This window comes from Carlito syrichta, unplaced genomic scaffold, assembly GCF_000164805.1.
Source record: "Carlito syrichta isolate Samal-C Ts95f unplaced genomic scaffold, Tarsius_syrichta-2.0.1 Scaffold316245, whole genome shotgun sequence".
Lineage (NCBI taxonomy): Eukaryota > Metazoa > Chordata > Mammalia > Primates > Tarsiidae > Carlito > Carlito syrichta.
In genome coordinates this window covers 37,008-108,862 of record NW_007260341.1, presented here as the reverse complement: position 1 = coordinate 108,862, position 71,855 = coordinate 37,008, and the positions used below count along the sequence as shown (strand labels likewise).

Below are 71,855 nucleotides of genomic sequence, written 5' to 3'. Positions count from 1 at the left end.
GCATGGGCCAACATGCCAGACCTTCATGTTCATTGTCAATGAAGGAATGAGGCAGGGTTGAGGGCTCAGCCTTATCATCCCAGCGCTTTCAGTGACCAAGGCCAGCAGCCTGCCTGAACCTGTGAGCTGAGACCCAAGGGCAACTCGGCAAGACCTCATCTCTACCATCCATCCCAAACGATCTGGGCATGGTGGTGTGTGCTTGTCGTTCTGGCTCCTCTGAAGGCTGGGTCATGCTCATCAGAGACAGGCTGTTCGAGGTTGTAGTGGCCAGGAGTGAGCCCACTCCCTCAAGCCTGGGCAACAGAGTGAGACTCTGACTCAAAAAAAGGAAAAAAAGTAGAGTATTCATTTCTGTATGGAGTGAGGAACACTGTGAACAGACAGATCATTTGGAACGGAGACCACAGGCTTGGTCCTAGAGTTCCCAAAAGATGGTGGATCAGCAGACAATTGGTTTGTGGCTTTGGAAGGCTGAGGTGGGGGACCACTGGAGCCCAGGAGTTTGAGACTAGCCTGTGCCACGTTGTGAGACCTCATTGCTCCCCAGAATGCAAACACTGGAGTTGTGTATGGTGGCAACCGTGGTCCTGGCTACACGGGATGCGGTGGCCTCCCTCCCAGGGTGTTCCTTTGCGCTTCCCCAGCCAACAGAGCGCTTGAGTCCAAGCTGGGCACCGTGGATCACAGCTGTCAGCCCTGTACCCAGGGAGGCCGAGGTGGGAGGCTGCCTGAGCCCAGGATTTGGAGATCAGCCCAGGCTACATAGCCAGAACTCAATTCAGTGTAAGGTGCCCAAATTCAGCTCTGGTATGATGGTCCATGGAGTCCTGGCTGCTCAGCGGCCGAGGCAGGAGGATCACCTGAACCCAGAGGTCGAGTCCCTGGGAGGGACAATCATGAACCTGTGCCCCAGCCTGACACATGGAGACTCTGGCAACACAAAAGATGCCTCTCAAATATGTCATGACCAGCATCAATGGCTCCCCAGGGAAAAGTCTGCATGGTCAGGGGACAATGGTGTGATCATGATATAAAGGGATCCTCCCCATGCCCAAAGGTGGAAGACAGGGTGACCAGAACCAGGACTGGTGGCAGTGTTGCTAGACAGCCTTAATCACTCTGTGCCCAATGACAGCCCTAGTTCAGGGTCGTCTGTTCTGTGAGGTCACACACGTCTTTCCTGTGGAACACAAATGTGAAGGGTGGAGGCTGAGCTTCTGGGGAACATGGCCAAAGGTGCAGGATGGACGGTTCCAGTGACCATCTTTGAAATCTCCTGTGAACGACCAGCCAGTAAGTGCATTTTCCTCTCCCATCCCCGAGGATGACACTTCACGCTGGGTGATGGTGTGGTGATGGTGTTGGTGGTGATTATTATTATTTGGAGTTGAATTCCCATCTCTAAGACTTGAGTGCAGAGGGATGCTCACAGTCACTGCAGACTCCACTGGCCGCACTCAAGTGGTTCTCACTTTCATCCACAGAGTGGGTGGAAAAACAGGCCTGCACCACCATGCACGGCTAAATCTTTGGATTTATTTTTGATGGCTGATATGAGGTCTCACACCATGTCCCAGTATGGTGTCAAACCCACAGGCATCTGCTGTCAACTAGCCTGGTCTTCCTAAGGGCCAGAATGCCAGGCTGAGCTCCTGAGCCTGACTTGTGTTTGTGGTGGTGGTGGTGGTTGGTATTATTATTCTGAGTCATAGTCCCCCTCTGTCACCCAGGCCATAGCACGGGAGCCCACTCTCAGCCACTCAGTCTCCACTGGCTGTACTCTGGTGATCCTACTGCCATGGCCTTGTGAGTGGCTGGATTGAAAGGCCTGTGCCAACAAGCTTGGCTCATTTATATGGCTTTTGTAGAGACAATTTCTCTCCAAGATGCCAGGGCGGGTCTTGAACCCAGGAGCTCAGGCCTTCCTCTCTCTGTGGCCTACCAGAGTGCCGAGGTGACAGGCATGATCTACTGCACCTGGCCTCCACACCACGCTCAGGGACCACCGCAAGGCCCGCTCCCTTCCAATGACCCAGGACCCCAGAGAGGGTGGTCAGATTTGCCTGCAGAGTCCTTCACGGGGGGAGTTCCTGGTGCATGGGCGAGTTTCTGCCAGGGCTCCCAGCCTTTCTCCTGCCTTGTTCTCCAGGGAGGACCCGCTCGTCCCTCACATGGGGAGCCTCGGTTAAAGAGAGGGCATGACTCTCAAACCTTCGATGCAGCAGTGATGGCTGGGAGACTCACGTCTGACTCCTTGGCACTCTGGGAGGACAAGATGGGAAGATGACCAGATCCTGTGAGCTCGAGACAAGGTTGGACACCACTGCAAGCCACCACCTTTACCCAAGCAAAACATAGAAAACCTTGGATGAGGGAAAGCCTCGGGGGGAGGATCGACTCTGGCCCATAGTTCAAGACTAGGAAGGAAGATCAGGATGTCGACCAAATGGAAAACCTGTGATTGCAGCAGTTTGGGATGCCCAGGCTGAAAGAATGGCCTGATTTGGGAGGCTTGAGAGCAGCCTGGGTAACCTAAGTGAAGAAAGAAAAGAAAGACAGAAAGAAAGAAAGAAAGAAAGAAAGAAAGAAAGAAAGAAAGAAAGAAAGAAAGAAAGAAAGGAGGATGAAAGGAAGGAAACCAGAAAGGAAAGAAAGAAAGAAAGATAAATAGAAAGAATTCCATTCTCCTGCAAACTTTCTCCCCTCAGTCCTTCCCCCGCCCCCCCCACATGTGACAGTGCCCCAAGCTTGGCACCTTTTAACCTCAATACCCCCAAATTGCTGCCACCAGTTTGGTGTGGGAGTTCCCATGCTCCTTGGCCATGTACCTGCTGGCTCTCCTCTCTGAGGTGTGAAATGTGCCCCAGGCAGGCCAACACTCTGACTCAGCAACTAGGACCTTCTGCCAAGAAACCCCAGGGACACATCCTTCACCCGGGGACATTTCTTCCCCCAATACTATTTTTCCTGGCTCTAAAGTCAGTCGTCCTGTGAACACATGATGCACAGTTGAGAACCTGTGCACGATTCTCATGTTTTTGGAGGCAGTGTCTGTCTCAGTGGCCCAGGCTGATCCCAGAGACACAGCCATCATTCACCACCAGCCTCAAAATCATGGACTCCGGAGATCTTTCCCCCTCAGCCTCCAGAGTGACCGGGTTGATGGGCACCTGGAACCTAGGCCCCCTGTCTGGATGGGTGCAAAAACGGCCTCTCTCTGCATGGCCCAGACTGGCCTTTGGCTCCTGGGCTTTTGCCATCCTCCCATCTCGGCCTCCCAGAGTGCTGGGATTCCAAACATGGTCCACCACACCAGGCCTTCTTGTTTGTTTTTGACAATCATGGCTGGGATGGGGCTCAGCCTTCTCATCCTAGCACTTTGGGAGGCCAAGGTCAGTGGCCGTCCGAGCCTGTAGACCAAGACCCTCCTGGGCAGCTCAGCGAGACTCGTTACTACCCTCCATCCCAAATTAACCAGTGTGGTGGCACGTGCCTGTTGTTCAGGCTCCTTGGATGGCCAAGGAAAGACTCACGGGAGCCTGGCGGGACTAGGTTGTGGTGGCCGGAAGTGAACCACCACCCTCCAGCCTGGATGACAGTGTGAGAATCCTACTCAAAGAAAAGAAGGAAAAAAAGAAATGAAAAAAGAGCATCCATTTGTGTATGGAGTTGGGAACATCATGAACAGACAGATCATTTGGGAAGGAGTCCCCAGCTTTGGGTCTAGAGTTTCTGAAAGTCAGTGGATCGGCAGACAATTGGCCTGTGGCTTTGGAAGACCTAGGCTGGGGACCACTGCTGCCCAGGGCTTTGGGACTAGCCTGGGCCACATAGCGAGACCTCGTCGCTCCACTGAACGCAAACAAGGGATTCACATGTGGTGTTGCCCATGGTCCCAGCTACATGGGATGCAGTGTCCTTCATCCTGGGGAATTTATTTGCATCACTCCTGCTGACAGAATGTACGAGTCCAGGTCGGCACTGTAGCTCATGGTCATCAGCCTAGTGCCCTGGGATGCTGAGGCAGGAGGCTGCCTGAGCCCAGGGGTCAGACAGTAGTTTGTGTGAAGTGGCCAGACCTCGTGTCAGTGAGAGGCTCCCATAATCGAGTCAGGCGTGATGGCCCATGGTGTCCCAGCTGCTCAGGTGCTGAGGCAGGATTACTGCCTGAGCCCTGCAGATTGTGGTCCCATGAGACATGATTGTGCTGCCGACCCCAGCCCTGCAGATGGAGACTCTGGAAACACAAATGATGCCTCTCACATGCATCATGATGGGCTTCCATGGCTTCCAAGGGAAAGGTCCGTGTGGGAGAGTGGTGATGGTGTGATCGGGAGAAGAAATGGCCCTCCCCCAACCCCAAAGTGGCAGACCAAGCGACCAGAACCTGGGCTGGCCACGGCATTGCAGAACTGCTTTGATCACTCTGTACCCGATGTCCACCCTAAATCAGAGCCGTGCGTTCCGTGAGCTCACACGCTTCTTTGCTGTGGAGTCCGAGTGTGGAGGGTGGAGGCAAGCCTTCTGGGACGTGTGACCAAAGGCATGGGATGAACTTGCCCGGTGGTCACCTTAGAAAACTCCCACAAATGACAGGGGGGGAAAGTGTCTTTTTCTTTCTCATCCCTGAGGGTGACTCCTCGCACTGGGTGGCAGGAGTGTTGGTGGTGGCGGTAGTGGTGATTATTATTATTTGAAGTTGGAATCCCACTCTGTCGTTCAGACCTTAGTTCAGGGGCATGGTTCACGGCCACTGCAGACTCCAGCTGCCAGGCTCAGGCGATCGTCCCACAACAGCTCCTGAGTTGCTGGAGTCACAAGCCTGCGAAACCAAGCCTGGCTAATCTTTGAATTTATTTTTGTTTCCTGAGATGGGTCTTGCCAGTGTCCCCGACTGGTCTTGAACCCACAGGCTCAGGCTGTTCACTCACTTTGGACTCTAAAGGGCCAGAATGCCAGCCTGAGCCCTTGAGTCCAGCCTGTGGTTTGTGACAGTGGTGGTTGGTATCATCATGCTGTGTCGGAGTCATGCTCTATCACCTAGGCCATAGCGCAGGGGCTCACTCTTGGCCACCGTGGCCTCCATTGCCTGAGCTCCAGCGATCCTCCCACTGTGGCCACCCAAGTGGGCAGAATGACAGGCATGTGCCACCATGCTTGGTTCATTATTTTGGTGTCTTGTAGAGATAAGCTCTCCCCATGGTTCCCGGGCTGGTTCAATCCCAAGGGTTCAAGCCATCTTCTCTCCTCAGCCTCCCAAAGCATCCAGTGACAGGCATGAGCCCTTGCTCCCAGCCTTCACATCCCTCTTGGGACCCACTGCAAGGACAGCTTCCTTCAGACAACACAGGACCCTGGCGAGGATAGCCAGAGTCCCCCACTGAACTCGCCACAGGGGAGCACATGGCACTGGGGTGTGTCTCTGCTGGACTGTGCACCAATCCACTCACCTCGATCCCCAGGGTGGGCCTGATCACTCATCCCAGGTGCCACCTTGGAGAAAAAGAAGACATGACTCTCAAACCATGGGAAGGGGCGGCAGGGGGAGTCATGGCTGTCTCCTTGGCACTCGGGGAAGCCAAGACAGGAAGATGGCCAGAGCCTGGGAGCTGAGACCATGCTGGACACCATAGCAAACCATCACCTTGACCCCAAGCAAAACCCAGAAAACCATGGATGAGGGAATGCCTTGGTGGGAGAACTGCCTCCTTTCCAGAATTCAAGACCAGGCTGGAAGATTAGGATGTTGACCAACTGGAAAGCCTGTGATCACAGCAGTTTCAGAGTCCCAGGACAAGAGGATTGGCAAAGTTGGGTGGTTTGAGAACAACCTGGGGAACCTAGTGAGGAAAGAAAAGAAAGGAAGGAAGGAAGGAAGGAAGGAAGGAAGGAAGAAAGAAAGAAAGAAAGAAAGAAAGAGAAAGAAAGAAAGAAAGAAAGAAGGAAGGAAAGAAATCCATTCTCCTGCAGATCATCTGCCCTCAGTCCTTCACCCCTGGCCCCCCCATATGTGAAGGTCCCCCAAGCTCGGCACATTGGTGTGGGATTTCCCGAGGTTCACCTGCCAGGTTTCTGCCAGCTTTCCTCTCCAAGGGGAGAAATGTGCCCCAGGCAGGACAACCCTCTCACTTGGCAATGAAGACCTTCTGCCAAGAAAGGCAAGGAACACAACCCTTACCCAGGGATAGCACTTCCCCCATCCCAATTTTCATGGCTCTAAAGTCAGTCGCCCTGTGAACACACCATGCCCAGTTGAGAATCTGTCCATCATTCTGTGCCCAACGGCCACCCTAGCACAAGGCCCTCTGTTCCATGAGGTCACACACGTCTTTTCTGTGGGTCACAAGTGTGGAGTGCTAGGTCGGCCTTCTGGGGCACGTGGCTGAAGGTGTGGGCCCACCGTGCCCAGTTGCCACCTTTGAAATCTCCCATGATCAACAGGCTGAAAAATGTCTTTTCCTCTCCCATCCTTGAGGGTGACTCTTCGCACTGGGTGGCAAGGGTGGTGGTGGTGATTATTATTATTTGGAGTCTAAATCCCACTCAGTCACCTAGGCCGGAGTGCAGGGTCATGCTCACGGCCACCATGGACTCCTGCCTCCGATCTCCAAGCGCCTGGAATCACAGGCCTGTGCCAGCATGTCCGGCTAATCTTTGGATTTATTTTTGATGACCAAAACGAGGTCTCTCACTTTGTCCAGATCTGGTGTCAAACCTACAGGCTCAGGCCATCCACATGTCTGGGACTCTGAAGAACTGGAATGCCAGGCCGAGCTCCTAATCCTGGCCTGTGATTGTGGTGGTGGTGGTGGTAGGTATAATACTGTGAGTTGGAGTCCCGCTTTTTAGCCCAGGCTGGAGCACAGTGGCCCACTCTTGGACATGGCAACCTCCACTGCCTGGGCTCTGGTTATCCTCCTGCTTCTGCATCCTGAGTGGCCAGAAGGACAGGTGTGCAAGACCATGCTAGGCTTGATTTTTGTCTTCTTGTAGAGACGAGGTCTCGCCGAGGTTCCTAGGCTAGTCTCAAACCTGGAGGCTCTGGCCAACCTCTTGCCTCAGCATCCCAGAGCACCGGGATGACAGGCATGAGCCCCAATGCCCAGCCTCCACACCCCTCTCAGGGCCCCACGGAGAGGCCTACTCCCTTCCAATGACCCGGTACCACAGAGAGGGAAGCTGGCATCACCAGCTGAGCCCACCCAGGGAGAAGTGCCTGGTGCAGAGGTATGTCTCCACCAGGGAGCCCACCCCTCCTCCTGCCTTATTCCCCAGGTGGACCCGCTCGCTCCTCCCAAGGTCTGTCTTGGTGAAAGGGAGGGCAAGACACTCATACATTTAGGGGGGTGGGGATGGCCGGGTGATTCACGTCTGTCTCTTTGGCACTAGGGGAGGCCGAGACATGAAAATGGCTGGAGTCTGGGAGCTCTAGACCAGGCTGGACACCATAGCAGCCCCCATCTCAACCCCAAGGAAAACCCACAAAACCTTGGGTGAAGTCAGGCTTCGATGGGAGGATCGCCTCTGGCACAGAGTTCAAAACCCAGTGGAAACATCAGGATGTCCACCAAATGAAAAGCCTGTGACTGCAGCAGTTTGGGAGGCCCAGGCTGAGAGGATGACCCTTGTAGTGCAGTTTGAGAGTAGCCTGAGCAACCCAGTAAGGAAAGAAAAGACAGAAAGTAAGAAAGAACATATTAAAGAAAAGAAGGAAGGAAGGAAGGAAGGAAGGAAGGAAGGAAGGAAGGAAGAGGGAAAGAAGGAAAGAAAGAAAGAAAGAAAGAAAGAAAGAAAGAAAGAAAGAAAGAAAGAAAGAAAGAAAGAAATCCATTCTCCTACAAACCTTCTGTCCTCAGTCCTTCCCACCCCCCTACTTGTGAGTGTCCCCCTAGTTAGTCACCTTCCAGGCCTAACCCACACCCTGGTGGCTCCCCACACTTTGGTCCAGTAGTTTCCAGGCTCCCTAGCCATGTTTCTGCTGACTCTCTTCTCTGAGGTGAGAAATGTGCCCCAGGCAGGCCAACACTACTACTCGGCAACAAGAACCTTCTGCCAAGAAAGGCCAGGAACAAATCCCTCACCTACAGACAGTTCTTCCTCTGCAATCCCATTTTTCCTGATCTAAAGCCAGGCCCCTGCGAACACACCACATGCAGTTTAGAATCTATGTACATTTCTGATGATTTTGGAGACAGGGTCTGAGTCTAAGGCCCAGCCTGGTGCCCATGGTCATGACCATCATTCATTGCCAGTCTCGAAATCGTGGGTTCCATTGATCCTCCTGCCTCAGCCTCTGGAATGGCCAGTATGATGGGCACCTCGACCCCAGACCCCCTGTTTAGATAGGTGAGGAGACATGGTCTCCCTGCATGGCATAGGCTGGCCTTGTCCTCCTGGGTTCCAGACATCCTCCCGCCTTGGCCTCCCAGAGCACTGGGATTCCAGGCATGGGCTGCCTTGCCAGGCCTTATGGTTTGTTTTTGATGAATGGTGGAGGCCAGGTTTGGGGGCTTGTACTCATCCCAGGGTTTGGGGAGGCCAGGCTAGCGGCTAGCCTGAACCCACGGACCAAGAAGCACACATGCAACATGGCGGGACTCCTTCTCAACCTTCCATCTCAAATGAGCCAGGTGTGGTGTCACACAGCTGTCATTGTGGCTCCTCGGAAGGCTGGGGAAAGGCTCACCAGAGCCTGGCAGGCCGAGATGGCAGTTGCTGGGAGCAAGTCGCAATCCTAAAGCCTGGGCAAAAGAGTGAGACTCTGACTCAAAGAAAAAAAGAAAAAAGGAAATAAAAGAAAAGCATACATTTGTGTATGGAGTTGGGATCACTGGGAACAGACAGAGATCATTTGGAAAGGAGGCCCCAGGCTTGGGCCTAGAATTACCGAAAGACGGTGGATCGGCAGACAAATGGACTGTGGGTTTGGGAGGCTGAGGTGGGGAACTTCTGCAGCCTGGGAGTTCAAGACTAACCTGAGCCAAGTAGCCAGACCTAGTTGCTCCCCAGAACACAAACACTGGAGTTACACCTGATGGCACATGCAGTCCCAGCTACACGGGATGTGATGGTCTCCATCCCGGGGTGTGCCTTTGTGTCGCCCCCACTGACAGCACGTGTGAGTACAGGCTGGGCACCATGGCTCACGGCTGTCAGCTCCAGGACCTAGGAGTCTGAGGTGAGAGGTTGCCTAAGTCCCCAGGTTCAGAGACCAGCCCAGGTGGTTTGGCCAGACTTCGTCTTGGTGAGACGGTCCCAAAATTGAGTCAGGCGTGGTGGTCCCTGGAGTCCAGGCTGCTCGGGGGCCAAGGCAGGAGGACCGCCTCAGCCCAGCAGGCTGAGGCTCCAGAAGTCACGATCCTGCCGTCACGCCCCAGCCCAGCCTATGGAGAATCTGGCGACAAGAAAGAGGCCAAAATGTGTCATGATGGGTGCCCATGGCTCCCCAGGGAAAGATCTGCATGGTCGTGGGATGATGGAGTGATCGGGAGAGAAAAGAGCCTTCCCCACGCCCAAAGGAGGCAAACCGGTGGCCAGAACCTGGGCTGGCTATGGCATTGCTAGACCTCCTTGATTGCTCTATGCCCGATGACTGCCCTAACTCAGATCAGTCTGTTCCATGAGCTCACACATGTCTTTGCCATAGGTCACAAGTGTGGAGGGTGGAGGCAGGCCTTCTGGGATGCATGACCGAAGGCACAGGACGTATGTGCCTGGTGGCCAACTTTGAAACTGCCAGTGAATGATAGACGGGAAAGTGCCTTTTCCTCTCCCATCCTCGAGGGTGACTACTCACGCTGGGTGTCAGGAGTGGTGGTGGTGGCAGTGGTGGTCATTATTATTATTTGAAGTTGAAATCTCACTCTGTCACCCAGGCCTTAGTGCAGGCACATGCTCAGGGACACCATGGACTCCACCTGCTGGGCTCAGGTGATCCTCCTACCTCAGCTCAAGGAGTGACTGAAACCACAGGCCTGCGCCAGCATGCCCGGGTAATCTTTGGATTTATTTTTGATGGCCGAGACGAGGTCTCACCCCATGTCCTGGGCTGGTGTCAAAACCGCAGGTTCAGGCTGTCCACTCTCCTGCACCTCCGAAGGACCAGGATGCCTGACTGAGCCCCTGAAACAGGTCTGTGGTTGTGGTGATTGTGGTGATTGGTATTATTCTGAGTTGTAGTCCCACTCTGTTGCCAAGCTTGGAGCACAGGGGACCGCTCTCAATCACTGCGCCCTCCACCAGCCTGACTCTGGTGGTCCTCCCGCAGCAGCCTCCCGAGTGGCCAGAACAAAAGGCCGGTAGTACCAAGCTCGGATCATTTTTTTGGCTTCTTGTAGAGACGAGGTCTGAGCAAGGTGCCCAGGCTGGTCTTGAACCTGGGGGCTCAGGCCACCCTCTCGCCACAGCCTCCAGAGCACCAGGATGACAGATGTGAGCCCCTGCATCCAGCCTCCATACCACCGTTGGGAACCCACAGTGAAGTCCGCTCCCTACCAATGACCTGGGACCCCAGATAGGGCAGCTGGTGTAGCCCACTGGGCCCTCTGCTGAGAGAGCACCTGGTGCATGGACATATCTCCACCAGGGTTCCTATCTTTCCTTCTGCCTTGTTCCTCATGGTGGACCTGCTCGCTCCTCCGAGGGTCCACCTTGGGGAAAGGAATGGTGTGACACTCAAACCTTTGGGGGGGTCGGGGACAGCCAGTTGACTAACGCATGTCTCTTTGGCATTCAGGGAGGCTGAGACGGTCAGAGTCTGGGAGCTCCAGACCAGCTGGACACCATAGCAAACCCCCACACTGACCTCCAAGCAAAATACAGAAAATCTTGGGTGAGTACAAGCCTTGACGGGAGGATTTTCTCCAGTCCAGAGTTCAAGACCAGGCAGGAGATCAGGATATCAATCAAATGGAAAGCCTGTGATCGCTGGAGTTTGGGAGACCGAGGCCAAGAAATTAACCCAAATTGGGCAGTTTGAGAGCAGTCTGGGCAACCTAGTGAGGAAAGAAAAGTAAGAAAGAAAGAAAGAAAGAAAGAAAGAAAGAAAGAAAGAAAGAAAGAAAGAAAGAAAGAAAGAAAGAAAGAAAGAGAAAGAAAGAAAGATAGAAAGAACAAAAGTAAAGATAGAAAGACAGAAAGAAATCCATTCTTCTGCAAAACTTCTGCCCTCAGTCCTTCATCGCCAGCCTGCCCAAATGTAATGATCCCCCAAGTTCGGCACTTTTCAACCACACCCCCCCCCATGGTTGCTCCCACTTTGGTGTAGAAGTTCCCAAGGCTCCCTGGCCACATTCCTGCCAGCTGTCCTCTCTGAGGTGTGGAATGTGCCTCAGGCAGGCTGACCCTGTGACTCAGCAACAAGGACCTTCTGCCAAGGTAGGTGAGTGACACATCTTTCACATGGGGACATTTCTTCCCCCAAATTCCATTTCTCCTAGATCTAAAGACAGTTGTCCTGTGAATACGCCACATGCAGCTGACAAAAGTTGTATGATTCTGATATTTTTGGAGACAGGGTATGGCTCTGTGACCAAGGCTGGGCCCGGGGACATGACTGATGTTCACTGCCAGCCTCGAAATTATGGGCCCTGGTGATCCTCCCGGCTCAGCCTCCAGAGTGCCCAGGAAGATGGGCACCTTGACCTCAGACCTCCTGTTTGTATGGGTGCTGAAACGGTGTCTCCCTGTGTGGCCTGGGCTGGCCTCGGGCTCCTGGGCTCCAGTCATCCTCCAGCCTCGGCCTCCCAGAGCTCTGGGATTCCAAACGTGGGCCACTATGCCAGGTCTCCTGGTTCGTTTTTGAGGAATGATCAAGGCCAGGCTCTGGGGATCAGCCTCGTCATCCCAGCACTTTGGGATGCCGAGACCAGCAGCCAGCTCAAGCCCATGGGTTGAGACCCACCTGGGCACCTCAGCGAGACTCGTCTTTACCCTCCATCCCAAATTTGCCAGGCGTGGTGGCATGCATTTGTTGTACTGGCTACTCAGAAGGCCAGGGAAAGGTTCATGGGTGTTCGACAGTCCAAGGCTGCAGTGGCCAGAAGCGAGCCACTGCCCTCCAACTTGGGTGACAGAATGAGACTCCGACTCAAAGTTAAAATGAAAAAAGGAAGAAAAAGAAGAGCATCCATATATGTTTGGAGTTGTGACATAGTGAACAGACAGAGATCATTTGGGAAGGAGGCCCCAGCCTTGGGCCTAGAGTTCCTGAAAGATGGTGGATCGGCCGACAATCAGGCTGAGTCTTTGGGAGACTGAGGTGGGGGATCACTGGATCCCAGGAGTTTGAGACCAGCCTGTGCCATGTAACGAGACTCTGTCACTCTCCAGAACGCAAACACTGGAGTTGCGCATGGTTACACCCACATTCCTGGCTACACGGGATGGGGTGGGCTCCATCCCAGGGTGTTCCTCTGCATCACTCCCGCTGACAGAACATGCGAGTCCAGGCCCAGCACTGTAGTTCAATTCCGTCAGCCCCATGCCCTGGGAGGCCGAGTTGGGAAGTTGCCTGAGCCCAGGGTCGGAGACCAGCCCGGGCGATGTTGACAGACCTCGTCATGGTGAGAAGTTCCCAAAATTAGAACTGTCGTGGTGGTCCCTGACACCCTGGCTGCTCAGGGCCTAAGCTGGAGGAACTCCTGATCCCTGCAGTTCAAGGCCCTGGGAGCCAAGATCGTGCCACTGCACCCCAACCAGGCCGACAGAGACCTCGGCAACAAAAAATATGCCTCCCACATGCATCACAATGAGCATTCACGACTCCCCAGCAAAAGGTCTGTGTGGGTGGGGGACAATGGAGTGATCAGGAGAGGAACTGACCCTCACCCTGCCCAAAGGTGGAAGGCTGGGTGACCGGAAACTGGTTTGGCCATGGCATTACCACTCCACTTTGATCACTCTGTGCCTGATGACTGCCCTAACCCAGGGTCGCCTGTTCTGTGAGTTTACATGTGCCTTTGCCATGGGGCACAAGTGTGGAGGGTGGAGGCAGGTCTCCTGTGACACGTGGACAAAGGCACAGGATGGACTTACCCGGTGGCCACCTTTGAAACCTTGTGTAAACGACAGTGGGAAGTGCATTTCCTCTCCAAAACCTGAGGGTGACTCCTCCCGGTGGGTGACAAGGGTGGTGGTAGTGGTGGTGAAGATTATTATTATTTGAAGTCTGAATTCCACTCTCTCGCCCAGGCCTGAGCTCAGGAGCATGCTCACGGGCACTGTGGACTCCACCTGCTGGGCTCAGGCAACCCTCCCTCCCAGTGTCCTGGGCTGGTCTCAAAGCTGCAGGTTCAGGCCATCCACTCGCCTGACCTCTGAAGAAACGGGATGCCAGGCTGAGCCTATGAACCCAGTCAGTAGTTGTGGTGGTGGCAGTTGGTATCATTATTCTGGGTCAAAGTCCCGTTCTGTTGCCCAGCCGGAGTGCAGGTGCCTGATTTCGGCCACCGTGGCCTCCACCAGCTGGGCCCTGGAGAAATTCGTGCTGTGGCTGCCTGAATGGTCATAACAACAAGCGAGTGCCACCACACTCAGCTCGTTTATTTGGCTTCTTGTAGAGACGAGATCTCACCAAGGTGCCCAGGCTGATCTTGAACCCTGTGGCTCAGGACATCCTATCGCCTCGGCCTCCAAAAACGCTGGGGTGACAGGCATTAGCCCCCATGCCTGGTCTCCACACCCCTCTTGGGGCCCCACCACAAGGCCAGGTCCCTTCCTATGACCTGGGAACCCAGAGAGAGTGGCCAGAGTTGCCCCCTGAGCCCTCCCCAGGGGAGGACCTGGTGTAGGGATGTGTCTTGACTGGGGCACCCACAACACTGCCTGCTTCGTTCCCCAGGTTGGACCTGCTCACTCCTCCCTGGAACTACCATGGGGAAAGGGAGGGTGTGACTTTCAAAGCTTCAGGGGGCGAGGACGGCTAGGCAACTCACAACTGTCTCCTCAGCACTCAGGGAGGCCAAGACAGGAAGATAACCGGAGGCTGGGAGCTCAAAACCAGGCTGGACACCATAGCAAGCCCCAAGTTAGAACCCAAGCAAAATCAAGAAAACCTTGGATGATGGCAGGCCTCGGCAGGAGGATAGTCCCCAGCCCAGAGTTCAAGACCAGGCAGGAAGACCAGGATGTTGACTAAATGGAAAGTCTGTGATTGCAGCAGTTTGGGAAGCCCAGGCCAAGATGATGGCTTAAGTTAGGCGGTTTGAGAGCAGTTTGGGCAACCTAGTGAGAAAGAAAGAAAGAAAGAAAGAAAGAAAGAAAGAAAGAAAGAAAGAAAGAAAGAAAGAAAGAAAGAAAGAAAGAAAGAAAGAAAGAAAAAGAAGGAAGGAAGAAAAGAAAGAAACCCATTCTCCTGCAAATCATCTTCCCCCAGTTCTTCCCCCTGCCTTCCCCACATATGAGGATCCCCCAACCTTATCACCCTCCAGGCCCAAAACCCCCAATGGCAGACTTCTTTGGTGCAGGAGTTCTTGAGTCTCCCTGGCCTGGTTCTCCCAGCTCTCCCAATATCATTTTTCCTGGGTCTAAATCCAGTCGCCCTGTGAACACACCGAACACAGTTGAGAAACTGCACGATTCTGATGTTTTTGGAAACAAGGTCTGGCTCTGTCACCCCAGCTAGGACCTGAGGACACAACTTTCATTCTCTGCCAGCCTCAAAATTGTGGGCTCCGGCAATCCTGCCACCTCAGTCTTGGGTGTGACTGGGATGATGGGCACCTTGACTCACGACCCTCTGTTTAGATGTGTTCAGAGACAGGGTCTCCCTGCGTGGGCTGGGCTGGCCTGGGCTGGCCTTGGGCTCCTGTACTCCAGCCATCCTCCCGCCTAAGTCTCCCAGAGCACTAGGATTCCAGGCATGGGCCTCTGCTTCAGGCCTTCTGGTTCGTTTTTGACAAAGGATTGAGGCCATACTCAGCCTCATCATCCCAGGGCTTTTGGAGGCCGAGGCCAGCGACTGGCCCTAGCCCACAGGCTGAGACCCACCCAGGAAAATTGGTGATAACTTGTCTCTACCTTCCATCCCAAATGAGCCAGGCATGGTGGTGCAAGCCTGTCATTCAGTTTCCTCAAAAGTTCAGGAAAAGGCTCTCTGGAGCCTGGCACACCAAGTCATCCTGGCTGGGAGTGAGCCATGGCCCTCCAGCCTGGGTGATGTAGTGAGACTCTGACTCAAAGAAATAAAGGAAAAAAGGAAAAAAAAGAAGAGTATTCATTTGTCTATGGAGTTGGAATCATCACGAACAGAAAAATAACATTTGGGAAAGAGTCCCAGCCTTGAACCTAGAATTCCCCAAACACGGTGTATCAGCAGACATTCAGACTGTGGCTTTGGGAGGCTGAGGTGGGGGACCGCTTGAGCCTGGGAGTTCAAGACCATCCTGGAACATGTAGCAAGGCCTCGATGCTTCCTGGAACACTTGGTGTCATGGTTGGTGGTGCCCACTGTCCTGGCTACATGGGATATGGTAGCCTCCATCACGGGGCTCTCTTTGGTTTCACCCCACTGACAGAACGTGTGAGTCCAGGCCAGGCACCGTGACACACAGCCGTCAACCCCGTGACACACAGCCGTCAGTCAGGGAGGCAGAACTGGGAGACTGTCTGAGCCCAGTGGTCGGAGACCAGCCCAGGCAACATGGCCAGACCTCATCTCAGTGAGAGTTCCCCAAAATTGAGTCAGGCATGGTGGCCCCCAGAGTCCCAGCTGCTTGGGGGCTGAGACAGGAGAACAGCCTGAGCCCATCAGGTCGAGGCTCCAGGAGCCATGATCATATTGCCATTCCCCAGCCTGGCCAATGGAGACTACGGAAATAAAAAAGATGCATCCCACATGCATCGTGACAGGCGTCCATGGTTCCCCAGGGAAAGGTCCACGTGTGTGATGTATGATGGAGTGATCAGGAGAGGAAGGGGCTGATGCCATCCTGAAGGTAGCAGACTGGGTGACTGGAACCTGCACTGGACATAGCGTTGATGGACTGCTCAATCGCTCTGTGCATGGAGGATGCTCTAGCTCGGGACCATCTCTTCCATGAGCTCACATACCTCTTTGGTGTGGGCACTTGTGTGGAGGGTGGAGGCAGGCCTTTGGGGGTGCGTGGCCCAAGGCACGGGATCGACGTGATGGGTGGCCACCATTGAAAATTCCCATGAATGACAGGCCAGAAAGTGCCTTTTCCTCTTCCATCCCTGAGGGTGATTCCTTGCACTAAGTGGCAGGGATTGTGTTGGTAGTGGTGATTGCGATAATTATTATTTGGAGTCAGAATCCCACTCTGTCGCCCAGGATGGAACACAGGGTCACACTCACAGCCACTGCAGACTTCCTGCCAGGCTCAGGCAATCCTCCTGCCTCGGCCTCCAGAGTGTCTGGAACCACAGGCCTGTGCCACCACACCTGGCAGCAGTTTGGGGGACCCTTGCCGAGAGGATGGCCTGAGTTGAGCAGTTTGAGAGCAGAAAGGAAGAAAAGAAGAGAAAAAGAGGAAAGAAAGAAAGAAAGACATAAAGAAAATGTAAGTCAACACAGAAAATCTTTTGCCTGAAAACCTTCTGCCCTCAGTCCTTCCCTCCTCCATCCTCCCCACATATGCAGATCTCCCAAGCTCAGCACCTTACAGCCTCAACCCCCCCAGTGGCTGACACAACTTTTGTGTGGGAGTTCCAGAGACTTCCTGTCCGGGTTCCTGCTGACTCTCCTCTCCAAGGTGATAAATGTGCCCAGGCAGCCTGGAACTCTGACTCGGCAAGGAGGACCTTATGCCAAGAAAGGCAAGGGATACGTCCTTCATCCGGAGACACTTCTTTCCCCCAAGTCCCATTTTTTCTGGTTCTAAAGCCAGTTGCCCTTTGAGCATACCACGTGCAGTTGAGAACCTGTGTATGATTCTGCTGTTTTTGGAGACAGGTTCTGGCTCTGTGACCCAGGCTGAGGCCTGGGAACATGACCGTTGTTCAGCACCAGCCTCGAAAGTGCAGGCTTCAGCAATCCTCCTGCCTCTGCCTCTGTAGTGGATGGGATGATGGGCACCATGTCCCCAGACCCCATCTTTGAATGGGTGCAGAGACAGGGTCAGGTCTCCCTGCAAGGCCCAGGCTGACTTTGACCTCATGGGAATCAGCGATCCTCCCGATTCAGGCTCCCAGAGTGCTGGGATTCCAGGCATTGTTTGCCTCATCCAGCCTTTTGGTTCATTTTAGATGAAGGATCAAGGTCAGTCTAGGGGTCTCAACCTCTGTTGATCTGGCTTCTCAGAAGGCCTGTGGGAGACAGCTTACTGGGGCCTGGAGGGCTGAGGTTGTACTGGCCGGGAGCGAGTCACCACCCTCCATCCTGGGTGAGGAGTGAGATTCCAACTCAAAAAATAAAAAATAAAAGGAAAGAAAAGAAGAGCAACCATTTGTGTATGGAGTTGGGATCATTGTGAACAGACAGAGGTCATTGGGGAAGGAAACCCCGGTCTTGGTCGTAAAGTTCCCGAAAGTCGGTCAATCAGCAACCAATTGGGCTGTGGCTTTGGGAGGCCGAGTCAGGGTCCAGCTGGAGCTCAGGAGTTCGAGACCAGTCTGGGCCATGTAATGAGACATCGTCGCTCCCCAGAATGTAAACACTGAAGTCACTCGTGGTGGTGCCCTCGGTCCCGGCTACATGGGATGTGGTGGCCTCCATCCAAGGCATTCCTTTGCATCACCCTTATGGACAGAGCGTGCGAGTCTAGGCCAGGCACCATGTTTCACAGCAGTCAGCCCCATGCCCTGGGAGTTATAAGCAGGAGATTGCCTGAGCACAGGAGTTGGAGACCAACCCAGGCATGTGTGGAGAGTGGAGTCAACCCTTCTGGGGTACATGGCCGAAGGTGCAGGACAGACATGTCTGGTGACCACCTTTGAAACCTCTTGCAACAACAGGCTGGGAAGTGACTTTTCCTCTCATATCCTTGAGGGTGACTCCTCATTCTGGATGGAAGGGGTGGTGGTGGTAGTAGTGGTGGTGGTGGTGATTATTATTATTTGTAGTCATAATCCCCCTCTGTCTTCCAGGCCAGAGCACAGGGGCATGGTCATGGCCACCATGGACAGCCCCTGCCAGTATTAGGTGATCCTCCTGCATCAGTCCCCTGAGTGACTTGAATCACAGGCCTGCACCTCCACGCCTGACTAATTTTGGATTTATTTTTGATGGCCGAGACAAGGTCTCTCCCCATATCCCAGGCTGGTGTTGAACCCGCAGTCTCAGGTCATCCACTCTCTTGGCTTTCAAAAAGGCTGGGAGGCCAGGCTGAGCTCCTTAGGCCAGCCTGTGGTTGTGGTGGTGGTGGAGGTTGGTATTATTATTCTCAGTTAGAGTCTCACTCTTTCACCCAGGCCAGAGCTCAGGGACCCACTCTCTACCTCCAGGGCCTCCACCAACTGAGTTCTGATGATCCTCCTGCTGTGGCCTCCCAAGTGGCCAGAACGACAGGCATGCACCACCATGCTGGGCTCATTTTTTTGGCTTCTTGTAGAGACCAGGTCTCACCAAGGTGCCCAGGCTGGTCTTGAACCTGGGGGCTCCAACCATCCTCTTGCCTCAGCCTCCCAGATTCCAGGATGACAGGCATGAGCATCAGCACTTGACCTCCAAACCCCTCTCTGGGCCCTACTGGGAAGCCCACTCCCTTCCGATGACCCAGTGTCAGGAACCAGCCTCAGAGGCCTTCATGTTGACAGGGTCAGTAAGCCTGCAGACTCCAGATTGCAGGCTCACTCTAGGCTGCTGTTTGCCCTGTTTCTTCTACTCATATTTTTATGTTTGCCATTGCTATCCAAAGAGTTGGGGGATGCAAAAAAATAGTAGTTCAATAAAAGTATTTATTAGTAGAAACAAAGAGTGATATGAAAATTTTTCTGCCAAGATATGACACTCCACTTGAGTTTCTCTGTCCCCACCCTTTTGGTGTTTGAACCCACAAAAATGGTTAAAAACTGCACATGGCACTCTCCTACCCCCAAGAAGTTTGGGTTGAATGTGTGTCAGTGCTCTCTTTATCCCTCTCAGGGGACTATATACGCAAATTATAAGCATCATGTTTGGTATCACAATAGGTTTATTAGTTTCAGTTTTTTAAGTTGGTTGCTAATTAGAGAGCTTTGGCGAAGTGGTTTTCATTTTGCTAATGTGAATTGTTATATAGGTATTTTTAGCATAATGAAAAAGTTTATTGTGAGGTTTCCGAGTGTTTTAATTTTAGGTGCAGCCATTTATGCAAGAAAACAGATGGATGACCCTATATTTGAAGTATACACAAACTTTTTGCATTTCAGTGTACGTGATTAACATAGAAAAGTTGAAATAGTAGAAAAGGCTTTGTAATTGTATTTAGAAAAAAATAAAATGTTAGGAAAACATAAGCTAGGCATTAAGTTGTTAAAAGTTTAGATGTTTAGAGTTAATACTTTGAGAAAACACGCTGTGAATAATTACATGCTTTAAAGATTCTATTAGTGGATACATTGTCACAAATTTGAGGGAAGACAGACAGTATTTCATCACGTTTAAGACAATGATAAAAACAAAATAAATAAGTCTGGGTTTGAAGGTCAAACTGTATGTAACCAAAAGGATAAAAAGAACTTGAAAAGAAAAATAAATGGGCTTCTGTCCTGCATAGCAAGAGAGTCAGTGTCCAAGTTTTCTCCTACATCGATGCTGTTCCTTTTTCAGAAAACCCTGACCTGCTGGATCTGGACTCCAGCAAGTGGTGCCCGAACAGGAACCTGAAAGGTAAGTCTCACTTTAATCAGATGGGATCAGAACTTACCTAGGGTGCTGCACACCCCTCTGTAGAGGCAGGAAGAGCTAGGAAGGGTTAGCAGTTTTAGAGCTGTGATACGATCATGGGCCAGAGTCGATTTAAAGTAAGAAAATTGTTCATAAGTATTTTGAGGCATATGCTTTCTAAAAGAGGAATTAAAGTTTCCTCTATGCCGGGCTCGGTGGCTCAATCTGTAATCCTGCACTTTAGGAGCCTGAGGTGAGCCAATTGCCAGAGCTCACTTTCCTGTAATTCCAGCTACTTGGAAGGCTGAGGTGGACAGATTGCCAGAGCCCAGCAGGTCTAGGCTGCAGTGGCCGAGAATGGCCTTTGCACTCCAATCTGGGTGACAGAGTGAGACTCCAACCCCCCCAAACGTAAATAAACTTTCCCCTACATGATTATCTAATTTTCTCCATTTGTGCAAGAAAATTGTCCTTGGTTCCCTGAAGAAGATATTGTTAATTTAGAAACATGGACAAGGTTTTGGGAAAAAATTGAAACTGTATTACACTCCTTGCAATCTGGAACGAGTGCTTGTAGATACTTTTGCATTATGGAATATAATTAGAGACGTCTTCATCCAAAACAAAAGGTTGATAAAATGCCCATTAAAGTAAAAGAGGAACCAGGTGAAAGAACTCCCTTACTAACTCCTGTTCCCTCCCAGGCAATGTTAGCCCCTGTTGATGATGATCCTCTACCCCCTGAAGATAAGGGAAACTTAAAAGAAGAAGCACCTAGGTTTCATGAAGAAAAATATCCATATACTTTAAATTTGTCCATTGGCAGTCAAAAAACTTCCAGCAAGTGTCTCCAGGGGGGAGGGATTGTCATTTGTTACCATCCTGATTTAAGAGATAATTGTCTTTCTATGTTGATTCCTGTTATATAAAAGGGCTGTTTCCTCATATTAAAATAGCCACCATTTTAATAAGACAACTACTCTTGATTTATTTTTCGAACTACAGCAACTAATAATTGTTAGTAAGTAACCATTTTCATAGGTCATATTAGATTTCATTCAGGACTCCCTGCACCTCTACATCAAGGTTATCAATTAGCAGATGCCTTGACAAAATCGGTCATGTGCCCTCTCCTTGTAGATTCTTTAGTCAAGCAAGCTCAGCAATCTCATAAAATTCATCATCCAAATGCTTCAGCTTTAAGGCACAAGCTTAACGTTCCAAGAGAAATGACTGGAGAAAGGATAAAAAATTGTACTTCGTGTCCTTCTAATAACCCCCTACCCTCAGGAGTTAATCCCTGTGGATTAAAACCTAATGTTTTAATGTGGATGCTACTCATTTCCAAAGTTTTGGGAAATTGTCATTTCTACATGTGATAGTGGATACATTTTTCATGTAATTTTAGCCTTGCCCAGAACTGGGAAGACTATAAAGATGTAGTCCAACAGTTATTCTTTTGTTTTTCACAGGTGGGTATTCCTAAACAATTAAAAACTGATAATGCTCGTGCTTATGCATCAAAAGCTTTTCAGTCATTTTGTTCCCAGTTTGGCATCTCACATTCTACAGGAATTCCGTATAATCCTCAAGGTCAAGCTATAGTGGAGACAGCCCATCAATAGTTAAAAAATCAAATAATTAAATTGCACAAAGTGGAATTCAGAAAGAGTTCTCCCCATCATACTGTAAATCATGCTATGTTTGTAATAAATCATCTCAATTTGTACCCTCAAGGACATTCAGCTATGATAAGACTTTGGAGTACTGAGAATACTGTTAAACCAATGTTAAAATGGAAAGATCTTTTTACAGGTCAATGGAAGGGACCAGATGTCCTTTTAACATGCAGGAGAGGTTATGCTTGTGTTTTTCCCCTAGGACTTCCCTCTCTATTTGAGCCCCGATACGTCTAATTAGACATGTCCAGCTCCCCACCCTCGTCAAGGTACAGTCATACAAGACATAAATCACACCATCAGTCTGAGTTGGATGCAGATGATGAAGAGAAGGTGTTGGTGCCAAAGATGAAAGATCTCACCATTCAACAACCATTTCAATCTCCAGCAACTTGACCTAAGACATTTAATCATTTGTCATCTCCCACTCCTCAACCCTGATGTCACCATCGAGCTGTTTTGACTAGACAGTGCAGACTGCCCACATTGGGGCAAATCAAGGTGCTCACTCACGACAATGAGTATTTGGTTCACTCTCAAAACACTTCTCACTCCTTCTACTGTTTTTGTTGCTATGCTGGCTATTATAGCATACCAGGTAGGTTGTATTTATTCAGCAAAATCATATTGGTGTTATATTCCAAACCCTCCAGTGTTCCAGCATGTTACATGGAATGTTGAGATTATTACTGTTTTATTAATAATTTCTCTTTATTAGGAGGTCCCACTCTTTTTTATCACAAGTCAAAATTGTTATTAATCATAATTTTCTTTTTCAGGTAGTTCTAGTTCTTCTCCAATATGTTTTAGTTTACCTAAAAAATCAGAATGATCCCTTGATATTTCAGGTTTTTTAAAATCCCATACAAAAGCTATGGTTACGGATAACACCTATTATCTTCCCAGAACGGCAAATGACCGAGATAATTGGTTTCTTAAATTATTGATACCTGGGGACTCTGACCCTAAATTAACAACCAAGGCTCAGGAGGACCGCCTGAGCCCCGCAGGTCAGGATACCAGAAGCCATGATCATGGCCGCACCACAGCATGGCCAGCAAGTCATGATTATTATTATTATTGGCGTTGACAAAAAGACGACTGCCACGTGCATCACAATGGGCATCCACGGCTCCCCATGGAAAGGTCTGTGTGGGTGAGGGATGATGGAGTTATCGGGAGAGGAAGGGGCACTCCCCCTGCCCAAAAGTTGCAGACCGGGTGACTAGAATCTTGGCTGGGCCTGGCATTGACAGAACGCCTTGATCACTTTGTAGCTGATGGCCGCCCTAGCAGGGGCTGTCTGTTCTGTGAGCTCATATGCATCTTTACAGTGGGGCACAAGTGTGGAGGTTGGAGACAGGCTTTCTGGGGCACATGGCCCAAGTTGCGGGACAGACGTGCCGAGTGGCCAACGTTGAAACCTCCCGTGAATGACAGGCCAGAAAGTGCCTTTTCCTCTGCCATCCTTGTGTTGACTCCTTGTGCTGGGTGCCAGGGGTGTTGGTGTTGATGCTGGTCATGATTATTATTATTTGGAGTCAGAATCTCACTCTGTTGCCCAGGCTGGAGCACAGGGGCGGCTCACGGTCACTGCAGACTCCACCTGCTAGAATCAGGTGATGCTCCCACCTTGGAACCCCGAGTAGCTGGAACAACAGTCCTGCATCACCATGCCCAGCTAGTATTTGGATTGAATTTTGATTGCTGAAAAGAGGTTTTGCCCCATGTCCTGGGATGGTGTCAAACCCCCAGCCTCAGGCCGTCCACTCTCCTGGGGCTCCAAAGGGCCAGGATGCCAGGTTGAGTCCCTGATCCCGGCCTGTGGTTGTGGTGGTGCTGGTGATTGGTATTATTATTCTGAGTCTGAGTCCCACTATGTCACCCAGGCTGGAGCGCAGGGGCTTGCTCTCGGCAACCGTGACCTCCAACAGATGGGCTCTGGCAATCCTCCTGCCACAGCCTCCCAAGTGCAGGAAAGACAGGCGTGTGCCACCATGCTAGCATGATTTTTTAATCTTCTTATAGAAATGAGTTCTCTCCAAGGTGCCTGGGCTAGTCTCTAACCCGGGGGCTCAGGCCATCCTCTCACCTCGGCCTCCCAGAGTGCTGGAATGACAGGCATGAGCACCCTAGCCTCGCCTCCACAGCCCCCTCGGGGTCCCACTACGAGACCCGCTCCCTTCTGATGATCCGGGACCCCAGAGAGGGTGTATGGAATCACCTGCCGAGACCTCACCCACAGGAAGCACTTGCCACAGGGGCTTGTCTCTGCCAGGGCACACATTCCTCTGCCCTACTCATTCCCCAAGGTGGACCCGCTTGCTCCTCTTAAGGTTCGCATCAGGGATAGGGAGGTCATGACTCTCAAACCTTCCAGGAAGTGGGGATGGCAAGGCTATTGACACCTGTCTCCTCTTCACTCGGAGAGACCAAAATGGGAAGATGGCCATATCCTGGGAGCTCGAGACCAGGCTGGACACAATAACAAGCCCCACTTCGACCCCAAGCAAAACCCAGGAAACCTTGGGTGAGGGCAGGTGTCAGCGGGAGAATCGCCTAGGGCCCAGAGATCAAGACCTGGAAGGAAGACTAGGATGTCGAACAAATGGAAAGCTTGTGATTACAGCAGATTGGGAGTCCCAGGCCAAGAGGTTGACTGAGTTGGGCGATTTGAGAGCAGTCTGGGCAACCTAGTGAAGAAAGAAAACAAAGAAAGAAAGAGAGAGAAGGAAAGAAGAAATCCATTATCCTGCAAAGTTTCTGCCCTCAGTCCTTCCCCTACACCAACTCCACATGTGAGGTTCCCCAAGCTCGACACCTTCCAGCCCCCAACCCCCCCAAAGGCTGCCCCCACTTTGGTGTGGGACTTCCTGTGGCTGCCTGGCCGGGTTCCTGCCAACTCTCCTTTCCGAGGTGAGAAATGTGCCCCAGGCTTGCTGACCCTCTGACTTGGAAACAGGGACCTTCCACCAAGAAAGACCAAGGACACATCCCTCACCATGGGACATTTCTTTTTTGTTTTTGAGCTGGAGTCTCACTCTGTCGCCCAGACTGGAGTGCAGTGGCCACTCCTGGCCACTGCAGCCTTGAACTGCTGGGCTCTGGTGATCCTTCCACCTCAGCCCAAGTAGCCAGAATTACAGACATGTGCTACCACGCCTGGCTGATTTTTTGATTCATTGTAGAGATGAGGTTTCGCCTGCCCAGGTGGGTCTCGAACCCATGGGCTCAGTCTATCCACTCACCTCAGCCTCCCAAAGGCATGGGATTACAGGCTGAGCCACTGAGCCTGGCTCAACCACAGGACATTTTTTCCCCCCAATTCCGTTTTCCTGGCTCTAGAGCCAGTCACACTGTGAACACACTATGTGCAGTTGAGAATCTGTGTATGATTCAGATGTTTATGGTGACAGAGTCTGGCTCTGTGACCCAGCATGAGGCACAGGGAAATGACCATCATTCACCACCAGTCTTGCAATTATGGGCTCCAGTGACCCTCCCACCTCGGTCTCTGAAATGGCCATGATGACGTGCACCTCGAGCCCAGATCCCCTGTTTGGATGGGTGTGGAGACAGGAGTCTCCCTGCATGGCACAGGCTGGCCTTGGACTCCTGGGCTTTAGCTGTCCTCCCGCTTCTGCCTCCCAGCCCACCGGGATTCCAGGAGTGAGTCACCGTGCCAGGCCTTCTGGTTCATTTTAAACAAAGGATCGAGGCCTGGCTAGGGGGTTCAGCCTCATCATCCCAGCACTTTGGGAGGCCAAGACCAGCTGCCAGCCCAAGCCTGTGGGCTGATATCTGCTGGGAACCTCTGTGAGACCTGGTCTCTACCCTTCATCCAAAATGAACTGGGCATGGTGGTCCGTGCCTGTCATTCCCTCCTTGGAAGGTCAGTGAAAGGCTCACCAGAACCTGGTGGGCTGAGGCTGCAGTGGCTGAGAGAGAATTACAACCCTCCAACCTGGGTGATGGAGTCAGTCCCCGACTCAAAGAAAAAAGGAAAAAAGGAAAAAAAAAGAAGAGCATCCATTTGTGTATAGTGCTGGAAGGCCAAGTGAGAGACTGCCTTAGCCCAGGGGTCAGAGATCAGCAGGGGCGATGTGGCCAGACCTCATCTTGGTGAGAGGTCACCAAAATCGAATCAGGCTTGGTGGCCCCCAGAGTCCCGCCTGCCCGGAGGCCGAGGCAGGAGGGCCACATGAGCTGAACAGTTCTAGGCTCCAGGAGCCACGATCATGCCCCTGTGCCCCAGCCTCGCAGATGGAGACTCTGGCAACAAAAAAACCACCTCCCACATGCATCCCAATGGGCCTTCATGAATCCCCAGCAAAAGGTCCACATAGGCAAGGGACAATGAAGTTATCAGGATAGGAAGAGGCCTCCCCTGCCCAAAGGTGTCAGACAGGGCAACCAGAACTTCAGCTGGCTGTGGCATTTCTGGACCACCTTGGTCACTCTGTGCCTGAAGGCCACCTTAGCTCTGGGACGTCTGTTCTTTGATCTCACACACATCTTTTCTGTGGGGCACGAGTGTGGAGGGTGGAAGCAGGTCCTCTGGGGCGTGTGACCAAAGGCATGGGACAGACATGCCTGGTAGTCACCTTTGATACCTCCCAAGTACCACAGGATGGAAAGCACCTTTTTCTCTCCCATCCCTGGGGGTTACTCTTGGTGAAGAGTGGCAGGGGTGGTGGTGGTGGTGCTCCTTATTATTTTTTGGAGTCAGAATCCTGCTCTGTCATCCAGGCCGGAGCACAGGGGAATGCTCTCGGCCACCGGGGACTCCACCGGACAGCCTCAGCAATCCTCCCACCTCAGTCCCCCAAGTGGCTGAACCAATGGCCTGGGCCACCAGGCCAGGCTGATATTTGGATTTATTTTTGATGCTCAAGATGAGGTCTCACCCCATGTCCCAGGCTGGTGTTGACTGAGCAGGTTCAGGCCATCCACTCATCCGTTTCCAAATGGACTGGGACCGCACTCAGCCACTGCGAACTCCACAGGATGGGCTCTTCAGATCATCAGGCCACGTCCTCCAGAGGGGCCAGAATGAAAGACCTGCACAACCAAGCTCAGCTCCTTTTCTTGGCTTCATTTCGATATGAGGTCTGTCCAAGTGGTCCTGGCTGGTCTCGAACCTGGGGGCTTAGGTCATCCTCTCACCTTGGCCTCCCAGCACACCAAGAAAACAGGCGTGAGCCCCCGTGCTGGGCTGCAACACCCTTCTTGGGGCCCCACCATGAGGTCCTCTCCCTTCCGAGGACCTGGGACCCCAGAGAGTGTTGCTGGATTTGCCCACCCAGCTTCCCCATGGGGAGCACCTAGCACATGGGCGTGTCTCCACTGGGGAACCCACACCTCCTCCCACCTTGTTTCCCAGGGTGAACATGCTAGCTCAACCCTGGGGCAGCCATGGGAAAAGGGATGGTGTGACTCTCAAACCTTCAGGGGAGCGGGGATGGCTGGGTGACTCACACCTGTCTCTTCGGCACCTGGGGAGGCCGAGACAGGAAGACAGCTGGAGCCCAGGAGCTCCAGACCAGGCTTGACACCATAGCAAGTCCCCACCTCGACTGCAATCAAAACCCAGAAATCTTTGGGTGAGTGCATGCTAGGCAGGAGAATCGCCTCGGACCCAGAGCTCAATACCAGCCAGGAGACCAGGATGTCAACCAAATGGAAAGTCTGTGATTCCAGCAGTTTGGGAGGCCCAGGCCAAGAAGATGGCTCAAATTGGGCGGTTTGAGAGCAGCCGGGAAAACTTAGCAAGGAAAGAGAGAGAGAGAGAGAGAGAGAGAGAGAGAGAGAGAGAGAGAAAGGAAGGAAAGAAAAAAGAAAGAAAAAAATACATCCTCCTGCAAAACTTCTGCCCTCAGTCCTCCCCCCCCACAAATGAAGGTCCCCCAAACTCAGCACCTTTCAAACCTAACCACCCCCAAATGGCTGCCCCCACTTTGCTGCAGGAGTTCCCAAGTCTCCCTGGATGGGTTCCTGTGGGCTCTCCTCTCTGAGCTGTGAAATGTGCCCCAGACAGGTCTACCTTCTAACCCAGCAATGAGGAGCTTCCACTAAGAAAGACCAGGGACACATCTCTCACCCGAGTACATTTCTTCCCCCCAATCCTATTTTTCCTGGTTCTAAAGTCAGTCACCCTATGAACACACCCCGTGCAGTTCACAATCTATGTACCATTCTAATGTTTTTGGAGACAGGGTGTGGCTCTGTGGTCCAGGCTGGGGCCCAAAGACACGACTGTCCTTCACCACCAGCCTCAAAATCGTGGGCTCCGGCAATCCTCCTGCCTCAGCTTCCAGATGACCCAGGATGACAGACACTTTGACCCTAGACCCTCTGTAGGGTGGGTGTGGAAACGGGTCTCTATGCGTGGCCTGGTCTGACCTTGGGCTCCTGGGCTCCAGCCATCCTTCTTTCTTGGCATCCCAGAGTGCTGGGATTCCAAATGTGGGCTACCGTGCCAGGCCCTTCTGGTTTGTTTTTGATGACAGATCGAGGCTTGACTCTGGGGTTCAGCCTCATCATCCTAGCACTTTGGGAGGCTGGGGCCAGCAGATGGCCTGAGCCTGTGAGCCAAGACCTGCCTGGGCACCTTGGTGAGACTCGTCGCTATCTTCTATCCCAAATAAGCCAGGCGTGGTGGCATACACCTGTCATTCTGGCTCCTCGGACGACTGAGGAAAGACTCATGGGAGCCTACATGGCCAAGACTGTGGTGACCCGAAGCAAGCCACTGTCCTCCATCTTGGGTGACAGAGTGAGACTCTGAATCAAGGAAAAAATTAAAAAAGGAAAAAAGAGAAGAGCATTCATTTGTGTACGGAATTGGGATCATCGTGAACACACAGTGATCATTTCAGAAGGAGGCCCCCGTCTTGGGCCTAGAATTCCCAAAAGATGGATTATTGGTATACAATCAGACTGTGGTTTTGGGAGACTGAAGTAGGGAACCACTGGAACCTGGGAGTTCAAGCCTAGTCTGGTCACTTAGCAAGTTCTCATCACTCCCCAGAATGCAAACACTGGGTTTGCGTTTGGTGGCACCTGGCATCCCGGTTACACAGGATGTGGTGTCCTCCATCCCAGGAACAGCCACACCCCCACCAACAGAATGATCGAATCCATGCCGGGCACTGTGGCTCACGACCGTCAGCCCCATGCCCTTGCAGACCGATTGAGCCCCGAAGGTCAAGGCCCCAAAGCCACGATCCTGTCGCCATGAGCCAACCTGGCTGACAGAGACTCTGGCATCAAAGAAGATGCTTCCCATGTGTGTCACGATGGGGTACCAGGGTTCCACAATAAAAGTTTCGTGTGGGCGAGTGATGAATGAGTGATTGGGAGACAAAGAGGCCCTCCCCTTGCCCGAAGGTTTCAGACCTGGTGACAGAAACCTGGGGTCTCCATGATGTTGCCGGACCATCTTGATCACTCTGTGCCCGACGGCTGCAGTAACTCGTGACCGTCTGTTCCATGAACTCACAGGCGTCTTTGTCATGCGGTACAAGTGTGAAGGGAGGAGGCAGACCTTCTAGTGCTTGTGGCCAATGTCATGGGCCGGACGTACCAGTGGCCACCTTTGAAACCTCCTGCAAAACGACAGGCCAGAAAGTGCCTTTTCCTCTTTCATTCCTGAGTGTGACTTCTCATACTGGGTGGAAGGGGTGGTGATGGTGGTGGTGGTGGTAATTTTTATTATTTGGGGTCAGAATCCTGCTCTGTCATGCAGACCGGAGAGCAGGGTCACGCTTACGGCCACCAGGGACTCCACCTGCAGGGCTCAGTTGATCCTCCTGCCTCCACTCCCTGAGTGGCTGGAATCACAGGTCTACGCCACCACCCCTGACTACACTTTGCATTTATTTTCAGTGACCTAGATGAGGTCTCACCCTTTGTCCCAGGCTGGTGTCAAACCCACAGTCTCAGGCCGTCCACTCATCTGGGCCTCTGAAGTGCCGGAATGCCAGGTTGAGCCCCTGAGACTGGTCTGTGATTGTGGGGGTGGTGATGGTAGGCATTATTATTCTGAGTTTGAGTCCCGCTCTTTCACCCAGGCTGGAGCACAGGGGCCCACCCTCAGACACTTCGGCCTCTACAGGCTGGGCTCTGGCGATCCTCCCCCTGTGACCTCCCAAGTGACCAGAAGGAAAGGCATGTGCCACCAAGCTCATCTCATTTTTTTGACTTCTTATAGAGACGAGGTCTCACCAAGTTGCCCGGGCTAGTCTCGAACTAGGAGGCTCAGGCCATCCTCTTGCCTCGGCCTCCCAGAGCACTGTCATGACAGACATGAGCCCCCGCGCCCTGCCTCAACACCCACCTTGGGGCCCCACCATGATGCCCACTCTCTTCCGATGACACTGGACCCAAAAGAGGGCGGCTGCCATCGTCAGCTGAGCCCTTCCTGGGGGGAGCGCATGTCTCAGGAGTTTGTCTAAAGTGGGCACCCTCCCTTCCCACCGCCTCATTCCCCAGGTTAAAGCTGCTCGCTCCTCTCAGGAGCTACCTCAGGGAAAGGGAGGACATGACTATCAAAAGTTCGTGGGGGTGGGGAAGGCCCAGCCATTCAAGTCTGTCACCTTGGCACTCGTGGAGGTCAAAACAGCAAAATGGCTGGAGTCTGGGAATTTGAGACCAGGCTGGACACCATAGAAAGCCCCCATCTTGACACTAAGCTTAACCCGGAAAGCCTTGGGTGAGGGCTGGTCTCGGCGGGAGGATCGCCTCTGGCACAGAGTTCAACACCAGGCAGGAACACCAGGATGTCGGACAAATGTAAAACCTGTGATCATAGCAGTTTGGGAGGCCCAGGCTGAGAGGATGACCCTAGTTTTGTGGTTTGAGAGCAGCCTGAGCAACCTAGTGGGGAAAGAAAAGATAGAAAGAAAGAACATAAGAAAGAAAGGAGGGAAGGAAGGAAGAAGAAAAGAAAGAAATCCATTCTCCTGCAAACCTTCTGCCCTCACTCCTCCCCTCCCCCCCACATGTTAGGGTCCCCCAAGCTCGGCACCTTCCAGCCCTAACCCTACCCCTAGTGGTTATCCCTGCTTTGGTACAGGAGTTCCCAGGCTCCCTTGCCGGGTTCCTGCCAGCTCCCCTCTCCGAGGTTAGTAATGTACCCCAGGCAGGCTGACCCTCCAACTCAGCAACAAGGACATTCCACAATGAAAAGCCAGGGACAGATCCTTCACTCAGGGACATTCCTCCATCTGCAATCCCATTATTCTTGGTCTAAAGTCAGTGGTCCTGTGAACATACCATGTACACTTTTGATTCTGTGTACAATTATGATGATTTTGGAGACAGGGTCTGGCTCTGTGTCCCAGCCTGGTGCCCATGGTCAGACTGTCGTTCATAGCCAGGCTCGAATTCACGGACTCCAGTGATCCTCTTACCTCAGACTCCGGAGTGGTCTGGATGATGGGCACCTTGACCCCAGACCCCTGTTTAGATGGGTGTGGAGATGGAGTCTCCCTGTATGGCCTGGGCTGGTCTTGGGCTGCTGGGTTCCAGGCATCCCCCTCCTCAGCCTGCCAGAGCGCTGGGATTCCAGGCATGGGCTGCCATGCCAGACCATCTGGTTCATTTTGATGAAGGATCAAGACCAGGCTCAGGGGCTCAGCTTCATCCTCCCAGCACTTTCGAAGGCCAGGTCAGCAACTGGCCTGAACCCATGGACTAAGAACTGCCCAGACAACTCAGCAAGACCTCATCTCTACCCTCCGTCCCAAATGAGCCGGGCATGGTGGCATGCGGCTGTCGATCCGGCTCCTCGGAAGTCCAGCCAAAGGCTCGCCGGAGTCTGGCAGGCTGAGGCTGCGGTGGCTCAGAGCAAGCCACCACCATAAAGCCTGGGCCAAGGAGTGAGACTTCGACTCAAAGAAAAAAAGGATAAAAGGAAAAAAAAGAAGAGCATTCATTTGTGTATGGAGATGGGATCATTGTGAACAGAGATCATTTGGGAAGGAGGACCCAGCCTTGGGCCTAGAGTTCCCAAAAGACAGTGGATCGACAGACAATCGGACTGTGGCTTTGGGAGGCTGAGGTAGGGGACCGCTGCAGCCTGGGAGTTTGAGGCCAGTCTGGGCCAAGTAGCAAGAACTCGTCGCTCCCTGGAATGCAAGCACTGGAATGGTGCGTGGTGGTGGTGCACGCAGTCCTGGCTACACGGGATTGGTGGCCTCCATTCCAGGGTGTGCTTTTGCATCGTCCCCACTGACAGCATGTGTGAGTACAGGCCAGGCGTCATGGCTCATGGTAATCAGCCCCATGCCCTGGGAGGCCAAGGCGGGAGGCTGCCTGAGTCTCCAGGGTCAGAGACCAGCCTGGGCGATGAGGCCACACCTTGTCTCAGCTAGAGGCCGCCAAAATCAAGTCAGGCATGTTGGCACACAGAGTCCAGGTTGCTCAGTGTCCCAGAAGGCACAATCGTGCAGCAGTGCACCAGCCCGGCCTAAGAAGGCTCTGGCAACCAAAAAGACGCCTCCAACATGTGTCATGACTGGCGTCCATGGTCCCCCAGGGAATGTTCCACATGGCCTTGGGATGGTGGTGTGACCAGAAAAAGAATTGGTGCTCCCCTCGCCCAAAGCAGGTACACTGGGCGAATGGAACCTGGGCTGGCCGTGGCATTGCCAGACCTCCTTGTTCACTCTATTCTCAACGGCCAGCCTCACAGCCAGGACAATCTGTACTGTGAGCTCACATGTGTCTTTACTGTGGGGCACGAGTGTGGAGGCAGGACTTCTGGAATGCGTGGCCAAAGTCATGGGATGGACATGCCTGGAGGCCAACTTTGAAATCTCTGGCGATAGACAGGTGGGAAAGTACCTTTTCCACTTCCATCCCTGAGGTTGACTCTTTGTCCTGTGTGGCAGCGGTGGTGATGGTGGTGGTGGTGGTGATTATTATCTGAAGTCTGAATCCTGCTCTGTCACCTAGGCCTTAGCACAGGGGCACGCTCATGGACACAGTGGACTCCAACTGCTGGGCCCAGGTGATCCTTCAGCCATGGCCCAACTATGGGCTGAAAACACAGGGCTGTGCCACCATGCCCGGCTTATCTTTGGATATATTTTTGATGGCCAAGACAAGGTCTCAACCCGTGTCCCGGGCTGGTGTCAAACCCGCATGCTCAGGCCGTCCACTTGCCTGCGCCTCCGTAGGAATGGGATGCCTGGTTAGGCACCTGAGCTGGCCTGTGGTTGTGGTGGTGGTGGCGGTTGCCATTAATATGAGTGGGAGTCCAGCTCTGTCACCCAGGCTGGAGCGCAGGGAGCTGCTCTCAGCCACCACGGCCTCCAATGACTGAGCTCTGCTGATCCTTCCGCAGTGGCCTCTTGAGTGGCCAGAACGAAAGGCCTGTGCCACCAAGCTTGGCTCATTTTTTGGCTTCTTGTAGAGACAAGGTCTGGGCAGGTGCCTGGGCTGGTCTTGAAACTGGGTACTCAGGCCATCCTCTCATCTCGGCCTCCCAAAGCACAGGGGTAACAGGGGTGAGCCTCCATGACCGGCCTTCACACATCTCTCAGGGCCCTACTGCGAGGTCTGCTCCCTTCAGCTGATCCAGGACACTGAATAGGGCAGACAGAGTTGCCCACTGAGCCCACCATGGGGGAGCACCTGGAGCAAGGGTGTGTCTATGCCAGGGTGCCCACACCTCCACACACCTTGGTCCACAGGGTGGAACTGCTCACTCTTCCAAGGGGCAGCCTCGAGGAAATGGAGGGTGTGACACCCAAACCATCATGGGAGACCTGCTGGGCAACTCACGCCTGTCTCCTAGGCACTTCGGGTAGACCGAGATGGGAAGATGGCCGAAGGCTGGAGCTGAGACCGGGCTGGAGACCATAGTGAGCCCCAACCTCGACACCAAGCAAAACCAAGAAAACCATGGATGAGGGCAGACCTTAGCGGCAGGTTTGCTTCTGGCCCAGAGTTCAGGACCAGGCAGGAAGACCAGGCTGTTAACCAAATGGAAAAGCTGTGATCACAGCACCTTTGGAGGCCCAGGCTGAGATGATGGCCCAATTAGGGCAGTTTGATAGCGGCCTGGGCAACCTAGTGAAGAAACAAAAGAAAGAAGAAAGAAAGAAAGAAAGAAAGAAAGAAAGAAAGAAAGAAAGAAAGAAAGAAAGAAAGAAAGAAAGAAAGAAAGAAAGGAAACAAAGAAAGAAACAAAGAAAGAAACAAAGAAAGAAGGAAAGAAAAAAAAAAGCAAGAAAGAAATCCATTCTCCTGCAAACCTTTTGCCCTCATTCCTTCCCCCACTGACCATGACATGTGAGGGTTCCCCAAGCTTGGCACCTTCCAGCCCCAACCTCTGGTGCTCAGCTTCATCATCCGAGCACTTTGGGAGGCGGACACCAGTGGCTGTCCCAAGCCCGCGGGCCGAGACCCACCCGGGAACCTCGGCCAGACTCATCTCTACCTTCCATCCCAAATAATTGGGCGTGGTGACGTGCAACTGTCATTCCAGATCCTCAGAAGCCTGGGGAAAGACTTGCTGGATTCTGGTGGGCTGAGGCTGCAATGACCAGGAGCAAGCCAAGGCCTCCAACCTGCATGACGGATGAGACTCCAACACAAAGAAAAAATGAAAAAAGGAAAAAAAAGAAGAGCATCTGTTTGTGTATGGAGTTGGGATTATCGGGAACAGACAGAGATCATTTGGGAAGGAGGCACCGGCCTTTGGTCTAGAGATCCCGAAAGTTGGTGGATCGGCAGACAATGGGGCTGTGGCTTTGGGAGGCCAAGGCGAGGGACTACTGGAGCCCGGTAGTTCAAGACCAACCTGGGCCATGAAGTGAGACTTCATTGCTCCCCAGAATGCAAACACTGGAGTCTTGTCTGGTGACATCCATGTTCCTGGCTACATGGGATGCAGCAGCCTCCATGCCAGGTTGTTATCTGCATCACCTCCAATGACAGAACTTGCGAGTCCAGGCTAGGCACCCTGGCTCACAGCCATCAGCTCCGCACCCTGGGAGCCCGTGGTGGGGGGCTGCCTTGGACCAGGGGTGGGAGACCAGACTGGGTGACGTCTACAGACCTTATCTCTGTGAGAGTTTCCCAAAATCAAGTCAGTCATTGTGGACCCCAGAGTTCTAGATGCTCGGTGGCCACAGGAGGAAGACTACCAGAGCCCCACCTATCTAGGCCCCAGGAGCCACGATCATGCTGTCGCACCCCAGTCAGGCTGATGGAGAGTTCAGTGTCAAAAGATACGCCTCCCACATGCATCATGACGGGTGTCCATGGTTCCCCAAGCCATAGGTCTGCGTGGTCAGGGGACGATGAAGTGATTGGGAGAGGAAGCAACCCTCCCCTCACTCGAAGGTGGCAGACCGGGTGACTAGAACCTTAGTTGGCCACTTTCATTGCTCTGTGCCTGATGGTTGCCCTAAATTGGGGCCACCTGTTCCATGAGCTCACAAGTGTCTGTGCCATGGGGCATGTTGGTGGAGGGTGGAGGCAGGCCTTCTGGGATGCATGGACAAAGGTGCGGGATGATCGTACCCAGTGGCCACCTTTGAAACCCTCTGCAAATGACAGGGGGTAAAGTGAAATTCCTCTTCCATTCCTGAGGGTGACTCCTTGCGCTTGCTGGCAGGTGTAGTGGTCGTGGTGGTGGTGGTGATTATTATTATTTGGAGTTGGAATCCCACTCTGTCACCCACACCTGAGTGAGGGGGCATACACACGGTCACCACGTTCTCCACCTGCTGGGCTTAGGTGATCATCCCACCCAGTGTCCCAGGCTGGTGTCAAACCTGCAGGATCAGGTCATCCACTCACCTCGACCTCTGAAGGGACAGGATGCCAGGCTGAGCCCCTTAGTCCAGCCTGTGGTTGTGGTGGTGGTTGTTATTATATTCTGAATTGGAGTCACACTCTGTCACCCAGGCTGGAGACAGAGGCCCACTCTTGGCCACTGCAGCCACCACCGGCTGGGCTCCAGTGATCTTCCAGCTGCAGCTGCCTGAATGGCCAGAGCGACAGGCATGTACCACCATGCTCATCTCACTTATTTGATCTTTGTAGAGACAAGGTCTCACCAAGTTGCCCAGGCTTATCTTGAACCTAGGGGCTCAGGTCATCCTCTTTCCTCAGCCTCCCAAAGCACCGGTGTGTCAAGCATGAGCACACATGCCAGACCTGCACAACCCTTGCAGTGCCCCACCATGAGGCCAACTCCCTTCTGATGACCTGGGAACCTGGAGAGGGTGGCCAGAGTTGTCTTCTGTGCCCTCCCCAGGGGGAGTGCCTGGAGCAGGGGCATGCCTCGGCTGGGGGGCCCACACCTCTGCCCACTTAATTCCCCAGATTGGACCCAGTCTCTCCTCCCTGGCACCATTTTGGAGAAAGGAAGGAGGTGACTCTCAAAATTCCGGGGGGTGAGAACGGCTGGGGGACTCACAACTCTCTCCTCAGCACTCAAGGAGGCTGAGACAAGAAGATGGCTGGAGTCTGGGAGTTCGAGACCAGGCTGGACACAATAGCAAACCCTGAACTCAAACCCAAGCAAAATCCAGGAAATCTTGGATTAGGGCAGGCCTCGGAATGAGGATCACCTCTGGGACAGAGTTCAAGACCAGGCAAGAAGACTAGGATGTTGACTAAATGGACAGCATGTCATTGCAGCAGTTTGGAGCCCAGGCCGAGACAATAGCCCATGTTGGGTGGTTGAGAGCAGCATGGGCAACCTAGTGAGGAAAGAAATGAAAGGGAGAAAGAAAGATAGAAACAAAGAAAGCATGAAAGAAAGACAGAATGAAAGGAAGGAAGGAAGTAAAGAAAGAAATCCATTCTCCTGCAAACCATCTTCCCCCAGTCCTTCCCCCTGCTCATTCACATATGAGGGTCCCCCAAGCTCACCACCCTCCAGCCCCAACCCCCACCAATGGCTGACCACTTTGGCGCGGGAGTTCATGAGGCTCTCTGGCCAGGTTCCTCCTGCTCTCCCAATTTCATTTTTCCTGGCTCAAATTCAGTTGCCCTGTGAACACACCACACACAGTTGAGAATCTGTGCTAAGATTCTGATGTTTTTGGAGATAGGGTATTTCTCTGTGGCCCCAGAAGTGGCCCGGGGACAAAACCAACATTCTCCATCAGCCTCGAAATTGTAGGCTCCAGCGATCCTTGTGCCTCAGCCTCCGGTGTGGCTGGGATGATGGCACCTCGACCCGAGAATCCCTGTTTGGATTTGTGCGGAGATGAGGTCTGCCTGTGTGTCCTGGGCTGGCCTGCACTAGCCTTGGGCTCTTGGACTTCAGTCATCCTCCTGCCTAAGCATCCCAGAGCACTGGGTTTCCAGGCGTGTATCACTGTCTAAGGTCTTCTGGTTCATTTTCGTTGAAGTTTTGAGGCCAGGCTCAGCGACTAAACCTCGTCATCCCAGCGCTTTGGGTGTTTGAGTCTTGCGGCCAGCCCGAGCCATGGACCGAGACCCACCCAGGAACCTTGGTGAGACCTCACCTCTACCTTCCATCAATAATGAGCCGGGCATGGTGGCACGCCCCTTTTGTTCTGGCTTCTCAGAAGGCTGAGGAAAGGCTCAGCAGAGTCAGGTAGGATGAGGCTGCGGTGGCTGGGAGAGAGCTACCGCCCTCCACCCTGGGTGACAAAGTGAGATGCCAACACAAAGAAAAAAAGGAAAAAAGGAAAAAAGGAAAAATAAGAAGAGCATCCATTTGTGTATGGAATTGGGATCATCATGAACAGAGATCATTTGGGAAGGAGGCCACAGCCTTGGGCTTTGAGTTCCAGAAAGATGGTGGATCGGCAGACAATAGGGCTGTGGCTTTGGGAGGCTGAGGTGGGGGAACACTGGAGCTCGGGAGTTCGAGACCAGCCTGAGTCATGTAGCAAGACCGTGTCACTCCCTGGAATGTAAACACTGACGTTGAGCATGGTGGCACCCGGAGTCCTGGCTACATGGGATGCAGTAAACTGTGTCCCAAGGCATGCCTTTGCATACCCCTGTACTTGCGAGACCAGCATGGGCACTGTGGCTCATAGCAGTCAGACCCGCACCCTGGGATGCCGAGGTCAGAGGCTGCCTGAGTCCCCAGGTCAGAGACCAGCCTGGGAGACACAGCCAGACCTCATCTCAGAGAGAAGTCCCCAAAATCGAGTCATGTGTGGTGGCCCTCAGAGTACTGACTGCTCGGAAGCTGAGGTGGAAGGACCACTTGAGACCCACAGGTTGAGGCCCCAGGAGTCATGATCTTTTTTTTTTTTTTTGAGTCAGAGTCTCACTCTGTCGCCCAGACTGGAGTGCAGTGGCCGCTCCCGGCCACCACAGCGTCGACCTGCTAGGCTCCAGTGATTTTTCCACCTCAGCCTTCCAAGTAGCTGGAACTACAGGCACGCGCTACCACACCCGGTTAGTTTTTTTGATTTATTGTAGAGATGAGGTCTCTCCAAGTTGCCCGGGCGGGTCTCAAACCCGTGGGCTCAGGCAATCCACTCACCTCAGCCTCCCAAGGCACGGTATTACAGGCTGAGCCACTGAGCCTGGCTAGGAACCATGATCTTACTACCACACTGAAGCCCTGCCAATGGAGACGCCGGTGACAAAAAAGATGCCCTCCACGTGTGTCACAATGAGCGTCCACAGCTCTCCAGGGAAAGGTCCAAGTGGGTGGGTGATGATGGGTTGATCGGGAGAAGAAGGGGCCCTCCCCCTCCCTAGCTTGGTGCCATTTGTTCCATGATCTCAAACGCGTCTTTGCTGTGGGGCACAAGTGTGGAGAGTGGAGGCTGGCCTTCTGGGGCATGTGACCAAGGCATGGGATGGATACCCAGTGGCAACTTTTGAAACCTCCCATGAACGACAGGCTGAAAAGTGCCTTTTCCTCTCCCATCCCTGAGGGTAATTCCTCACGCTGGGTGTCAGGGGTGGTGGTGGTGGTGGTGGTGGTGGTGGTGATTATTATGTGGACTCGGAATCCTGCACTGTCGCCAAGGCCAGAGCGCAAGGGAATGTTCACAGCCAACGTGGACTACACCTACCGGGCTCAGGCGATCATTCCGCCTCGGCCTACCAAGTGGCTGTAACCAGAGTCCTGCTCTGTCATGCCTGGCTAATCTTTGGATTTATTTTTGATGGCTGAGAGTGGTCTCACCCCATGGCCCGGGCTGGTGTTGAACCCACAATCTTAGGCTGTCCACTCAACTGGGTATCTGAAAGACTGGGATGCCAGGCTGAAACCCTGAGCCTGGCTTGTGGATTTGGTGGTAGTGGTGGTTGGTATTATTATTCTGCATTGAAGACACACTCTATCGCCCAGGTTGGAGCACAGAGGCCCACTCTCGACCACTGCGGCCTCCACTGACTGGTCTCCGGCGATCCGCCTGCTGCAGGCTACCAAGTGGCCAGAACGTCAAGCCTGAACCACCACTATTGGCTCATTTTTTTGGCTTCTTGGAGAGGTGGTCTCTCCAAGGGGCCCGGGCTGGACTCGAACCCGGGTATTCAGTCCATCCTCTCATCTCAACTACCCAGAGCACAGGGATAACAGGTGTGAGTCCCCGTGCCCATCCTCCACACCCCATCGGGGCCCCATCATGAGGCCCGCTCCCTTCTGAAGACCCAGGACCCCAGAGAGTGTGGCCAGAGTCGCCCATCAAGCCTTCCCCAGGGGGAGCGTCTGGCTCAGTGGCGTGTATCGGCCTGGGTGACACACCTCCACCCACCTCATTCCCAAGTGTCAACTCGAATGCTCCTCTGAGAGGCTGCCTCAGGGAAAGGGAGGTTGTGACTCCCAAACCTTTGGGTGGGCGGGGATGGCTGGATGACTCACGTCTGTCTCCTCGACACTCAGGGAGGCCGAGATTGTCGGATGGCCAGCACCCAGGATCTTGAGACCAGGCTAGACAGTATAGCAAGCTCCCACCTCAAAGCCAAGCAAAACCCAGAAAAGCTTGGGCGAGGGCAGGCTTTGGTGGGAGAATGGCCTCTGGCCCAGAGTTCAAGACCAGGCAGGAAGACCAGGATGTGGACCAAATGTAAAGCCTGTGATAGCAGCGATTTGGGAGGTCCAGGCTGAGAGAATGGCCCAAGTTGGATGGTTTGAGAGCAGCCTGGGCAACCTAGTGAGGAAATAGAAAGAAAGAAAGAAAGAAAGAAAGAAAGAAAGAAAGAAAGAAAGAAAGAAAGAAAGAAAGAAAGAAAGAAAAAAGAAATCCATTCTCCTCCAAAACTTCTGCTCTCAGTCCTTTCCCCCCTGCCCCCTACATGTGAGGGTCCCCCAAGCTCGGCACTCTCCTGTCCACCTTCCACTAAATGGCTGCCCATGCTTTGGTGTGGTAATTCCCGAGGCTACCTTGTCGGGTTCCTGCCGGCTCTCCTCTCTTAGTTGAGAAACGTGCCACAGGCAGACTGACCCTCTGACTTGGCAATGAGGACCTTCTGCCAAGAAAGTCCAGGGACACATCCCTCACCCTGGATATTTCTTCCCTCACAATCTCATGTTTCCTTGCTTGAAAGCCAGTCGCACTGTGAACACACCACACGCAATTGAGAATCTGTGTACAATTTTGATGTTTTTGGAAACAGAATCTGACTCTGTGGTCCAGGCTGGGCCCAGGGACACAATTGTCGTTCACCGCTAGCCTCAAAGTCATGGACTCCAGAAATCCTCCCACCTCAGCCTCTGATGTGGCCAGGATGATAGGCACCTCGAACACAGACTCCTTGTTTGATTGGATGTGGAGATGGGGTCTCCCTCTGTGAACTGGCATGGCCTTGGTCTCCTGAGCACCAATCATCCTCCCGCCTCAACCTCCATGATTGCTCGGATTCCAGGTGTGGACCACTGCACCAGGCCTGGTGCGTTTTCAATGAAGGATTGAGGCCTGACTTGGGGGCTCAACCTCATCATCCCAGCTCTTTCAAAGTCAGAAGCCAGTGACCAGCCCAAGTCCACAGGCCGAGACCCACCAGGGCAACTTGGCGAGCCCTCATCTCTACACTCCATCCAAATGAGTTGGATATGATGGCATGTACCTCTTGTTCAGCCTCCTCAGATGACTGGGGAAAGCTCACCGGATGCCGGCAGTTCAACCTGCATTGACTGGGAGTGAGTCACCTTCCTCCAGCCTGGGTGATGGGTGAGATCTCAATTCAAAGAAAAAAGGAAAAAAAGGAATAAAAAAAGAGCATTCATTTGTGTATGGAGTTGGAATCATTATGAACAGACAGAGATTAATTGGGAATGATGCATCAGCCTTGGATCTAGAGTCCCCAAAATATGGTGGTTCGGCAGACAATCAGGCTGTGGCTTTGGAAGGCTGAGGCAGGGGACCACTGCTGCCTGGGAATTTGAGACCAGTCTGGGCCAGATAACGAGACCTCATCGCTCCCTGAAACACAAACACTGGAGTTGTATGTGGTGGTGCCTGTGGTCCCGGCTACAAAGGATGTGATGGCCTCCATCCCAAGGCATCCCATTGTGTTGTCCCTGCTGACAGAACATGCAAGAGCACATTGGGCACCGTGGCCCACGGCCGTCAGCCCCGCACCCTGGGAGACTGAAGCGGGAGGTTGCTTGAGCCCAGAGTTTGAAGACCAGCCATGGCGATGTGGCCAGATCTCATCTCAGCGAGAGGTCTGGGAGTCGTGGCTGCTTGAGGGCTGAGGGAGGTTCACCTGAGCCCCCAGATTCAGGCCTCGGGACCCACGAGACTCCTGCTGTGCCCCAGCTCATCCGACAGAGACTCCAGCACCAAAAAAGAAGCCTCCCACGTGCATCACAATGGACGTCAACAGCTCCCCAGGAAAGATTTGCTTGGGCGAGGGACAATGGAGTGATAGGGAGAGGATAGGTATCTTCCCCTGCCCAAAGGTGGTAGCATGTACTTCTTGAACCTGGGCTGGCCGCGGTGTGATCTGACTGCTTTGATCTCTATGTGCACCACAGACGCCCTAACTCAGGGCCGTCTGGTCCATGAGCTCACACCTTTCTCTGCTGTGGAGCTCGAGTGTGGAGGGTGGAGACAATCCTGAGGGGGCACATGGCCAAAGGCACAGGACCGATGTGCCCGGTGGCCACCTTTGAAACCTCCCACAACTGACAGGCCAGAAAGTGCCTTTTCCTCTCCCATCCCTGAGGGTGACTCCTCAGGCTGGATGGTAGGGCTGGTGGTGGTGGTGTTGGTGGTGATAATGATAATTTGAAGTCAGAATCCCTCTCTTTCATCCAGGCCGGAGCTCAGGGGTATGCTCACGGATACCATGGACTCCACCTGCTGGGCTCAGGCAATCCTCCCACCTCAGCCCCCTGAGTGACTGCCACCATGCCTGGCTAATCTTTGGATTTATTTTTGATGACCGAGACGAGGTCTTGCCCAGTATCCCAGGTTGGTCCCGAACCCGTAGGCTCAGGCACCCACTCACCTCTGCCTCTGAAGGGCCGGGTTGCAAGGATGAGCCCTTGAGCATGGCCTGTGGTTGTGGTGTTGTTAGTTGTTATTATTATACTCAGTTGGAGACATGCTGTGTGGCCCTTCCTAGCACAGGTGCCTGATCTCGGCCACCATGGCCCCCTGCAGGTCTAGAAACCAGAAGCCATGTTCGTGCCATTGTGCCCCAGCCAGGCAGAGGGAGACTTCAGCAAAAAAAACCGACTCCTCCCATGTGCATCACGATGGGCATCCACGACTCCCCACGGAAAGGTCTGTGTGGGTGGAGGACGATGGAGTGATCCGGAGAGGAAGGGGCTCACCTCCCACACAAAGGTGGCACAATGGGCAACAGGAAGCTCGGCTGGTCACTTCATTGCTGGACCTCTTTGATCGCTCTGTGCCTAATGGCCACCCTAACTCAGGGCCGTCTTTTCCATGACAGAGGTGGAGGGAATAGGGTGAGTATGTGGAAAGGTCTGAGAAAAGGGAGAGGAGCTTATCAAAGATGTAGAAGACTGAAGCAATGTTTAAAGCTCAGTTGTTTTGAGAAAAGCTTGTGTTTGGGGTAGTGGCGAGCAATTAGGCAAGGTGGGGGTTCAGAGTAGCTTGGGCTTCCTTAGCTAATGTTACTACAGGGCATGCCATTGACTTCTCCCTTATCTTTGCAGCACGCCTGTCACCACACTTCTCTCTCCAGGAGGGTAAAGTGGACCTCATTGAGAACACATTCTGTAATACCTTATAAGGGCAAAGAACTAGCAAAGGCAAGACCTATTCTGTGCATGAGGAAATGCTGTGTGCAGGGGACTTCTTGACAGGAAAGTCTACCTGCCATGTGAGTAAGGTCATTTATGCTCTTCCTTTGCCTGTTCTCTTGGCGTCTGTTTCCCCAGGGGGGTCGAGGACTGTGATGACTCTGTTGTCTACGTAGGAACCCTTGAATTTCCTGGGTTTCCCTCTGCATAACTTTCCTGAACTCCATGCCCTAGAAGTTTCCCCAGATTAGCCCTTTCCTCAGCCCGTCCAAACATGAGCATCTGTTGGAAGGACCCTGAAACAGAATTTATTTTTACTGCTTATTTTAAACTCTTAAGTGAAGTATAGCATACATATATGAAAGTACATGTAGTTTGAAGAACTTTTCCATGCTGACACAACGTGCTGTCAGCACCCCCAGAAGCCCCATTGTGCCCCCTTCTTATCACCAACCACCATCTTCACTTCTAATACTTCAGATAGGATCCTGAATTTTCTATAAATGGAATTTTCAGTTGGTACTCTTTTGTGTCCTAACATTGTATTTGCATTGTATTTGTGAGATTCTTCCACACTGTTGCATGTCATCACAGTGTGTTCAGTCTTGTTGTTTTATGGTGTGCTGTTGTGTTCATTGAGTTCCATGATCAATTCTACACTGGGTGAGTATTTGAGTCATTTCCAAGCTGGAGGTGTTACGAGCAGCACTGATGAGCACCATCTATATCATATTCTATTATATAGAAGTCCTTGAGTAAAACTGCTGGGTGAAAAGGTGTGTGTGTGTGTGTTCAGCTTTGATAGAGGTTGGCAAATAGCCCTCCCTCCAGTTGTGGATGACAGTTTCTGTCTTCACCCACACTTGGCCCTTTCCATCTTTTCTCATTTTGACCATTTATGGTGAGTGTGTAGTGGTTTGTGGTTTTAAATTTGTTTCTTGATTACTAACTAAATATTTTTTATTATGTTTATTGTCATTGGATATCTTCTGTGAAGTCTCCCTTCAAGTTTTTTTCCTTTTTCATTTTTCTGTTGGGTTGTCTTTTTCTTCTAGGAGCTCTTTATATAGTCTGGATGTAAGTGCACCATTAGACAAATGGATTTTAGTGTCCCATTTGATAGGTGGGTAAACAGGCCCCGAGAGGAAAAGTGGCTAGCCTAAAGTGAGGTGGCACCATCTGGGCCCAGTTGTTGTGACTCCAAGGCCAGCCCTGCCTTCTCCCACAGGATCCAGCCTCCTGCACTGGCATCTGTGGGCTGAGCTTTTGCTGAGATATCTCTTTACAGTGGAGAGGAAAGTGTTAGGGCACACTGGAATCAGAGACATTGCTCTGCCAGGTGTATCTACCTTGTGACCTTGGGTAGCCTCTTCTCCTTCTGAGCCTGGGTTCTCATCCTCTGTGTGGGGATTCTGAGCCTTCTTCATGAAGTTGATGAAAGGATGTTGTAGTAGGTTGAATAGTGCCCCCCCCAATTCATGTCCACTTGGAACCTCATTTGTGACCTTATTTGGAAATAGGATCTTTACAGATGCAATTAAAAATCTCAAGAGGAATCCATCCTTGATTTAGGGTAGACACTAGATTCAATGACTGGTGTTCCTGTAAGAAAAGAAAAAACCATAGAGATGCACTCAGATAAGATGACCATGTGAAGATGAAGACCAAGAGTAGAGTGATGTGGCCATGAGCCAAGGAATTCCTGGGTCAACAGAAAAGGCAAGGAAGGGTCCTTCCCTAGAACTTTTGGAGGTAAGTATAACCTTATCAACACCTTGATTTTAGACTTCCAGCCTCCAGAACCATGTGAGAATACATTTCTGTTTTTTCTAAGTAATTGAGTTCATGGCAAAGTGTTATAACAAGCCCTCAGAAAGAAATACATTTAGCTAAGTTCACGGTGCTACCAAATGACAGACTGAAAACTAGAACCAGGTCTCTCCTGCCTCACAGTCCAAGCCTTGGATCCCTCTGGCCCATAGGAAGGGCTCCTTGACAGCATTGCTTTCATTCCTGTACAGTGAACTGGCTACCCTCCTGGTGGGAGGTGCCCCAGGTTTCTTGATTCCCCATCAAAATTCTCAGTCATTCTAACTTCCTGTCTGTCTGGCCCATCCCATCTTCTCTGTCAGTTGCCCACAGGTGGAACAAGGAGGCTGCCAAGTGCCAAGGACTGGCGGGCTCAGCCACTGTGTCCCCAGTCCAGCCCTGTGCTCCACCTGCTTCCTCTTGCAAAGCCTGTGCTCATGAGTCTCAGGGCCAACGTTCTCTGACTGCATGTTGGACATCCCTTAGTGTCCCCTCTGTGTGACCCCACCCTCCTCTAGTAGGAACTAGACCTGTCTCCAGGCGGAGGACACCAATGAGTTGGAGACCTCCGTAGTTTTCCAGTCACTTCTGCCTATCTGTGAGACTCCATCTGGGCTCATCTCCTGCTGTGTCGCCTGCTACCCCAAGGCTCTCCACCCTCCCCTGAAATACCCCTAACCATGCATGGGGCACCTCACAAGAGCTCTGAGGAGATATGAAACTGATTTCAGGGTGACTCAGTGTTCACAGTATGGGGCAGGACAGACCTGGTTTCAGTCTTTACTCTGTCATTTGATGTGCTGTGACCTTAGCTAAGTTTCTTCACCTGTGCAATGGGTGCTGACAGCTTCTACTTCTTAGGGTTCCTGTAGAAAATGTAGCACTGTGCCTGACTTCAGCAGGTGCCAGACAAGTGTTGGCATTCATGTTCTGGCCTTGCCTGTCTCTTTCTCTTTTAGTTGTACTAATCCTTCTGGACCCATCTTAGATCCACTCTTTCAGCCAAGGTGGAATTCACCTCCACGGCCCCAGCTCCACCGGACTCATACACAAATGGTTTCCTCTGTCTCTACAGTAGTGCAAGTGGCAGTTCACTCTGCATGGGATACATTCACCCTGGGCCTTCCTCTGCCTACTCAGAGATCCCCAGTGATCAGAAGGACACTGGGGTCTCTCCCATCTCTCCCAGAGTGGCCCAACAGGATACTGGCAACCATACAGTTCATCTACATGAATTGCTGAGACCTGCAGTGGACAGGGACCACTGCCTAGAGGATCAGGCCTCCCGCTGGCCTCCAACAAGCTGGGTGGTGGGCCCTCTGTGGGGAAGGGCAAGAGGACTTGGGGTGGCGGGGGCACCGGGGGAGGCACTAGGGCAGTGGAGACCCACTATGTGAATTTGCTGGGGCTGCGGTAATGAATCACCATAAAATAAGTGGCTCAGACCACAGGCATCTATTTTCTTATAGTTCTGGAGGTCAAAAGTCTAAAATGAGGATGTTGGCAGGACTGGATCTCCAGGTAGCTTTAGGGGAGATGCCTTTCTCCACCTTCTCCAGCTTCTACGGTCACCCACATTCCTTGGCTCCCAGTGTCTTCCTCCATCTTCCAAGTGCATTAGTGCGACCTCTGCATCTGGTATGGCATCTCCTTCTCAGACTCTGACCCTCCCACCTCCCTCTTTCCCTCACAAGAAACTTTGTGATGACATTGGGACCCATTTGCAAAGTCCCTTTTGCCTCATGAGATACCATAATCACAGGTTCCAGGAATAAAGGCATGGATGTCTTTGGGGCCACTTTCTGGTGACCACACCGTGTCACCCCTTCTCTCCCCTCGGGCCACCCTTCCACCAGCGCAGACATCTTGCTTCTCACCTCACCACAAAGATCTTAGGAGTCGGATGGAGCTCCATCCTCTCAAGGAGAGCAGCCACCCGCCCCGAGCTGCCCAGTCCCTCCCTGCCCAGTGGCTCATCCTGGGCCAGCCCGTCCTTAAGCATGGGTCCCCAGAGCCTTTTCCCTGCCTCAATGTCTTCTGCCTTCACTCTTACGCCTCCAGCAACTCCCTCTAGCTGCCACCGGTGTCTCTGCCTCCTTTCCCAGTGACCCTTTCTGGGTGAATGTCCCCAGTCTCTGGGCCCAATCCACTCCACTCTGTCCCTGCCATGCTGCCTCCCTTGCTGGGTCCCTGCTCCTTGACACAGCGACCACCACTCACACTCAGCTAGGAGCCCCCCTTGCAGCTCTCCATCTGAGGACCTGAGTGGGATCCTGACTCGGACCACTGAGGCTAGAGCACTGACCTTGTTATCTGGCGTCTCCAGCCCCCCATCCCGGTGCTACCTCCTCTCTCTCTTTTTCCTTAGGGTGATTCCGGGGGGCTTCTGCTCTGCTATCTCCCCAGTGCATGGGTCCTGGTGGGACTGGCCAGCTGGGATCTGGACTGCCGACATCCTGTCTACTCAAGCATCTTCATCAGAGTAACCTACTTCACCGATCGGATTAAGAAAATCAAGAGGTTCGTCCCTCCTCCTGACCCTGTCCCCATACCCTCGACCCCCTCTCCACCCAAGTCTCTGAGGGCTGGGGCTTCGCCCAGGTGCCGTGCAGCTCTCATGCTTCCATGGACCAGGCTCTTGGTGCCCTTTAGCCTCAGGGCTTGATGGCAGGCCAAATGGTGACTGGAGAGCCCCTGGGCCCCCATGCACTGCCAGTCTTGGTCTCCATGCTAGAACTCCCCTCTCTCCAGCCCACCATCTCTGTAAGTGGTTGGTTCTCCTTAGCTTTTCTGTCTACCTTTTATTCAGTCAACTGCCACTGCCCAAGCCAAGCCTAGCTGAAGGAAACAAAACAAATAAAAGACCCATGTTCTCCACCCATGCCTCGCACATCCTTCCTGGGCCCCATCTGCTGCTCAGCGCACACCCTTCCCTGGGAGACTGTCATCTGACTCTCAGTGCAAGAACACAGCACCTCGCAGGGTACTCCCAGCTGTGAGCTCCTAGGAGGAAAGCAGGACTGGGGACACTCAGGGTACACTGAAGGGGCTGGGTCCACAGCTGGGGAGAAAGCAAGGTCTGTCTACCCTCACACACCGCTCCTGTTTTGGGAGTGCCCAGTCCTCCAGAGGAGGTGGGACTTTGCATTCGGTGTCCACAGTGCAGGAAAGCAGGAGTGTAGTGGAGAAACATCATTACTGGGGTCTGGAGGAGGGTGAGTCAACTCTCAGTAGAGACCGAGGGAGGGACGTATTTGGAGCACAGAGTGACTGACAGGAACTGAGGAGCAGGACCCAGGCCACAAGGAAGGGGGTTCCAACCTGCAACTAGGGCTCTTGGATGTGGGGGGCTGGGAAAGTGGGTGGCGGCAGACAGAGAAGTGCCCTGATGCTAGGCTGAGAGCCAAGATTTAGGCCAGCCATGCTCAAAGCTCTACTCTGGGAAAACTCCCTGCAACTCCTCAACTGCCTCTGCAGGCCTTCCTTTTCCCAAGTCTGCAGAAGCCCGGCCTGCTTCCCACCTCCCCAGCTCCAATCCTGTGTGAACTTCTCCCTCCTGTCCAAGACCCCAGGCCAAGCCTGTCCTGGGTTTCTGCATTCTTCTAGCTGTTAGAGCCTGGTGTCACTTTCTCTGCTAAGCTGACCCAGGACCTGGTGGCCCAGAAGTAAGACTTGAGGCAATATCTTTGGCTATCCTTCCCATAAAACTGGCAGCACAGAGTCTTAGTGTAGCCAGAAGACCTCCCAAGAGGCCTCTCAGTGCAGCTCACCAAGCCTTCTGAGACCACAATGAAATGGAAGTAGTCCCATCTAGATCATGGGTAATACAGACCAGGTGCCATCAAAGGGTTCTATGCAGTCTTCTTTATTGGGGGGGGGGTAATTGTAAAATACAAAGCAGCAATGATTCAAGCAAGTGAGTTTCTGCTTTTTATTCCCAGTCAGAGCACAAAATGACCAAGTGTCCTCATCAATGCCAAGATTAAAAGGGAAGGAGGGAGGGAAGGAGGGAGGGAGGGAGAGAGGGAGGGAGGGAGGAAGAGAGAGAGAGAGAGAAAGAGAGAGAGAGAAAGAGAGAGAGAGAGAATGAATGAGGGAGAGAAAAAAAGAAGACAATGCCAAGTTCATTAAAATCTCTTGATAATTTTTGTTTTCCGGCTGATCAGAGGAGTTTCTCCTGTCACTGTGTGGTTCTCTCTGTACACTTTAATGGTTTCTTCAGTTTCAGCTGTTAGTAATCAACTTTCAGACTGATCAAAAGCACAAGCAAATATTCCTGACTCACTGTTCAAAGATGCAGGTTGCACAGCTGCATGAACTCTAATGCCAGTTCTCCAGTCCCAAAGATGCACAGCGCCATTGTCAGCTCCAGATACAAGTACTCTATCAGAATTTACTGTCAGTGTGTTAATAATAGCACTGTGACTGGAAAGATTCTGAATGAAGCATTCCATCAGGGAATGTCCACTGCTTTATGTCGTCTGGAGAACCTGATGCAAATATGTAATGTCTGCTATGTGAAACACAGCCTTAACTGATTTTTTGTGATTTGTTAATGTCACTCTTGTTTTTCCAGCCACCAGATCCCACACTGTTATTGTAGTGTCATGGCTTCCTGTAGTAAATTGTGGTTCTGCAGCTTGATGCCTCACTGTAGCAGCTGCGTATGTATGTCCAGATAATGTGTGTACTCTGGCTTCAGTTCTCACATCCCAGATCTGTGAGGTTGAATCCTGACTGTGGGTTACCAGTATACCAACTGTTGAGTGTGAATCCAAGCACTTAAATGGCCACCATTGTGCCTTATCGCCTTATAGTATTCAAGGTCCCAGTACTTCACATGTTTGTCTTCTCCACAAGAGAACTGGTATGGGCTCATTGTACTCCACAGTCACACCCCGCACAGGACTAATATGCTCAGTCAGAGACAGTTTTAATTTGCCACCTGCTAAATCCCAGCTCTTTGCAGTTCTGTCAGTAGACCCAGTAACAAACCACTGGTTTCCAGGTTCCTCAGCAATTCATCGAACCCTGCCATGATGCCCACTGGTAATCCTGTGGAGTCTCCATTGTGGATGCCACTGGGGTGTGGGGGCTTTTATAGCCACCAGTATAGGGTTCTTTGTATTGCCAGTCTCCCTCACAATTGAACTACCCACTGTAGACAGTGAGCAGTCAGAAGTCTCAGGACATCGGTATCCACTTCCACCAGCTGCAGTGTGATTTGTATCAACCTTGGCCTGAGGCTAGTCACTGGGATGCTGATCACAGGAGAGGACTTATAGTTGTTGCACCCATCACATAGGAGGGCCACTCTGGTGAACAAATCATGGAGAAGGGCCAGTGTCTGAGACACACATTACATAGAAGCCCCTGTCACTGGGGCACCCATCACACATGAGAGCCAGTCACGGGGACATCCATCACAAAGATGACCTGCATTAAGAGCAAAGATATATGAATCACACCAAAGCCCCATGTTTTGTCTCACATCACTTTAAAAAAAAGTTAGACCAGGTTTGGTGGCTCAGCCTGTATTCCCACGCCTTTGGAAGGTTGAGGTGAGTGGATTGCCTGAGCCTGCATGTTCAAGACCCACCTGGGCAGGCGAGACCTCATCTCTACAATAAATCAAAAAAAATTAGCCAGGCATGGTACCATGCACCTGTAGTTCCAGCTACTTGGAAGGCTGAGGCAGAAGGATCGCCAGAGCCCAGCAGGTCGAGGCTGCGGTGGCTGCTCCTGCGGTGGCCAGGAGCAGCACTGCACTCCAGTCTGGGCGACAGTGAGACTCCAACTCAAACAAACAAACAAACAAAAAAACTTAGCTTTTCATAATTGATTAGGAACTTTTGTAATTCTATTTCCAACTTCTACTTTGATTCTACAAATGAAAAGTAAATTCAGAAAATAAAGAAAATTATATTTTTCAGCAAAAACTCTGAGGATTGTCTGTGAGACCAGGGGAGAATATGTATGAAAAAATATTTTCAAATTACTAATTTTAGTTTAAATAAAATATTTTGTAAAAGCTTACTTTATGCTTTTTTAAAAAAGAAAAATATATAGCTGTTAAAAATGACTTGTACTGAGGATATCTTTCAAATAAAATTTTATCTTTAACAATAAAATGTCTGATCTCTTGAATTTCTGTAAGTCAAAGAGATGGTCTCTTTATCGTGTATGTCCTTCATCTGGGGTTAATTATATGTCTGAGAGATATTGCAGGATGTGGCATAATTGGTGTCTTTTTAGAAAACTGCTCTTTAGAGGCCAAAAAGGTCAGAGTTGCTTTGAGGGCTTGTTTATGAATGTCTCAAGTAGATAAAATTTTATAAAATTGACATTTCTATTAGTTATGGAGCTATGGACATTGGTTGCATTTATGAAATAATCACTGCACAATTAAAATTCTTGTTGTGTGGTTTAATTTTTAAAATGACTCCTGTTAACTGATCAGCAATAAAACTGTGGTTTTGTGTTATATTTCTAATGTGCTAATTATTGAGATCTACTAAATAGCTGGGGTCTTGATGCTTTATAAAATCACTCTTAGCTGGGGTCCATCTACAGACAACTTGCAAAGAAAATCTAACTATCCTTAGTTACACTGAATCTCTTCAATGGATTCATATTTCTTTTTATTCATATACACAAACAGGTCCCAGACAAGTAGCATATAATGATAGATAGACACACCTACTCAAGTTATATTTTTCTAAGAAATCAAAATAAAAGTTGTGTTAGGAATAATTTTTCATCATTTAAAAAAAATTCTTACTGATGATTTTGAAAATTCAGGGTCAGTTATCAAACTGCTGGGAGGGAGGGGCATACCTCATCAACGAGGGTACATGCATGATCAATGTTTATATACTTAATCCTGATTATACCCCACATCTTTATAATAAAAATTTAAAAATAAATAAATAAAAAAAGAGAAATTGTGCTAAATTCTCATATTACTTTGATCAGTCGTGTAAATTAAATATGCACATCAATGGTAAATTCATTCTCAGTTATATGAGAAGATATTATTTAATTATGCGTATTGAGAGAAAAAAACAAACATTTTCTTAAAAAGAGAGTAGAGCAAACTGGAAAAGTGGCTTATTTTGGAATTTTGAATAAAAATCACCAAACAATTTTTTAATCCGACTTGCAAATAAGCTATAACTTTCAGGATATTGACTTCATTCAATAAATAATGCATCCATTATTTTGTTTTTTTGTTTGTTTGTTTGTTTGTTTTGAGTTGGAGTCTCACTCGGTTGCCCAGACTGGAGTGCAGTGGCCACTCCTGGCCACCGCAGCCTCACCTGCTGGGCTCCGGCGATCCTTCTGCCTCAGCCTTCCAAGTAGCCAGAATTACAGGCATGCGCTACCACGCCTGGCTGATTTTTTTATTTATTGTAGAGATGAGGTCTCACTGCCCAGGCGGTTCTCAAACCCGTGGTCTCAGGCAATCCACTCACCTCAGCCTCCCAAAGGTGCAGGATTACAGGCTGAGCCACTGAGCCCGGCTGCATCCATTATTTTGAATGTCGATGAGATGCTGTGATACCTGGGCAGGGGATTTTATAAATGGCAGTTGCCTCGTGTGCAGTCTTTGAAGATGCAATATTCATTGTTCAAATTGACACAGTGCATCTTGTTGGAATCTGGGCAAATGGTCTGAGATTGTCTTTCTTGTTACTGAGGTCATAGAATGAGGATTATTCAAGTATGTTTCTGTTATCACACCCTTTTCAGAGGTATATTAGAGTCCCCAGGAAGATGGTGGCATTCAAACTTGAGAAACACAGCCTCATCGATGAACAAAATCCTCAACTTCTGGCACCATGAGCTACGACTACAGCAACTATCGTGGTGGCCTTGGCTGCAGCTATGGAAGCCCAGGTTATGGCTATGACTTGAGATATGGCTGTGTCTGTGGAGGCTACAGATTTGGCTGCTGCCGCCCATTGTGCTATGGTGGATATGGATTCTCTGGCTTCTACTGAAAAGAAAAAAAAAGACTGATGATTTGGGACTTTAGAATCCAGATATCACTCTACTGTTAGTTTTTAGCTTTTTCAGCATCAATGATAGTACTTCATTCCATGAGATGACTGAAGATTTCACAGATTGGGTCACCTATAGCATCTCTGTCAGCAATTTTTTTTTTTGAGTTGGAGACTCACTCTGTCACCCAGACTGGAGTGCAGTGACTGCTCCTGGCCACCACAGTCTCGACCTGCTGGGTTCCGGCGATCCTTCCGCCTCAACCTTCCGAGTAGCTGGAATTACAGGCACGCACTATCATGCCTGGCAGATTTTTTGATTTATTGTAGAGATGAGGTTTCGCCTGCCCAGGAAGGTCTTGAACCCAAGGGTTCAGGCAATCCACTCACCTCAGCCTCCCAAAGGCATGGGATTTCAGGCTGAGCCACCGAGCCCAGCAGCAAATTTTAATAACGTCATTTTCTTGAATGACAAAGTTCACTTCTTCTAATTTCTTTTGTATTAACGTTTGCTGATTTTTCCATTACCACACAGAATGATTATTTTGCATTAGAAATTACTATTTTAGGGAAGACCTTTTAGGGCGACTTTGTATTATTATTTTTTTGTTAAAGGTATAGTGTTTTTTTAAAAAAAACATTACCTTTAACATTTAAGATACTGTTGTTCTTTTCCTATTCAAAATGCATACATAGTTGATTGAAGAGTGAGAGAGATAAAACAACAATGAAAGACAAAAGGAAAACCCTTTGCATGTGCTTTTAAGGTTAAACTGTCCTTAAATTTCAGTGACTGAAGATTACTAGAACTGTGTGGAACACATAATGTGAGCTCAATAACTATACACTACATAAATGGAATGTATTAGTGAGAAATAAAAGGTAATTAAAATTTTCATCCTATTTTGTGTCAAATGGTATGCAAAGTATAGGCATGACCTTGCTGACCAGGCCTAGGCCATGCTGACCAGGCCCCTCGCAGCTTGCACAATGGCATCCTTGTCAATACCAAACATCTTCAGCAGCTCAGCTGGTTTCTTGGTACCTGGCTAAGAGCCAGGCACGTGACAGTAATGCCAAGCTCACCCACGACTGCAGTGGACACTGCCTCACCTTCATAATAGTGGTCCTCCACGGTAAGGATTCTGCCCTTGGTGGCAGGAGAGCTGTCAAGAATGAACTGTATGTCTAGGGACTTGATGGTGAAGGGGTTCAGTACCCAGATGCTGATTTTTTCTTTTTTCAGCAACTCAGCTGCAGCCAAAGCCTCATGCAGGGTTGCCCCAGCCTGATCACAGTCACCTGGTCACCCTGGCTCTTCAGGACTGACCACCTTGGCTTGTCCGACCTGGAAGTTCTCATGGTTGTTATAGATGACATTTTCCAGGCAGCTGGTCCGGATGAAGCAGATGCCTTTCGTATTGGCTGCTAGTACCACCACCTTCTCGGTAGCAGCCCCATCACTTGGGTAAAAGACGGTGCACATGGGAACAGACCGAAACATGGCCAGACCCTCCAGGGTCATCTGCGAGGGCATGTCTTCCCAGATGGACATGCCACAGTGGGAGCTGCAGAGAGTGATGCTCTCGGAGAGGGCCACCATGCAAATCTAGCAAAAGCCCGTGTGAAGGAGGCCACGAAGGTGCTGCAGAATGGGACCGTCCTGTCGGCATGCTGCATCCCACTGCGAACCTTGCGGTATTCTGCTCGGCAACGTGGTACTTGATGAAGCAGTCTGGGCGTTCCTTTTTGAAGGACCCCGAGAAGGAGGAATTAGTGGTGTCCCCGTCCAGGGCAATGATGCGGTCGCTGGCATGGCCCAGCTTGGCCAGGACCTGCCTGGAGGACTTACTGGTGGCTGCCTTGTCCCCAACTTTGTAGCTGGGCGGAGTGGGCATGCGGGTGTTGGCGATGTCCACTGAGGGGGCGTCCTCCTGAGGGGTGTTGTCAGGATCTTCTTTCTGCTTTGGATCCAGCTGTAGATCTCCGGTAGGGTCTGTCTGCTCAGTCATGTTTTGGGGGCGGGGCTTTCCATGCCAAGACTCTAATCCTATACCCCCGTAACCTTTCGACTTTGAAGGTCTTGGCGGTGATGGCTGTTGGCTGGAGCTTGGCCCACCCAAACGCCTCGCATGGTTTCCCCACCCTGTGGCTGTCCACAATGGCGGCATGCCAGCCAAAGGTCTCCCGCGCTTCTGGTAGACATCCACTCAGTGCTGCAGTGGAGCTGGGTTACTCTGGCCCAGGCAGCTGATGCCAAGGATGGCAACGAGGTTGTGCAGCTTGCAGGTGCCAGCAAAGGCCATGGCTTCCCACACAGAGCCCTCTGACAGCTCCCCAGCTCCCAGCACGCAATAGACTCGGTAGCTGCCTTGTGGAAGTACTTACTAGCGTAGGCCAGCCAGCGAGCGGCTCCAAGACCCTGGCCCAGGGAACCAGTGGCCGTGCCAGGGAAAGCTGGTTTTGGAACAGGACACCCGTCCTCGTCAGAACTGATCTTCCTCGGGTTCAGCAGCTCGGCCTCGGGCTGGAGGCTGGCTTCTGCCCAGACTGCGTGCAGGATGGGAGCCGTGTGGCCCTCGGGGAGCCCAAAGCGGTCGTTGTGAGGGTGCCAGGGATCCTGTGACTTGGGGCGCATGGTGTGGAAAAAGAGGGCTGCCGTGATCTCTGCAGCACTGCAGCATGATGTGGGGTGGCCCGAGCCGCCGCCGTGGTGTCCTGGAGGGCGTGGATGCGCAGGCAGTTGCTGGTGTCCTTTGGGGCCTCCAGCTTCTGCCGGCTTGTGGTCGTCGTCTATGGCGCGGAGGGCAGACGAGCGCACAGACGCAGACATGTAAAGCGCTGGCGGTTCAGCGGCGACTGGCCTAAATATATTTTCATGTGCATATAAAATATATATATATGCACATATATAATTTAATTTATTCCCTGAAACAGGATCCAAAAAATAAAGAAGCATTTTAAGTCCTCAAACAACTGTAGGTTAGAATAGCGAGTGACATACAGAATTTTGGAGATAAAGAGGTTGAGATTGTCTTCTCTGTTTTGCTACTAACTGCATGATACAAAGCATGCCATTGAACGTCACTAATCATTATTTTTAATCCATTACGTCTAGTGCCAAATTTTCATTTTTAGAACTATTATAAAATGAACCTATTCCCAACTTTAGCATGCAAATATATAAGTACATATAATGGCATATATGGTGATTGTATTAATTTTCTAGGTCCGAAAAAATACCAACTGGGTGACTTAAAACTGGAGAAATGTATTGTCTCATAGTCCTTGAAACTAGACATCTAAAATCAAGGTGTCTAAAAAGACCATGCTCTCGCTGAAGCCTCTAAGAGAATCCTTCTTTGCCTTTTGTTTTTAGCTACTTGTGGTTTGCTGGCAATAATTTGGCATTTCTTGGTGTGCAGCCTTGTAACTTCAGTCTCTGCCTTCATAGTCACATGACATGCTCCTCATGTGTCTCTATATCATTTTCCCTCTGTGTCTACTACCTCTGTGTTCATATTTCTCCTTCTTACAGGATAATGGTCACAATAAATAGTCATATTGTTCTAGGGCCCACCTTAGTGACCTTACCTTAACTGGATTAAATCTACAAAGACCCTATTTCTGAATAAGGAAATATTTACAGATTCTGAGAGGTTCGGCTTTTAACATATCTTTTTGGGGGAAGCCATAATTCAACTCATAGCAGTGATCTATATCATGTTTCATATTACTTTAGATTATATAATTGATAGAATAGAAACTGGATTTGACATAAAACTTTTCTTTTTCTATCCATTTTGTATATTAAGCTCTTAGATTTTCTAAATGTTCACAAAAGCAGAAATTAATAACTGCTGAAACCTATTCCTTATCATTTTATGTAATTGTTCATTTGAGAAAACTAGAGGACAGATAAACAATTTTGCAAATTTTCACATAATTAAGAACATTTAAATATGCCATAAAAATGTTAGTGTCATTCATGTATCCTTTATCTTATAAACTGATTTTTAAATTATTTTTTTCCTTTTATTCAAGGCTTATGGGTTTATATGCTTTGTTATGATTATTTATTTATTTTACACTTGAAATCATTTAAGATAGTTTAGAATATATGTTCTAAAACTGCTAAATAACCATGAAGGCCATTAACAGATTTAACCATTGTCACCACTTGTATACAGAGGGAACATGGTTTTACAATTGTGTCATTTCTCCGAGTAAATCTGATTCTATTTGTTAAGTTATAAAAGAAAAATAGTGAAGATACTATAGTAAAGAGGATTCTTAAAATACTTACACAGACAGTATAATTAATAGTTAACAAAATGTTGGGTTATTTTATAGGATAACTACTTGATGCTATAAAACCATATTTTCGACTGCTTTGCAGATATTGTCATCATTATTATAGTCAAAGATTGCTTTTGAAAATGCAAGTTAATCAGAAAGAAAACTAGTAGAATGCTTCTAAAAGCAAGTTAAGACCTCGGCTCAATTATAAAAGAAATGGTCTTATTGATTTGTTTAAGCCATTTTTATTTGAAAAAACAACTTGACACATCTTTATGGATTTTTAAACCCTTTCCCCTTAAGTGGATATGAAAATATCGTATAGGTTACAGCACATACAATCCTATTTATCAGACAAAATACTTAACTTCTGACCTCATGACCTCCTGTAGTAATTACTACAGGATCCTTTGTTGTAATCGAGTTTGGATGTAGCGCTCTCTGTAGATTAACCTGTAGTATGGCACTGGATATGGTGGCAATTATCTATTTTGTAGTTTGTTTCCTGGCTTCTACTGAATTGCTTTCTTGACTACCTGATAAGTGTGTCCCATAAGTGAACTTAGCAAAGTAAACTGCAGAATACCAAGTTACCATGAACCTTACAGATACAAATATTTAACAGTTACATGTCTAAGACAACTTATTCCATAGAGGAACTACATCATGCCATCAGAGAGTGTTTAGTGTGTATTATTACTGAGAAAATCGATTAAACACCTAAACACAAAATCTTGGCTTCAAAGAGACTTGGGTTTGAGTTTTGTCTCTACAACTCTCCAAGTCAGTAAATTTGGGCAAGTTACTCCCTCTATACTTCCATTTTCTCTGCTTCACATTGTGTTTAGTGCCTATCTCATGAGTTTTGACAATTATGTGTGTTTGGTTCCTACTCATAGGATTATCATGTTTGCATGTTGATATATATTAAGAACTTAGCAATAAATAATCAATATTAGTTTTGGTTTTTTTTAGTAAGCATCTTAATTAAATAAATGTAGCTGTATATGACTATAGATATAACTTCTGCTACCAAACTTGTAAAACAGAGTTATTGGATTAAAAGTTACTATGGATTTAAAAATGAATAAGTAGACAGGCTTGATGGCTCAGCCTGTAATCCCGCGCCTTTGGGAGGTTGAGGTGAGTGGATTGCTTGAGCCCGCGGGTTCGAGACCCACCTGGACAGGCGAGACCTCATCTCTACAATAAATCAAAAAATCAGCTGGGTGTGGTAGTGCATGCCTGTAATTCCAGCTACTTGGAAGGCTGGGGTGGAAGGATCGCCAGAGCCCAGCAGGTCAAGGCTGCGGTGGCCAGGAGCAGCCACTGCACTCCAGTCTGGGCGACAGAGTGAGACTCCACTCAAAAAAAAAGAATAAATAAAATTAGGTACATATACACAATAAAATGTGATTAATTATTTAAAAAGAAGGAAATCCTATCATTTACATCAACATGGATGAACCCGGAGGACATTACGTTAAGCGAAGCAAACCAGACCCATAGGGCTAATACCACATGATCTCACCTATATTTGGAGTGTAAAACAGTTGAGCTCATAGAAGTAGAGAATAGAATGATGGTTACTAAACCCTGGAGGAGGTTAGCATAAGATACAAAATTTCAGTTAGATAATAAGAATAAACTCAAGAAATCTATTGTGCATGATGACGGTAGTTAATAACATGGTATAGAATTCTTGAAAATTGCTTAGAACGTAGATTTTGTGTTCTCATCACAAAAAATTACCAGTATTTGTGTAATATGAATGTTAATTAGACTGATTTTGTCATTCCACAATGTATACATATTTCAAAATGACAGGCAGACAAATATATTTGCCACTTAAAAATATTTTTAAGTGAACAAGTGTCAAAAAGTCTCTATTTAAAAATTGAGTTATAATAAATGTTAGATTTCAAATGAGTTTCAAGAATTCCAAATTTAGTGTCTAAGAATCACTTAAATGTCCCAAATAATTACAGATAAGATACACATAGTTTGAGAGAGTAGCTATGGATTTTGCAAAGATTATTTAGTTTTTAACAAATATATTTGAATTCTGTGAGTTCCCATTCTGAGGAGGAATAGGATATTGTCTCTTCCTTACTTAAGTGAGTAGGGTCCTAATAAGACTATTTATAAGGCATTTTATCACTTCCTTGAGTTATGTGCACAACAGACTAAGATGTAACTATCTCTTGTTGAATCTAATGAGTGAGGAGAGTCTAGCTGTTTGATAGTGGGAGCAAAGGAGAAGAGGAATTTATAAGACTGAAAACTGTATGTGTAATTCATAAGAGCTAGATAAGAGCTCATTGGTAAAACCAGCATGGATTCATTTTTACTGCAGCCAAGAGCACTACTTGGCATACAAGATTAGATTCTAAAGTCATTATTACCAATGGTCTTATAAACACATACTAATTTACACACTTTTGAATAAATGTTCTCTTTGAGGTGCTAAATAGATATGTAGCTAATGATTTCACTTTTTTGTAATTATAATTTTAGGACAATTTTTGGTATTTCTTTTGGGGATAAGGCCATATTTTTCTACTGAGAATAAATTTGATGTTTATAAATATTTAAAAGTAATTTAGATACACAAATGTTTATAGTGGCTTTGTGATGGCCAAAAGTTGGGACAACCTAAATGTCCTTCAGATGGTGAATAGGCAAATAAACTGTGCTATATGCATACAATATAATTTTATTCAGCAATAAAAATAGAAGAACTATTGATGGATGCAATACATTGTATGAATATTACAGAGTGACAGCAACTCGTTTCAAGAGATTGCATATGTGTGATTTCACATTTGTGACTTCTTCAGTAGGTCAAAACTTGAGTGATAGTGAGCAAATTAGTGGTTCCCAAGGATTGTGGGCAGGTGAAGGATATCAATATCAAGCAATAGCACAATAGAGTTTGATGAAACTGTTCTGTCCTAGTTGAGGTGGCAGTTACATAACCTATACATACACAAAAACTCATAAATTTATATATCAAAATTACAAAGTTAACAGATTAAAATGTATTATAATTTAATGAAAATAAAATTAAAATAAGAATTTATGAGACTTCTGGCTGTAGCTCAGAGTTAGAGACAGTTAAAAAAACAGAAAAAAATAATGAAAATCTGTGATTTCTCTTGGATCAATTGGAGAACTAAAATGAAAGGTGAAATGGCTATTTTGAAATTTGGAGACAGGTGCCTTTAGAAATAAAATGACAGCCTGGCTCGGTGGCTCAGCCTGTAATCCCACGCCTTGGGAGGCTGAGGTGAATGGATTGCCTGAGCCCGCGGGTTCAAGACCCGCCTGGGCAACTTGGTGAGACCTCATCTCTACAATAAATCAAAAAATTAGCCGAGTGTGGTAGCACGTGCCTGTAGTTCCAGCTACTTGGAAGGCTGAGGCGGAAGGATTGCTGGAGCCCCAGCAGGTTGAGGCTGCAGTGACTGGGAGCAGCCATTGCACTCCAGTCTGGGCGACAGAGTGAGATTCCAACCCCCCAAAAAAAAGAAAGAAAGAAAAGAAATAAAATGACACCAAACATTTTCTTCTCTGTGAAGGATGTCACAAGATGACATATAAAACAGTATGAAGATTATAGTAGACATTTTGATAAAATGCTCAAGGCTGAGTATGGACTAGTATGGGAAGGTGAAGTTCCTAAGTCTTGCCATCATGCTTCTCATAATATTCCTGGCTTTTCTCTCAGGAACTTCATGAGAATATTGAAGAGAGAACCATGAAGAATTTATAGAAAATCTCCCAATGCTCCACCCTTTGGTGTTGTCTGGGGTAGGAAAACAGCAGCTAAGCAAATGGCTTAACTTATAGATAGAAGGAACAGGAGCTCTGTACTCTGAGCACACTGGTGGAATACCATTGCTTCATGGGGAAAAGACGGGAAGGCAACCACGAAAATCCTACCCAAATACACATTCCTACTTTTCTCTAGGTAAAACCTTTAATCTGCAGGGGAAAGTACTTCAAAACTATTGTCTCAAAGACACTGATGGATAACCACTGAATCCAGAGGAAAAGAATGAGAGGAATTAAAATAAAGAAGGTTCACCTCTGGAAAAGAATAAAGGAGTCTTGAGAAAGCTATTCCCAGAGACCTAGACATCAAATCTTGTGAAAAATGAACACATCAACCTCCCCACTTTACATCCCTCCCACAGCAACTTTAACAAAATTTGAGTGCAAACAACAGAGGATTATAGCTGAAAGAGGCAAGAGACAAACACTCTATGGGGTATTACAAGGGTAAGACACAATTCCAAGTGTTGGGACAAATCAACTAATATTTGAAGTCTCTTGCACCATTAACAAAAATTTTCCACCTTGACAATTAAAACAACAAAATTCAAACACAGTCCAAAACTTGCCTATATTAACACAAGTAGTGTTAATAATAGTGAAAAATGAAGACAAAATGCAAGATCAGATATTTTTATCAGAGAAAAATAAATATAAGAAATAATCTAATGTCATTCTCTAAAGACATTAAAAACTTTTTATTACTCTAAATGGTGAACTTATTCTTTTTTCTCTTTCTGCTTTCAAAGGAAAGCATATTATTAACCTTATTAATTGCAAAGACTGCTAAAATCACACAACATTAATGAAGGCACTCTGAAGAAATCAGGGAGGAGACTCATTCCTCCCGGTAGAATGTTGTCAAAGAAACTAGAGGTTTTTTTCAGAATGACTGCATTTTGGAACTGTTGCTACTTTTAAAATTACCTCTTGACAGCTCTGTGCCTATTCCCTAATAAGGTTTTTTTATTTGCATAACAAATGGTTTTCAATTCCCAGAAGCTAATGCTCTCAATTGTTATAGATTTTACTTCTCTCTCTCTCACTTTAAAATTTATTTTATTTTAAAGATGTGGAGTATAATTCAGTATTTGGTATATAAGTGGGCATCATCCAGGTGAAGTGGGGGGCTACCTTTGATCGCCACTTTGCCTCGTTTAGATCAGACACTCTTATTAACATTATGATATTACTTCTCTTCTTGTCTTCCTTACTCCTGCATGGGTGTCAGAGATCTGGCTGCCTTTGTTCTGGGAGCTGAGCAGGGAAAGGGTACTGGGGTATCTCACTGTTCAGAAAATGGGCATTTACTACCTCCTAGGTATCAGTAGGGCCTCTTACCCTCAGTCTCATTCATGCCCAGAAAGCTTCAGTCAGAGCCTCTCCACACATTTCTTAGTAAGAGTTGAGAGGGGAATGTTGAATATTTCATATACAGTCTTTAATCCATGCCTTCCATTTATAGCCCCATCCTACGCATGCCTTCACAGCTGTTCATACCTCTAATTTCTTAGTCTTTCCAAGGCTGAGTATTTTAGATTCATTGTTCAGTGTCAGATTTTTCCTAAATGCCAGTTTAGTCAATATACAATGCTTTTTTTTGAGTCAGAGTTTCACTCTGTTGCCCACTCTGGAGTACAGTGGCATGCTCATGGCCACCACAGCCTTGACCTACTGGCTCAGGTGATCCTTCTGCCTCAGCCTTCCAAGTAGCTGGAATCACAGGCACGCACTACCACATCTGGCTAATTTTTTTATTTATTGTAGAGATGTGGTCTCGCCAAGTTGCCCAGAGTAGTCTCAAACCCCTGGACTCAGGCAATTCTCTCACCTCTGCCTACCAAAGTGCTGGGATTACAGGCATGAGCCACCAGGCCTGGCAATATACAATTCTTGATTACTGTTTTCACATCTATTCTTTTTCTTTTTCAATTTACATATTTAAAATGTTATCTCTTTTTAAAAGCAAGGTTTCAGGAGAAAAGTATATTGGAAAACCTTCTAATTTAAAAATGTTTGTGTAGAGATTGTGTCACTATGTTGCCCAGGCTTGTAATGAACTTCTGGCTTCAAAGTGATCCTTCTGCCTTGGTTTCCTAAAGGCATGAACCACTGTACCCGGCTTAATTTTTTTTTTTTTTTTAGTTGGAGTCATACTCTGTTGCCCAGGCTGAAGTGCAGTGGCACACTCACAGCCACCCCAGCATCAACCTCCTGGGCTCTGGTGATCCTTCTACCTCAGTCTTCCGAGTAGCTAGAACTACAGGTGTGCGCTACCATGTCTGGCTAATTTTTGATTTATTGTAGAGATGAGTTCTTGCAAAATTGCCCAGGCTGGACTCAAAACCACGGGCTCAGGCAGTTCACTCGTCTCAGTCTCCCAAAGTGCTGGGATTACAGACTGAGCCACCAGGCCCAGCCTATTTTTAAAAAACCACACAGCTGAGCTCGGTGGCTCAGCCTGTAATCCTGCACCTTTGGGAGGCTGAGGTGAGTGGATTGCCTGAGTCTGCGGGCTCGAGACCCGCCTGGGCAGCAAGACCTCATCTCTACAATAAATCCAAAAAAATCAGCCGAGTGTGGTAGCACATACCTGTAATTCCAGCTACTTGCAAGACTGAGGTTGAAGGATCACCAGAGCCAGCAGGTCGAGGCTGCGGTGGCCGGGAGTGGCCACTGCACTCCAGTCTGGGCGACAGAGTGAGACTCCAACTCAAAAACAAAACAAAAACAAACAAACAAAAAACCACATAGATACACATAAGATGTGTAGCGAAATGAGGAAGTTATCAAGAATTTTTAAGAAAAAGAGAATATAGGGAAATGAGAAGTGCTAACATTGAAATATAACATGAGAAACTTTTTTTTTAAACCAACGTAGTGATTTTTTATTGATGGGCAACACTGTATACTCCTAAGTATCACTAATCTGTGTACATTAGGGATGCAGCAGTATGGAAGAGCAGACAGCAGAGTGAAACAGGAGACTGAGGAGTGTCCACCTCCACCACGCGCCAGTTGCTTATGTGTACACAGAAGCATGAATGCAATTGGAAATCTTAATGACCATAAAGTTACAATCACCCATCTATGGAGACTGACATCTTAACTCCAAGGATCTGATCTGCAATGTGTACATAAGCAGCTTCTTATCGCACAATTATTAAAATGTATTTTTCCTGTTAGGAACCAGCAACTTGTTTTTTATGTTTTTCTTTTGAAATAAGAACTATTTCTTCCTTAATAACTGGCTCATTTTTATTGTTTATCAAAAACTAAAGTGTGAGGGAGTAAAGTGTGATGGATTAAAAAATTTCTTTTTAAAGGAAAGATAAAATTCATTTTCACAAACTTACGAGTCCAGCTGCTCGCAGGATTTATTCTACTAAGCGGTCAGACTGGGAAGCAAATGCAAGTCCGCTTTCTTAGCTCAGGCATCAGCATAATTTCAGAAATACGGGTTTTTGTGTATTTTCTAAAATCAAGCAAGTCTGTTTCAACCAAATGATTTTGATTTGTGCTATTGTCACATTTTGTTACTTTAATAACATTGTTTTTATTTTTGTTTCAAGTCAATTATCTTGAAGATATTTAAATAATAAGAAAAATTCATATGCTTGCTCCTATGGTTATCATTAACTATATTGTTGCTTTCTTTATTTTTTTGTTCATATTTCTGTCTAGTGTCATTTTTCTAGCGTGAAGAACTTCCTTTATTTATTTATTTTGGTATTTATTTATAGAGTACTGAGGTCTCGCTATTTTGCTCTGGCTGGTCTTAAACTCTTGGCCTCAAGCAATTCTCTTACTTTAGCCTTCCGAAGTGCTGGGATTATAGGTGTGGGCCACTGCACACAGCTATTTATTTAGAATTGGGTTCTCACTTTGTTGCCCAGGCTGGAGTGCATTGGCATGGTCACAACTCACTGCAATCTCAAACTTGTGGGCTGGAGCACAGGGACATGATCACTCTCACCACAACCTTCACCTCCTGGGCTTAGGTGATCTTTCTGCCTTTATCTCCCAAGTAGCAGGGTGCTCACCATCATGCCTGATTAATTTTTAAAATTTTAGTCTTACTGTATTGCCTGGGCTGGTCTCAAACTCCTAAGCTTGAACAGTTCTCCTGTCTCGGTCTCCCAAAGTGGTGGGATTACAGGTGTGAGCCGCCATACCTGTCTTGAGTTCATTTAGTTTCCTAATGTCGTTAGCCAGGTGCAGTGGCTCACACCTATAATCCCGGCATTTTGCAAGGCATAGGTAAGAGGATTGCCTGAGTCCAGGGTGTCAAGACCAGCCTAGGCAGGTTGGCGAGCTCTTGTCTCAATAAATTAAAAAATTAGCCAGGCATGGTGGCACACACTTGTGGTTCCAGCTACTTGGAAGGCTGAGGTGGAAGGATTACCTGAGCCCAGAGGGTTGAGGCTGCAGTGGCTGTGAGGGTGCCACTGCATTCTAGCCACGTATATATAGACACACACACACATAATGTGCTGTTAATCCTGCTCAATGTATTTTTCATTTCAGACGTTGTAATTTTTAGCTCTGGAAGTTAAATTCAGTGCTTTTCAATTTTTGAATATATGGAGTAGAAATAACTAAATACTCTTTTTGTTTTCTGTTAATTTTGACATCTGTGTTTGTTCTGAGTCAGTTTTGACTGATTTTTCTGCTCATTTGAGTCATGTTTTTCTTGTTTTCATATTTTTCTTGCAGGCTTCTTGTATGCCTGCACATTTCTGATTAGATGTAGGCATGGGTTTTACATTGTTGGGTACTGATTATTTTGTATTTCTTTAAAATATTGAGCTTTGTTCTGGGGTGCAGTTTAGTAGTTTGGAAATTCTTGGAGCCGTTTTCTTCTTGCTTTTTAGATTTGTTAAAAGGGACCAAAGCAGTGTCTAATCTAGTACTATTTATTCCTCATTATGGAGGCAAGACTTCTCTGAGTACTCTCCCCTTGAACTATGAGGATTCTGCAGTCTAACTAGGGGAACAGGCACTGTTCCCGAACCTATGTGAACACTGGGTACTCTTCTCTCTAGATCTTTCAAGTGACTTTTTCTCCACCCTCAAGTAGCTTTTGTTCACACATGCACTGATCAGTACTTAGCTGAACACTCCTGTGGGGCCCTCTGCAGATCCCCGGGTTCTTTCTCTCTATAGCTCTCTCCTCTCAGGTGCTCTGCCTGTGAACTCTAGTTGCTTGCCTTGGTCCCCCTGATTCCCCTGCTTCGTCTCCTCAACTCATGGGGGCTTTCAGACTCTGCTTGGGTACAATCATTGGGCTCACCTCATCTATTTCCCTTCTCCCAGGGGTCACTGTTCTTTGTTACCTAATACCCAATGTCTTGAAAACGATTGTTTTGTATATTTTGTCTGTTATTTTTGGGGTTTAGGTGGGAGGGCAGATTCAGTCTCTGTTACCCTCATTTTGACTGGAAGTGGAAGTTCAATCTTTTCATTTTAGAGATGCTGAAAAGAGATCCAGTGAAGTTGAGTGTTACTATTAGTGTTGCTATCACAAGCCTATATGGCTTTGATTTCAGTATTATTTTTTAAGTTCGTTGTCTAACTCTGTCACCTGGACTGTAGTGAAGTGGCATGATCCTTATGATCTCAGGCAATCCTTCTACCTCAGGCTCTTGAGTAGGTGGAACTATAGGTGCATGTCATCACACCTGGCTAAGTTTTTGATTTTTTTTTGAGTTGGAGTCTCACTCTGTTGCCCAGATTGGAATGCAGTGGCCGCTCCTGGCCACCTCAGCCTCGACCTGCTGGACTACAGTGATCCTTCCACCTCAGCCTTCCAAGTAGCTGGAACTACAGGCATCCACTACCATGCTCGGCTAATTTTATGATTTGTTGTAGAGATGAGGTCTTGCCAAGTTTCCCAGGTGGGTCTCGAACCCACGGACTCAGGCAATCCACTCACCTCGGCCTCCCAAAGGGTGGGATTACAGGCTGAGCCACCAAGCCCAGCCAGATTTGATTTTTTTGTAGAGATGATATCTTGCTCTATTGCGGAGGCTGGTCTGGAGCTCCCGGGCTCAAGCAATCCTCCTACCTCAGCCTCCCAAACTACTGGGATTATAGGTGTGAGCTACTACACCCAGACTATTTTTCTGTGTCATGCTCTCTTTCTACCTTTCTGGCAATGTGTGGCAGATGCTTTCATAGTTTGTTTTTAGGAATACTTTTTTGTGTGTGTGGCAGATGCTTTCATAGTTTGTTTTAGGAATACTTTCACTCTGTCACCCAGGCTGGAGTGCAATGACACGCTTATGACCACTATACCCTCAACCTGCTGGGCTAAGGTGATCCTTCTGCCTCAGTCTTCCAAGTAGCTGGAACCACAGGCATGTATCACCCTGACTGGGTAATTTTTTGATTTATTGTAGAAGAGTTCTCACCAGGTGGCCCAGGTAGTCTCAAACCCCTGGGCTCAGGCAATCCTCTTGCCTCAGCATCCCAAAGTCCTGAGATTATAGGCGTGAGCCACCATGCCTGGCAATATACAATTCTTGATTCCTGTTTTCACATCTATGCTTTTTCTTTTCTTCTTTTTTTCTTTTGAGTCAGAGTCTTACTCTGTTTCCCAGGCTGGAGTGCAGTGGCATGCTTATGACCACAATAGCCTCGACCTCCTGGGTTCAGGTGATCCTTCCGCCTCAGCCTTCCAAGTAGCTGGAACCACAGGTGTGCGCCACCATGCCAGGCTGATTTTTTTTTTATTAATTGTAGAGACAAGGTCTCACCATGTTGTCCAGGCAGGTCTTGAACCCCCGAGCTAAGGTAATCCTCTCACCTCCTCCTCTCAAAGTGTGGGGATTACAGGCATGAGCCACCGTGCCCAGCAGGAATACTTATTTTTGACTATGATTCATTTATATAGACCAGAGAGGCCTAATTATTGTTATTTTATTTTATTTTGAAAGCAGGGTTTATTGAAAGGACAGAAAAGCTCCCAAAGTGGGAGGGGACACAAGGGGTTTGCCCTGTTATTTTTTACATTTATTATTTGGGCATTTGGCATATCCTTTTCAATAGTTTAGGAAATCTGAATAATGTTAGCAGTAAGGAAGCTTTGTTTTTAGTTATCTGACATTTATAGCTCCATCAGTTTTTTAATCTTGTTGATAGGCTGGTGTTTAAAGTGCCAGGTTTTTTATTGTCATCTAGTTTCCTGTTTTTAAAATAGATTGATAGCCAGGCTCAGTGGCTCAGCCTGTAATTCCACACCTTTGGGAGGCTGAGGTGAGTGGATTGCCTGAGCCTGTGGGTTCGAGACCCGCCTGGGCAGCGAGACCTCATCTCTACAATAAATTAAAAAAACAGCCAGACGTGGTAGTGCATGCCTGCAATTCTGGCTACTTGGAAGGCTGAGGTGGAAGGATCACCGGAGCCCAGCAGGTAGAGGCTGAGGTGGCCGGGAACAGCCACTGCACTCCAGTCTGGGCGAGAGAGTGAGATGCCAACTCAAAAAAAAAATAGATTGATAGCCTTTACTTTTTGGAACAGTTTTATGTTTACAGGAAAATTGATTGGAAAGTGCAGTTTCCAAATTTATCCCTCTTTTAGTTTCCCATATTAGGACTTACTCATTGTTTTGTACATTCCACAGGTTTTGACAAATGTATGATGACATGTGTCTGTTACTACTGTGTCACACAGAGTAGTTTCCTTGCCCCACAGATCCTTGTGATCCGCCTGTTGGTCCTTCTCTTCTTCCCTTCCACCAAACTCCTGGCAACCACTGATCTTTTTACTGTCTCCATAGTTTTACCTTTACCAAAACGTCATGTTGTTGGAATCATACACTATGTAGCTTTTTCAGTTTGGCTTCTTTCACTTAGCAATGTGTTTTTAAGACTGCTCCAAGTCTTTCTTTGACTTTATAGTTCATTTTTTTCTTCTTTTTTTTTCCTGAATAATATTCCACAGCTTGTTCATCCATTTGCCTTCTGAAGGGCATCTTGGTTGCTTTCAAGTGACACTGACAATTATGAAGAAAGTCAGTGTAAATATGCTCATGTAGATTTTTGTTGGGAATATAAGTTTTCAGCTCCTTTGGGCATACTCCAAGGAATTTGATTGCTGGGCTGTATAGTAAGAATATGTTTAGGTTTTTCAATATTTCATGTATGTCAGAATCTCACTCTGTCACCCAGGCTGGAGTGCAATGGCACAAATAAAAAAAATTAGCCAAGTGTCACAGTACACACCTGTAGTCCCATCTACTTGGGAGACTGAGGGCAGAAGGATTTCTTGAGCCCAGGAGGTTGAGGCAGTGGTAAGCCGAGATTGTGCCACTGTGCTCCAGACTGGACAGAGCAAGGACTTGACTCAAAACCAAAAAACAAAAAGCAAAAACAAACAGACAAAAAACAGGGTAGAAAGTATTAGAATATAGTACACATACAAATATAGCTTCAGCTTTATGTGTGTATTTGGTAATGATGTAAAATATATTCTCAGCTAGTCTGGCCAAGGAGAAAACAAAACAAAAATATATTTCCTACTGTGGGTTCTAGTTAAAAACATTAGAAAACCACCTACGAGTAGAATTCCTGGGTCTGAGAATGCCCATTTCCCCTTTCTGAGAATGCCCACTTGTAGCTATTGCCAAATTTTTCTTGAGAGGGGTTATGGCTGTTTACTGTTTTACTACATGGTATGGGAACACCATTTCCCCCAGATGTCCAGCACTTTATCTGAGTAGACATATGACTTCTCCTCAAAGAGCATCTTTTTAGTATTCCCCCTTTGTGTCCTCTATTTAACCTCATTTTTCTAGTTGGCAAATGCATGCCATTGCTAGCTGTTTTAAAAGTTGAGATGTAATTCGCACACTGTAAAATTCATCCTTTGGGAGTATATAATTCTGTGGTTTTAGTATACTTGTAAGGCTGTGCAGATTTTACCACTATCTAATTCTGGAACATCTTCACCACCACTAAAGAAAACCCAGTACCTATTAGCAGTCACTCCCATTTCCCTTTCTCCCAGGCCCTGGCCACTGCTAATCTACTTTCTTCCTGTGCATCTGTCTGCCTGTTCTAGACATTTCACAGGAATGAAATACAACACGTGACCTTTTGTTTCTGGCCTCTACCACTCAGCCCAGCGCCCTCATGGCCCATCCATGATGTAACATGTATCAGTACTTCACTTCTTTCCATGGGTGAATAATATTCTGTTCTATAGCTATATATTAAGTTTTGTCTATTTGTTTATCAGTTGATGGATATTTGGGCTGTTTCCTCTTTTTGGCTATTAAGAATAATGCTGCCACGAACTTTTATGTTCAAGATTTTGTGTAAACATGTTTCTACCAGACGCGGTGGCTCACGCCTATAATCCCAGCACTTTGGGAGGCCAAGGTGAAAGTATTGCTTAAGTCCACAGGTTCAAGACCAGCCTGGGCAACTTGGTGAGACCTAGTCTCCACAATAAGTCAAAAAATTAGCTGGGCATGGCAGAGTCTGCCTGTAGATTCATCTACCTGGAAGGCTGAGGTGGAAGGATGCCGGAACCCAGCAGGCTGAGGCTGCAGTGGCCGTGAACGTGCCACTGCACTCCAGCCTGGGTGTCGGAGTGAGATTCCAACTTAAAAAAAAACCCCAAAAAACATGTTTTCAATTATTTTGGTTTATATCTAAGAATGGAATTTCAGGGTCACATGACAACTCCATGATTAACCGTTCAAAAACTGCCAAATAATTTCCCATGGCAGCCATACTAACCTGTATTCTTACCAGCAGTGTACTGAGTCTCCAGTGTCCATGTCCTTACTGACACTTGATATTGTTTGTCTTTTCTGATTACAGGAAGCTTAGTGGTGAAAAGTGGTGTCTCACTGTGGTTTCGATTTGTATCTCATGTCTCTAATGACTAAGGATGGTGAGCATCCCAAGCATGCCTTCAAGGTCATTTTTTAGTTGGGTTATTTGTCTTATTGTTTTTCAATTACAAAAATGTAGTATGCATTCTAGATACTAATTAGACGCTAGTTAGAAAATATTTGCAAGCACTTTTTTCACATTCTGTACATTGCCTTTTCACTTCCTGACAGTGTCCTTTTAACCACAGAAAGTTTTTTTTGTTGTTGTTGTTTTGAGTCTCATTCTGTCACCTGGGTTGGAGTGCAGTGGCACACTCACAGCCACCCCAGCATTGACCTGCTGGGCTCTGGTGATCTTCCCACCTCACCTTCCAAGTAGCCGGAATTACAGGCATGTGCTACCTCACCTGGATAATTGTTGATTTATTGTAGAGGCAAGGTCTCGCCAAGTTGCCTGGGCTGGTCTCAGCCCATGGGTTCAGGCAATCCACTCCCCTTGGCCTCCCAAAGTGCTGGGATTACAGGCTGAGCCACTGAGCCCAGCTAGAAAGTTTCTAATTTTGATGAAGTCCAGTTGTCTGTTTTCCTTTTTTTTATTTTTTTTATTTTTATTTTTTCCAGTGGGGGCCATTTTTCTTTATTATTATTTATTTTAACTTTAAAATTTTTTATTTATTTTAAAATTGTGGGGTACAATTCAGGGTTAGGTATACAAATATGCATTGTGCAGGTAACCTTGTTGATGAGGTGTGCCCCTCTTCCCAAGTAGATTTCAACTACTGCCAATTCCGCCTCCCTGCCCTCCTACCCACCCCCCACAGTTTCCCGCTACTGTCAATCCTTTACTTATAGTATTATGATAGTTGTTCAAGGTCTACTTCTGAGTGAGAATGTGTGATATTCAGTTCTTTGTTTCTGTGAAAGATCATTCAGTATTATGGCCTCTAAGTCCATCTAGGTTACTGTGAATTTCATGATTTTGTTCTTCTTTATGGCTGTGTAATATTCCATTGTGTATATGTATCCATTTTTTAATCCAGTCCTCTTTTGATAGGCAGCATGGTTGGTTCCATGTTTTGCTATTGTGAACAATGCTGCAATACACATACATGTGCAGGTATCCTTTTTATAGAGTTATTTGAGTTCTTCTGGGTATATTCCCAGTAGGGTGATTGTGGAGTCATATGGAATATCAATTTTTAGAACTTTTAGGAGTAGTCACACTGTTTTCCACAGAGGTTGTTCTAGTTTACACTCCTACCAACAGTGTAGAAGTGTTCCCTTTTCGCCACATCCTCTCCAGCATTTGTTATTTTTTGAGTTATTGATGACAGTCATTCTGACTGGAGTTAGGCGGTATCTCACTGTAGTTTTAATATACATTTCTTTGATGACTAGTGAAGGTCAGTATTTTTTCATGTATCTGTTGGCT

General features: G+C 48.8%; 2 pseudogenes; both read right to left on the bottom strand.

Annotated features, from left to right (window-relative positions):
- Nucleotides 1-48,912: 48,912 nt before the first annotated feature.
- Nucleotides 48,913-52,405, bottom strand: LOC103276563 (annotated as a pseudogene).
- Nucleotides 52,406-53,396: 991 nt separating this feature from the next.
- Nucleotides 53,397-55,215, bottom strand: LOC103276562 (annotated as a pseudogene).
- Between the last annotated feature and the right edge of the window lie 16,640 nt (nucleotides 55,216-71,855).